At 35.4% G+C, this 72089-nt stretch overlaps 2 protein-coding genes across 4 annotated transcripts; one reads left to right on the forward strand and one right to left on the reverse strand.

Annotated features, from left to right (window-relative positions):
* Positions 1-3585: 3585 nt before the first annotated feature.
* On the reverse strand, positions 3586-30817 carry LOC108340322 (protein SEEDLING PLASTID DEVELOPMENT 1). The gene is made up of 9 exons (XM_017577613.2): positions 30226-30817; positions 29256-29470; positions 23379-23529; positions 22094-22285; positions 21329-21491; positions 21017-21252; positions 9997-10176; positions 9792-9914; positions 3586-4203 (listed from the first exon to the last, which is right to left on the reverse strand). The coding sequence occupies exons 1-9, from the start codon at positions 30616-30618 to the stop codon at positions 3901-3903; spliced, it is 1956 nt and encodes a 651-aa protein (XP_017433102.1). The 5' UTR covers positions 30619-30817; the 3' UTR covers positions 3586-3900.
* A 976-nt stretch (positions 30818-31793) lies between these two features.
* LOC108338847 (F-box/LRR-repeat protein 15) lies at positions 31794-34546 on the forward strand. Of its 3 annotated transcripts, none has more exons than XR_001833072.2 (6): positions 31794-32240; positions 32322-32498; positions 33050-33210; positions 33332-33530; positions 33793-34021; positions 34119-34546. XR_001833072.2 is itself a non-coding variant. In XM_052878520.1 (6 exons), the coding sequence occupies exons 3-6, from the start codon at positions 33119-33121 to the stop codon at positions 34296-34298; spliced, it is 570 nt and encodes a 189-aa protein (XP_052734480.1). In that variant the 5' UTR covers positions 31794-32240; positions 32322-32498; positions 33050-33118; the 3' UTR covers positions 34299-34546. The 3 variants fall into 3 exon arrangements, 2 of the variants coding, with proteins under 2 accessions (XP_052734480.1, XP_052734481.1); XM_052878520.1 differs by having other exon boundaries at positions 33923-34021; XM_052878521.1 differs by having other exon boundaries at positions 31804-32498; positions 33923-34021.
* Positions 34547-72089: the final 37543 nt, after the last annotated feature.

The following is a 72089-nucleotide window of genomic DNA, read 5'->3' on the forward strand; positions in this document are numbered from 1 at the left end:
AATCGATTATCAATAATCAATTATGACTTGCCATAATTGATTATAATGAGCAATTATGAAAATTTTTAAGGAAGTTTCTTTTACCGTTGTGCATTCATTAAATGCATAATTAATTACCATAATTGGATAATTGATTATCACACGTTAATTACTTGACAACAGATTTTTGGAGGTATCCTTGAATGAGATCTCTATAAATTAGATTGAGACTCTCATTCTAAAATGAAATACAAAATACGAAATAAGTGTATTTTGAAAAATCTTATCTGTAGTGTGTGGTGATAAGTGTTATAGGGTTTGTTGAACCCTTGTGATGTGGCTTTGAGAACTTGGTGTGTTGGCATAGAGCGAGAGCGTGATTGAGTGTTGTTGTTGTTGAGTTAAAAGTCTATCATCCTTCCTGAAGCATTCAGAGAAGGTGTTCATCCTTTGTGAAGATTCAGAGGAGGTGTTCATCCCTTGTGGGTTATAGGGGAAGTGACGTTCATCTCTTGGGGTAACAAGAGGAGAGGTGGTTTCTAAACTTTTACAAATTGTTTCTTTGTGATTGTAATTTGTAATTGTTTTGTGAGTAGTGAACTGTTTATCTTAGATTTGAGATAAGCGACTGGATGTAGGATTGGTAAGATCCGAACCAGGATAAAATCATTAGTGCAAATTTCTCTCAAGCTTACTCTCTTTATTTGTTATTTTTATTTGCTTGGTAAGTTTAATTGAGTAGAAATTAAAAGGCACACGTTCGTATTAAAAACTCTCTTGGTTTGTTATTCCACACTAACCATTCCGTTGCAACCGCTCTGACAAACAACACACAAACTAGAAACCAAATATAACACTCCCTAGTTATACTTTCCAATACATGATAAATCATTTTGATAAAGAATCTTCAACAAGTACGAATTTGAGGACAAATCCTCTTCAAGAATAAGGGTATGATAGAGGACTATCTTCTGAAACATATATGAGAAGAACTTGAAGAAGAACATTTACAATTCAAAGGATTTATGATAAGGTCAAAGATCAAAACACGTCTTCATAAATCTTGAATCTTATCATCTTTCATGAAGAGAGGAATTTAAAGAACGAGAAGATCATGAACACAATTAAAGAATAAGTATGAAAATTAAATAAATTATATTTTTTATTTTAATTGCCAATAATTTGTTTCTATGTTTCAAGTTATTTTTGGACCCAACGTCTTTAGGCTTTCTTTTAGGGTTTCTTAAGTACCTTAAACATTTGTACCTTTAATATCTTTGTGACGAATGTTCCTTGACTTATCAATCTACTAGATTGTGATGTTCTCATCTTTGTCTTATTCCGCATTCTTCTCTGATTTATTTTTATTGTGCTTCTTGAGGATTCAAATTCAGAAAAGAACGTATTCTTTTCTAGACAATATAGTATCATCTGGTATCTAGAGCAATGTTCTGGTTTGAATATCCTCTTTTATCTTATTTTTCTATCATATTAAAAAAAACCCAAAATTCAATTCCCTTGAGTTTTACATTTTCATATTTCTTTATGTTTTTCTTTTAATTTGTGTATTTCTACATATGATTCTTGACTTAAACATTTGTACCTTTAATATCTTTGTGACGAATGTTCCTTGACTTATCAATCTACTAGATTGTGATGTTCTCATCTTTGTCTTATTCCGCATTCTTCTCTGATTTATTTTTATTGTGCTTCTTGAGGATTCAAATTCAGAAAAGAACGTATTCTTTTCTAGACAATATAGTATCATCTGGTATCTAGAGCAATGTTCTGGTTTGAATATCCTCTTTTATCTTATTTTTCTATCATATTAAAAAAAACCCAAAATTCAATTCCCTTGAGTTTTACATTTTCATATTTCTTTATGTTTTTCTTTTAATTTGTGTATTTCTACATATGATTCGTGGAAATTAATTATTTGTTTTTCTCTTTTGTGTTTTTATGTTAATTGTAGTCCCAATTAACTCTTTACCTTGATCTTGCATGAGTTTTGGTGTTTGAAGGACAATCTTTGTTTATGTGTTGAACTTCTAAATTAAAAAATATATATATACATAATGGATCCAAGTAAAAAAAAAAACATATATATTAAAAAAAACGAGAAAGTACGGATCCAAGAGTAAAAAAAAATTGTAGAGATTAACCCAAATTATTATGTTACATTATTATTTATGAATGTTAATCTATTAAATTATATTTCGTCCTTTTTTAGAGTCTCTACGTTGTCTCATTTAATTCTTTTTTAGTAGTGCTATAATTTTCTAATTTTATTATTTTTTGTCTTTTAAAATTGAAGTTTTGTCTAGAGTTTTATATATTCTTTAATCTCTTGAGTCAAGACTTAAATCTCGTAACGTTTTTCACATTGTTGGTTCAATCTTTGCTTAAGTTATTAGAGGTTTTTGCCAAGCACTAAAAAGAATGAGTGAAAAAAAAATGGGCAAGAGAGTACTAAAAAAACCTATTTGTGTGATATATAAGTGAAATTGGAGTGAGACACTTAGAGGTGTGATGAAGTCCTAAATATATTATTACTATTATTACTAACATTTTCTTGCAGGACATTTATATGAAATGACAAACATTGGCTATATCCAAACTTGATATATATCTAACATTGAAAATTGGGAAATTTGTCACCACAACCTCTACCAAAATTTCCAATACGAGAAGAAATATATGTACGAGAGCCTCAACGATTACTATTACCATGACTATACGAGGATTTAGTATAGTTCAATGATAGTGAGACTAAACTTTGTGTCTCCTTGACACAACCACCAAGTCATGTTTCATGACAATGTAGAAGAGCTTCAATTTTAGCAATTAATGACGTGTGTTTCTTGCTTTCAAAAATCAATACAACTCTAGCATAATTGGAGGGAAGTCCTTCAAAAATAGCATCAACAGGTTCTTCATGAAGCACAAAAGCACCAAAATCGACAAGTTCATCAATGTAACTTTTATTCTTAAGAAGAGAATCTCTTCCATTGTTTTTGAATAAAGTAATATAGCACGCATCGCAAAACGCAATTGTCGTGCATGATATTTAGTTTGAAGACTAAAGTAACCATGAATTTTCTCCCAAACCTCATGAATGATTAGAGCCAAGAACATGAGAGAATGGAAACCAAGGAGAACAGTTCGCAATTGCAAACCACAAAAAGCGAAAGGACGAAAAATAATACACAAAAACAAAGACGACAAAGATTCTAGCAGAATCACAAAGAAAGTAACTGCTAGAGATGAAGAAGATGGATCATCGAGAAAATTGTTCCAGATACCATCTTAGAGAAACTGAATTGAATTGAAGAATGAATTGAATTTTATTATCATGTCTCACGCAATAATAGGAATACACAATTGTATTTATTGGCCCCACTTACAACAAAAGCTATTTAGAAATAGCCAACAGCTGTAAAGGACTGCCAGTTAACAACTGTACAAACTAACTTATTTTTACTAATAAAGGTTAAGACACTTTATATACACCTTGTTCTTTTAAGGATATATCTATAATAGAGTCATCAAACTTCAAAATACACAATTTCTTAAATGAAGTAATTGACCTTATGATGCTATCTTAATGAACTTGAAGTGAGATCAGTAAATAAGTTGATAAAAATAATACACAATTTTGTACAAATGAAAGTGCATAACTGTGATACTAGATGTGGTATGCTGTACATCTTATTGTTTTACACTTCATAAGGCACAAAAAAAATGTTTCTACATGTTTACAAATTACTTGGTTTATATCTAATCTTCATATTTCATTTCATGAATATACAATTGAGTTTTTGTATCTATCCACCTTCCATTTCAATATATCAATTTTCTTCGGTCAGGGTTGAGTGCATAAAAGGATGTACAAACGGCAATTGAAACACAACCCAAGGGAACCTACTCGGGTAGCAGGGGCAATCTATCCAGGGTGCTGAATGAGCCATTCACTTGGCCATTGGAGGCAAGTTCATTTAATTCACTATCAAACTCAAAAGTTTCACTACTTTTTACATCATCAGTTTCATAATGGGATGGAAGTATGCGTAGATGTACACCTGACTCTCCACTGATTCTCCTTATTTCTAGTTGGTATTTACGAATAAGTTCCAGCTGCTGAGATATTATGTGGGATGATCTTGGTAGTAGATCCACAGGTTCTCCCTTCAGAATAACTGTATGCTCTATAGCCATTCGTGCCTCCTGAAATATTCAGAAAGAGATTGTGCCAACCATTATTGAGTAACTTTAACTGACATATATATATATATATATATATATATTGAATTTCAGTTGCAAAATATGGCACACTGTTTCATACCAGCTCAAGAATACAGCAAACATTTTGACTATGGAATTTATCCATTTCTACTTCATTCACTTCATAATATCAGTAATCAATCATCAAATATTGAATTGACAGTAGATAGATTCAGGGTCTCTTTGGATAATGTTAGCACTCAAGTAAATAAAATATTAGAATTTTAACTAAAACCTAGCTCAATCCCATAAAATTGACTCATAAAGTAAGGGCTACCTAATCTAACTAACTTTTATCTTAGTCATGTATGTCTTGGTACTGTGCAACCATTTCACCACCCTAGAGGCTGCAATACAGGCAGCGCACAAAGAAACCACAACTAAGACGAGTTATAAGTGACTCTAAGACAACTTTCCAACACTTTCCTGTCCAAGGGCTTGGCCTGGAACATGGCAATGCAGATAAGCAGATAATAGATCTGAGATAAGCATTGATACCACAGAAATTGATGTTAAGAATTAACTCAACTCTGCCAAATCAGCTTAAAAAGTGAAATTTAACTAAACTTTATTTGTCATATCTAAACTTTCAAACAGAAAATAAAAAGGAAAATGAAATAAATTTATAATAAGCTGAAATTAATTATGCGTAAGTTGAAAATAAGCTTGTGCACAAGTAAAAAAGTAAGCTTTTGCTGAAGTCAAACAAGCTTTTAAGAAGTTAATCTAGAAATTTTCTATAGATTAGCTTATGCATATATTAATTTTAAATTATAAAGAAATTGATTTTATTTTTTCTTTTATTTTCTTCTAGTGTTTCTGGAGAAGTTTATTAGAACAACCCTCAGTAAGATTTTTCTCCTCACCTTGTCAATCAACAAAACTAAGCAAAGCACCACCACCATGCAGCAAGGTTAGTTCTACATTTACCATCACTCTAGTTCTCTCCTATGTAAAGAAGGTTGGCTCAAATCCCATAGTGGATAAAAAATATTATTTGCAATTGATACAGGTGTTTTTCTCAATCAAATGATTATGGGTCTCGTATAGATAACGAGGACTTTATGGAGAAAAATGTGAATTCTTTAGTATCCAACCACCCCATATCTCTACACAACTCTAACCAAATCCATACAACTATATAACTACGTATTTGTTATAACCTGTAACTAGAATTTGAAAGACCTTTAGATAGTATTTTTTTTAATTGAATAAGATATTGCACTAATTAATGCTTTCTGTTTTATTAAATTTAATAATAAAATAATATTTTTGTTTTACTAATTGCTAAAAGAAATGGCACATCAAATTATTCATTTAACTAAAATAATGATATTGGTACCATTGGATGTGGGCTTATAGATAAAAATGTACCAGTACTATACAGGTCTTTTCTAAAACTGGGGTATGGTAAAGGAAACTCTGCTATCCTACTAAATCTTAGTCATTGTCATCCACTCATTCCTACTCCTTCACCACAATTACATTAATTACGCTGCATCTGTTGTTTCAACCTCCGTCAATTTTATTAATTCTGTTTCCAAATTAAAGTCACCTAAATTGCAACTCAGGCCATGAAGGGCATTCTCATCATCATTTTAGGAATACATTTGACTGCTAATTTTAAACAATTAATACTTAATTTGGATATCCACTGCATTTCTTGTAAGAAACACCACAAATTTAGAAATGAAGCTACAAATAAACAAGCAAAGATACCACAGAAAAGCAATAATGAAAATATATTATGCTGAGACCAGAATCGAAACAGCTAAATGACTCTTTCTGAATTCATTTCCATATGTCTATCTTGTTACATTTATGAATCACATATCAATAATTAAAGAAAAATAAACCTTTATAAAATTGAACAGTTCCCAATTCTCTTTAGAACAAAAAAGGGAATGTACCTGAAGAATTGATCATTGGAAACAATTAATGAACCATGTTAAATTGGTCTCTGATCTTCTCTGTGAAGCACCTTAGATTCCCTCTCGGGGATAAAGAGAAAGAAACGAGAATGATGTACGTGCTCACAGACGAGGACCATAACCCCTTTATGTAACCTTTGTCGGTTACTTTTCTTATGTTCCAATATTTCAATTTGACCCCTCAACAAATTAAAATGTCGAATATGATCTCTACATAATAATATTTTCATGACATATATGCCCTTAGCCACATTTAGTTAATCAGATCACTTTATAATTGGCTAATAAATTACAATGACCCTAACAAATTTAATGATTTGTCATATATATATATATTGTGAGAAATAAGGAAGATTGGGAGGAAATATCCCTTGTGTATATTGCATACACATAGGGTAGTTTATTTATATTGTAAGATATGGGCCAATGCCCTTAATACATAATAGGCTGAGCCCAAATAACAGAAACACACATCTTAACATCTAACACTCCCCCTCAAGCTGGAGCATATAAATCATATGTTCCAAGCTTGTTACAAAGATAATCAATTCTAGGTCCTCGTAAGGACTTAGTGAATATGTTTGTCAACTGGTTGCTTGAGTTAACGAACTCAGTCTTGATATCTCCGGATATGATTTTTTTCTCAAATGAAATGACAATCAACTTCAATGTGCTTGGTTCTCTCATGGAAGACAGGGTTAGAGCTAATATGGAGAGCAACTTGATTATCACATATAAGTGTCATGTGAGTGACATCTCCAAATTTCAATTCACTAAGCAATTGTTTAAGCCACACAAGCTCACAAGTAGCTGATAACATAGCTCTATATTCTGCTTCTGCACTGGACCTTGCCACAACACTTTGCTTCTTACTTTTCCAAATATCAGGTTGCCACCAATAGAGACACAATATCCAGAAGTAGACCTCCTATCAGAAGGGGAACCAGCCCAATCAGCATCTGAATAGCAAACAATTTTTGTATCGTTGTTAGGACCATATAGCAAACCTTTTCCAGGTGATCCTTTAATATACTTCAATATGCGAACAACTGCATCCCAATGGTCTTCACATGGAGAGTTTAGAAATTGACTCACCACACTAACTGCGAAGAAAATGTCAGGACGCGTAACAGTAAGATAGTTTAATTTACCAACTAATCTTCTGTACCGTTCAGGATCTGAGAAAGGCTCCCCCTGATTTGGTAGGAGTTTGATGTTAAGGTCCATAGGAGTTTGATGTTAAGGTCCATAGGTGTCCCAATGGCCTCTTTACCAACTTGATGTCAAATGTTTTCCTATGGACCTTAACATCAAACTCCTACCAAATCAGGGGGAGCCTTTCTCAGATCCTGAACGGTACAGAAGATTAGTTGGTAAATTAAACTATCTTACTGTTACGCGTCCTGACATTTTCTTCGCAGTTAGTGTGGTGAGTCAATTTCTAAACTCTCCATGTGAAGACCATTGGGATGCAGTTGTTCGCATATTGAAGTATATTAAAGGATCACCTGGAAGAACTGGCACTTCAAAAGACTTTCCCCAAGAGAAGCAGCTGATGGGGGCATGCAGTGGCTAGAAATATTCCCCCTCACGGCAAATGGTGGAAATGACGGTTCGTGCACTTCTCGAGGCACAATTAATCTTGACCAAAGAAAATGCGGCAGCTTATTGAGGCGACAACATCTGACTGTGATGGTGGCAACTGACTGCAACGGCGACTGATTGAGCCGACGCCGACTGTGGCAGCAGCGACATCAAAGCACCGAGCAACAAAACAAATTTGAGAAGGGACTGGTGAAATTGTTGACTGAGATCGGGAACATCACAAATGCAGAAATAGACTCCCCTTTATGCCACAGGCCAACGGGGACATCACAGTTGCTTAATAAACAAAGTTGAACACACATCAGTGAAGGAGGCTAAGGTCATCAACGTGGAAGCTAGAGTGGACTAGCTATCACCATCAAACAGCTAGAACAAAGTAACAAAATAATCAAGAAACAATGCTGAAATTCTTTTTTCTTTTCTTTTCCTTTTATTTTTTAATAATTGTGGCACAAAAGAAAAGAGAAGAGGAAAGAACGTGGTGATGGCAGAAACCAAAAACACCACTAAGAACCATGGTTGGATTACCATAAGGATCACAGATGGCATCAAAAGGCAAAGACAGGTTAGAGGTTCAAAGGTTCTCTGCTGAACTACTCCTAAGAAGTGGGCTAAACTCAAGCCCAAGAAGAAATTAACCAATAACGATCAAAGAAAGAAATGACGCAATGGCGTCGAGAAACAAATCTGAACATGAAACAGCATCACAGAACAACTTCAATCTTGTCGGCATCAAGCCAGATCTGAATCAGAGAACAATGACCATCGTGATAGAGAAAGCCGTCTAGGCCAACACAAAGCTGTCGCGAGCCTCGTCGTTGAGATGGCGTCAATCGTGACCACGAACGTGACAGAAACGTGCCACCTAATGCAACCAATTTCGCAACCCCTGCAAATGCGCACACTACCATTGCAGTATGCGAGTCACCATGATAAATGCGCCACTGCAATGAAAATGTGAAGGAAGAAGAAGAAGGCGAACCAGACAAGAACCCATAATATGAGAAAGCATAGAAACTCTCTCGAAAACCATGGTTGAACGTTGAAGGAGATTATGCAAAGGTAGATTCCTAGTTCGAACAATAGAAAGGGACGAAAACAGATTGGGGATTTTTCCCTAATTTAAAGTTTATGAAAGATTTAGGGTTCTTAATTTTGAATTTAGGTTCTTTAACATTAAGGTCTCAGAATTGAGGGTTTTACTCATACTAATTAATTTGGGTTTTGTGATATTAAAGAACATTAATTAGGGTTTCTATTATCTTAATCCAAACCACATCATTCATTAAAATAATGAATCAAAAAAGGATTTCAAATGCAACGATAATCAATTAAATTTAAAACCCCAAATTTCATACACAAAATTTCTCATAAAATTGGAGTTCAAGCCAATTAATCATAAACTAAGATGCTCTGATACAAATGGTTAGATTTATGAATCACAGATCAATAACTAATTAGCAATAAACCCTTAAAAAATAGAGCAATTCCCAATTCCCTTTAGAATAGAAAACGGAAGCGCATCGGAAGGATTGACCATTGGAAATAATTAAAAAACCACGTTAAATTGGTTTCTAATCTTCCCTATGTAGAGCACCTTATAGGGTTGAAGAGAAAGAAACAAGAATGATGTACGTGCTCACAGATGGGGACCATGACCCCTTTATGTAACCTCTGTAGGTTACTTTTCTTATGTTTCATATTTCAATTTGGCCCCTCAACAAATTAAAATATTGAATATGATCTCTACACAATAATTCTTTCATGACATATATGCCCTTAGCCGCATTTACTTAATTAGATCGCTTTATAATTGGTTAATAAAATACAATGGCCGTAACACATTTAATGACTTGTTATATATGTATATGAATGACCCAAAATTGCTAACATATATATGTCTTTCACAACTTGTGATTTTAACCATGAATTGATAGCTTCAAATAAAAAGAAAAGGGAAAAGGAAAGATGTTAAAACTACAACATTTAAATTACCTCCAAAGCATCAATCATCTCTAATGATTTTATCTTGTCTGGTACTTCAAAATCCTTTATACCATCTTCATAATCACTTAATAATGCCCGTATAGCTTTTGTTACATGCTCCAGAGAACTTGTCTAGAAGGAAAAAATAATACTCTTTTAGAAAAAGTGTATGACAACAGAGTATAGTTGTAAAAGAAGTGTTAGAAATCATTACCTTTGTTACATAAATGGGAATATCATGAGATTTAGCAGCAGCCTGGATCCCTGGATTCTTTTTAAGCTTTGATTGTAAGGCAAGTAAAGCATTTGCTTCACTAATATTATCAGTCAATTGAATGGCCGCATCATTGATTTTCAATTGCTTAATCCCTTGATTAACAGTTGCGTCTAAAATCTAGAATTACTGACCAGTCTGTAAGTTAAACAGATGATAAAATATAAAAACAAAAAGAGCTTATATTATTCATTACTCTGCTAGACCAACAACGCCATAAACTCCATACTCCCTACGTTTGTAGGAGTTACTCTTGACTTACAATAAAGAGGGTTTATCTAATTGTCAACTTCCAATCAGAAGTGAAAGGCACCAGAATACACTAAATGGGAGAAAGAAATTTAAAGATGTAAAGAAATTCAAGCTCAAATTTTATTCAGATAAAAAAAACTGCAAGCCTGTTAGAGTAGTTAGTTTTAGAGTCAATTAACTAACTATAAATAATGTTTGTTGGGGCTGATAGGATGGTTATGAATTCAGTTGTACAATTCTCTTTGTATCTCATTATCTATCAACAAAGATTGTTACTTTGGATTCAGGAGAAAACATTTTTGACCAGCTACAATAGGATGTTGTAATTAATTACAATTGTGTTGTTGGGAGATTTTAGAGATCTTTGTGTAATCATTATTCTAAGGTTAGAGTTTTGTATATGTAGAGGCTGATTTATTGTTTTTAGTGAATCAATTCATTAAAATCTTTTCTCAATTTTAATCTTTTTCAAGTTGATATCAAAGTCTTCGATCTTGAGGGCTCTACTTTCGCATTTCTTCATAGCTGTCTTAGTTGTGGTTCTTACTTTTATGGTTTTTTGAAGTGCACCCATTTTCTTTTATTATTAGGATTGTCTGAAATGCACCCAACTTGTCTTTCACAACCACCATCTTTGTTACCACCTTTTCTACTGCCATTACGGTTGCTGAACTTCCAACCAGATTGGCGATCACACCAAGGGATTCATTGTACTCCGATTTGTTGGTTGTTAGAGTCATGCTACCATTTGCATAGCCATGAAGTTGCACATGCATCTTCTTTCTCTGAGTGGGATTCACCGAACGCGTTTTTGCCTCCACATGCTTCATTGGAGTCATTTGGAGGTGGCCATTCCATATCTACCCATGTTTTTCCCTTTCAATTTGGGTTGCGTTTCTCTCCTTTCACAAAAGCATTGTTCACGGTACTGTTTTCTTTTTCTATGAACTGTTCTTTTAAAACTATGGTATCCCTTGTTTTTTAGCAATAACAACTCCAATAAGCAATGTTGATCTTCCACATTTCCCTCATGATAATAATCATCTTAATGGTTGGAATTGTCTCTAGAGAACTTAATTTATTAGATGGAAAATGAAAGGCACATGTAGACTCAACCATATTAAAGGAGATGTCATATCTCGGTATAATCCTAATTTCCAAATTTGGGACAATGATGACTCAAATTATTACATAATTATGTGTATGCTAATAACAAAGTAGAAATTATATGTTGTACTCTAGTGCCAGTGAAATTTGAGAAGACTACAAATATTTATTCCATCAACATACACCATGAGATTCTTTAATTGAATAATTCCAGTAACGTCATTCCAGTAATAAAAATATCATCAACATACATACACCATGAGATAAACAAATTTGTCAGGAGAAGATTGACATTAAAACACTGAATGATCCGCCTTACATCGTTTTAGTCCAAAATTTTGCACAACCCGACTAAGTTTACCAAACCAAGCTCGAGGTGATTGCTTCAAGCCATAGAGGGAATGTCGTAATTTACAAACTAACCCAGACTCCCCCTAAGCAACAACCCCAGGAGGTTTCTCCATGTATATCTCCTCTCCTACTCTAGATCACCATGAAGATAGGCATTTTTAATGTCCAACTAGTAAAGTTGCCACTGACGAACCATAGCAAGCAAAATACGAACCATACCGGTTTTAGCCACAGGAGAAAAAGTATGATAATAGTCAAGACAATAAACTTGAGTATATCCCTTAGCTACTAGACGAGCTTTGAGACGATCAATTTCATCAATAGGACCAACTTTAATTGCATAAACTCATCTATAACCAATCGGCTTCTTACCAGAAGGGAGAGGGATAAGGTCCCAAGTACCATTGTGTTCAAGTGCTTGCATTTCATCAACCATGGCTTGTCGCCATCTAGGATGATCAAGTGCTTATGAATATTATTAAGAACCTTAAGGAAGGATAAGGAGGAAACAAAAGAGAAATAGGGAGGAGAAAAACGATGATAACTCAAAAAATTATAACCAGGATATGGACTACAAGTAGAGCGAATACCTTTCCAAAGGCCAATGGGAAAATTATCATCGGAGTCAAGAGAAGGCGAGGAGGATCTGAGTCTCAAGGATCTTCAGTGTTCTGAGTTTGAGATTGTCTCCGACACTGATATGTGAGAAGAGGTGGAGGAACAATGTTATTCACATTTTGAGTTTGAGGTATAAAAGTAGGAATAACTAAGGAATCACATAATGGTAGAGGAAACATTTGTTGAACAAATGAACGGTCCTCCATGGAGGACAAGAAAAAAGGTGTATCCTCAAAGAATGTGACATCAGCAAACATATAATATCTCTTGGTGAAGGGAGAATAACATTTATACTCTTTTTTGAAGACGAAAGTATCCCAAGAAAACACACTTAATAGCTTTTGTAGAGTGTTTATCAAGACCTGGAGAAACATTATGGACAAAACACGTACACCCAAATACACGTGGGGAGACATGGTATAGAGTGTTGTTTGGAAAAATGATAGAGTGAGGAATTTTATTCTCAAGAGAGGAAGAAGGCATCCTATTGATTAGAAAACAAGTAGTGAGAACTGCATCGCCCCAGTGATGCACATGATAATTAGTATTCAACATCAGGGAGCGTGTAGTTTCAATGAAATGTCTATTCTTTCTCTCTGCAATACCATTTTTGTCGTAGAGTGTGAGGACATGTTGACTGATGTAAAATTCCTTGGGAAGATAAGAATGAAGAAAACCCTGTAGAAAAATATTCCTTAGCATTATCACTGCGGAGGATTTTAATTGTCTTCCCAAATTAGTTCTTAATTTCATTAAAAAGGGACATAAATATGGACAAAAGTTCAGATCTCTCTTTTATTAAATAAACCCAAGTACATCGAGAGAATTCATCAATGAAGATTACCAATTAGTTAAAACCAAACAAAGTAACATGACTTGGTTTCCAAATATCACAGTGAATAGTTGAGAAAGGAAACTTACATCGCGTCTCAGACCTTTTAGGATAAGAAGATCTAACATGTTTTCCTAACTGATAAGACTCACAATCTAAGACTTGAAGGTTCTTGAGACTCGGAATTATCATCTTCAACTTGGACAAACTTGGATGACCCAAACGATCATGCCAAAGTTTTGGGATGAAGTTATGAAACAGAAAACTAAAGAGCTATGTTTTAAAAAATAAAGTCCTCGAGACTCATGTCCTTCTCCTAAAGGTTATAAAACAATTTAAGGAACAAGTCAATTGACTCAAGGAGATTAAATTGTAAGGACAATGAGGAATATACATGTTGAAATATATTGTATTGTATAATTGGACTTTTAGTTTTGGGCTTTTAGGTGCTGGTTCATTGTTCCTTATATAGGACATTTTTGTGTAATAGAAACTAGACACAATGTAATAATATTTTCATCATTAGATTTTCTCTCCTAAACTTTAACATGGTATCCAGAGCAGGTTAGGGTTTGCCGTTAGCACCGTCGCTTCCGCCGCCGTCACCGCCGTCCGCCATCACCGCCGTCCGCCATCACCGCCGTCCGCCATCGCAGCCTTTTCTCTGGCGAAGTTAAGCGTTCAGTGCGCCTCGACGAGCGCAACCCATCCCTGGTGGTCGCCGCCTCATCCTTCTCTCGACGCGCCGTCACGCGTCGTTTCTTTCTGACCTCTCTTGGGCGCGTGGGCTTCACGCGCTGCTTCTCCCGTGTTGGATCTTCACCGCGCCACTGCCGGTCGTTTCGCCTCCGTCTCCTGAGTGTATTGTGGTCTCTGATTTGCTGTTCCGTTGAGGGTTGCTCCGTTTAGGGTTTCTTCCCACAATCTTTTTTCCCCTTTTTTCTTGTTTGGCTTTATAATGGCTGGTCTTGGAACACCGTCTCTCTCTACTACTCCAACCATTACTTCTGCAAAACTCAATTGGAAAAACTATCTATCTTGGTCTTCTTCCGTGGAGTTATGGTTTCTTGGTCAAGGATACGATGATCATCTTGAACAAGATGTTTCCACCGTTCCTGAAGAAGAGAAATCTCAATGGGCAGAAGCTTGATTTTCAACTATGTGCTGTCCTATGGCAATCTGTTGAACAAGAAGTCTTAGAAATTTTGAGACCTTACAAAACGTGCTCCTTCTTTTGGAGAAAAGCTCAGGATATCTTTGCTAACGATGTGCAACGCCTCTTTGATGCAACTCAAAGAGTGACTTCCCTCAAACAAAACAATCATGATATGGTTACTTACATAGGAACGGCCCGTGCTGCTGTAGAAGAATTGAAGAATTTCTTTGTGGCTAATTCTTTAGAAGGCCTAAACAAGAAGCTTGATAAGTTTTACATGGTCTTAATTTTAAGAGGTCTACATTTAGATTTTGGTCATGTTCGTGATCAAATGTTAGCTGGTGATCAAGTTCCATCAATGGACAGCTTAGTTACTCGACTTCTTCGGGTACCTTAATTAGTTAAAGACGAAAGTTCAATTGGTGGTATTGAAACATCAGCTATGGTAGCACCACAAGGAAGAGGAGGAGGCAGAGGCAACTGAGGAGGACGTGGTGGTCGTGGTATGCCTCCTCAGTGCACATATTGTAAGAGGATAGGCCATACTCGAGAGAAATGTTATGCTTTACATGGATATCCAGACAAAGTCGCTCATGTTTCGAAATCTGATGATCTCGAACGCAAAATTTCAAATGAAGAATACCAAGAATTTTTGAAGTATAAGTCTGGAAAATCTTCTAATCCTGACCAATCGTCTTCCATGTCCAATGTGTCAACTGCCTGTATATCTCAATCTGTGGAAGGTCACAATCCATGGATCCTTGACTCAGGTGCCTCAGACCATATCTCTAGTACTATTTCTTCATTTTCTTCCATGTCCTCTCAGAAAATCCCTCATTTCATTACTATTGCCAATGGATCCAAAGTTGCATCTCAGGGAATTGGCAGAGTTTCCTTATCCCCTTCACTAAATTTAAATTTTGTGTTGTATATTCCTCATTGCCCTTACAATTTAATCTCCTTGAGCCAATTGACTCGTTCCTTAAATTGTTCTGTAACCTTTACTGCTAATTCCTTTGTTATACAGGAACATGGTATGGGTCGCCTGATTGGAGAAGGACATGAGTCTCGAGGACTTTATTTTTTGAAACATACCTCTTCAGTTTCCTGTTTTACCACTTCATCCCCAAAACTTTTGCATGATCGGTTGGGCCATCCAAGTTTATCCAAGTTGAAGATGATGGTTCCAAGTCTCAAGAACATTCAAGTCTTAGATTGTGAGTCGTGTCAATTAGGAAAACATGTTAGATCTTCTCATCCTAAAAAGTCTGAGACACTATGTAATTCTCCATTCTCAACTATTCACTCTGATATTTGGGGACCAAGTCGTGTTACTTCTTTTGGTTTTAACTATTTTGTAACCTTCATTGATGAATTCTCTCGATGTACTTGGGTTTATTTAATGAAAGAGAGATCTGAACTTTTGTCCATATTTGTGTACTTTATTAATGAAATTAAGAACCAATTTGGGAAGACAATTAAAATCCTTCGCAGTGATAATGCTAAGGAATATTTTTCTTCAGCGTTTTCTTCATTCTTATCTTCCCAAGGAATTTTACATCAGTCAACATGTCCTTACACTCCACAACAAAATGGTATTGTAGAGAGGAAGAATAGACATCTCATTGAAACTGCACGCTCCTTGATGTTGAATACTAATATTCTTGTACATCACTGGGGCGATGCAGTCCTCACTGCCTGTTTTCTAATCAATAGGATGCCTTCTTCCTCTCTTGGAGAATAAAATTCCTCATTCTGTCATTTTTCCAAATGACACTCTATATCATATCTCCCCATGTGTATTTGGGTGTACATGTTTTGTCCATAATGTTTCTCCAGGTCTTGATAAGCTATCCGCAAAAGCTATTAAGTGTGTCTTCTTGGGATATTCTCGTCTTCAGAAAGGGTATAAATGTTATTCTCCCTCCACCAAGAGATATTATATGTCTGTTGATGTTACATTCTTCGAGGATACACCGTTTTTCTCGTCCTCTGTGGAGGATCGTTCATCTGTTCAACAAATGTTTCCTCTACCATCGTGTGATCCCTTGGTTATTCCTGCTTCTATACCTCAAACTCAAAATGTGAATGACATTTTTCCTCCACCTCTTCTCACATATCAGCGTCAGAGACAATCTCAAGCTCAGAACAATGAAGATCCTCTAGACTCATCTCCTCCTCCATCAGCTCACCAGACCATGGATCCTTCATCCTCCTCGTCTTCTACTGACTCAGATGATAATTTGCCCATTGCCCTTCGGAAAGGTATTCGTTCTACTCGTAATCCATATCCTATTTATAATTTTTTCAATTATCATCGTTTGTCTTCTACCTATTTCTCTTTTGTTTCCTCCTTATCATCCCTTAAGACTCCTAATAATATTTATGAGGCACTTGATCATCCTGGATGGCGTCAAGCCATGGTTGATGAAATGCAGGCCCTTGACCACAATGGTACTTGGGACCTTGTTCCTCTTCCTCCTGGTAAGAAGCCTGTTGGCTGCCGATGGGTTTATGCTATTAAGGTTGGTCCTACTGGTGAAATTGATCGTCTAAAAGCTCGTCTAGTAGCTAAGGGATATACTCAAGTTTATGGCATTGATTATTGTGATACCTTTTCTCCTGTGGCTAATACCAGTACAGTTCGTATTTTACTTGCTATGGCTGCCATTCGTCATTGGCCACTTTACCAGTTGGACATTAAAAATGTCTTTCTTCATGGTGATCTGGAAGAGGAGATATACATGGAGCAACCTCCTGGGTTTGTTGCTCAGGGGGAGTCTAGGTTAGTTTGTAAATTACGTCGTTCCCTCTATGGCTTGAAACAATCACCTCGTGCTTGGTTTGGTAAATTTAGTCGGGTTGTGCAAAATTTTGGATTGAAACGATGTGAGGCGGATCACTCAGTGTTTTATGGTCATTTTTCTCCTGACAAATGTGTTTATCTCATGGTGTATGTTGATGATATTGTTATTACAGAGAATGACAACACTAAAATTACTCAATTAAAGAATCATTTGTTCAACCACTTTCAGACTAAAGATCTGGGTCGTCTAAAATACTTCCTTGGTATTGAAGTGGCACAGTCAAAAAAAGGTGTCATCATTTCTCAAAGGAAATATGCTCTTGATATTTTAGAGGAAACATGCTTGACAAATTGCAAGCCTATTGATAGTCCTATGGACTCAAATCAAAAGCTAATGAGAGATCAAGGTGAACCTTTCTCAGATCCTCCAGAGAGATATAGAAGGCTGGTTGGAAAACTCATATATCTTACAATAACAAGACCTGATCTCTCTTATCCAGTGGGAGTTGAGTCAATTTATGCAGAATCCACATGTTGACTGACCATTGTAATGCAGTGATTCGAATTCTCAGATACATAAAAGGAAATCCAGGACAGGGATTGTTGTATGAGGGCAAGGGAAGCACTCAAATTGAAGGATATTGTGATGCAGATTGAGCTGGTTCTCCAATTGATTGAAGATCTACTACAAGATATTGTGTTCTACTTGGAGGGAACCTTATATCTTGGAAAAGTAAGAAACAAAGTGTTGTTGCTAGATCTAGTGCTGAAGCTGAATACCGATCTATGGCTTTGACTACATGCGAACTTGTGTGGATCAAGCAACTTCTCCAAGAGTTGAAATTTTGTGGAAATGAGTCGTTGAAACTGTACTGTGACAACCAAGCAACCCTTCATATTGCCTCCAATCCAGTGTTTCATGGGAGAACAAAACATATAGAAATTGATTGTCATTTTATTAGAGAGAAGTTGTTGACTAAGGAACTTGTTACTGAGTTTGTCAATTCTAATGAACAACTCGGAGACATTATGACCAAATCTCTAAGGGGGCCTAGGATTCAATTTATATGTTCCAAGCTTGGTGCATATGATCTATATGCTCCAGCTTGAGGGGGAGTGTTGAAATATATTGTATCGTATAATTGGACTTTTAGTTTTGGGCTTTTAGGTGTTGGTCCATTGTTCCTTATATAGGACATTTTTGTGTAATAGAAACTAGACACAATGTAATAATATTTTCATCATTAGATTTTCTCTCCTAAACTTTAACAATACAAAATAAAATTTAAATTTAGTGAAGATAAAGAAGCTCTGCCAATTCCCTGAGAGGATTTTCGGAGAATTTCCATTGGCAACAGTAATGAAATGAGGGATTTTCGGAGAGGACACGGAATAAAATGAAGGAATGTTACCAGAGATATGGGCACTTGAGTCAAGGATCCATGGACTGTGACCTTTTACAGATTGAGATATGTAGGCAGTTGAGACATTGACATGGAAGAGGATTGGCCAGGATTAGAAGATTTTCCAAACTTGTACCTCAAAAAATTCTTGGTACTCTTCATTTGAAATTCTAGATTCTAGATCATTTGATTTAGAAACATGAGCAACTTTGTTTGGATATCCATGTAAGGCATAACATTTCTCTCGAGTATGGCCTATTTTCTTACAATATGTGCATTGACGACGCATACTAGGACCACCACGTCTTCCTCGGTTGCTTCTGTCTCCACCTCTTCCTTTTGATGCTACCATAGCTGATGTTTCAATACCATCAATTGAATTTTCGTCTTTAACTGATGAAGGTACCTGAAGAAGTTGGGTAACTAGGTTGTCCATTGATGGGACTTGATCACCAGCTAACATTTGATCACAAACATGATCAAAATTTGAGTGTAGACTTCTTAAAATTAAGACCATGTAAAACTTATCAAGCTTCTTGTTAATGCTTTTAAAGAATTAGCCACAAAGAAATTCTTCAATTCCTTTACAGGAGCACGAGCCTTTCCTATGTGAGTGACCATATCATGATTGGCTTGTTTGAAGGACGTCACTCTTTGAGTTGCATCAAAGAGACGTTCCACTTCATTAGAATAGATAACTTGTGCTCTTTTCTAAAAGAAGGAACACATTTTGTAAGGTCTCAAAATTTCTAAGATCTCTTGTTCGACAGATTGCCATAGGACAGCACATAATTGAAAATCAAGCTTCTACCATTGAGATTTCTCTTCATCGGGTATAGCGGAAATATCTTGTTCAAGATGATCATGGTATCCTTGACCAAGAAACAATAACTCCACGGAAGAAGACCAAGATAGATAGTTTCTCCAATTGAGTTTTGCATATGTAATGGTAGGGGTAGCAAATAGAGAAGGTGTTCTAAAACCAGAAGCCATTCTAAGGTCAAACAAGAGAGGGAAATCTGATTTTGATGGTAGAAACCCTAGATCGGAGCTACTGTCAACGAAACAGCAAAACAACAACCACAACACACTCAGGAGACTGAGGCGACACGATCGACAATGGCATGATAATGTTCCAGCACTAGGAAGGCGGCGCGTGAAGCCCACGCGCCCGAGGATGGCCGAAAAGAAGTAGTGTGTGACGATGCGTCGGGAGGAGAATGAAGCGACGACCACCAGGGATGGATTGCGCTCATTGAGGCACACCTAACCCTTGACTTCGCCGAAGAAAAAGAGCGGCGGCAGCGGTGGTGGTGGCGACGGACAACAGGCGATCAGCGAGGATACCAACTTAAAGAGTTGGGAGAGAAACTGAAATTTTATTATTACTGTTCACTTAACCCTAAAACACCATATTTTCCTATTTATAAGGGATAATAGTTCAACATACAAAGGAAAAACATAAGGCTTCTAAAAAGCCCACTAGAAAATACATTATATTTCAACAGAAACTTATGGGCAAGCTCATTTACTTAGAATACACTAGACCTGACATATCTTATATTGTGAGTATAGCTAGTGCATGCATTATTCAATTGAGACATTTACAGGCTGTGAATATAATCCTTCAATGTTTGAAGACAAATCCAAGATTATGCAGGGTCTACTATAGATAGGATACCCACCTCAAGATATTCCATGTTCTAGGGTGGAAATCTGTTGACTTGGAAATGTAGAAAACAAAATATTGTTGTAAGATCTTATGCAGAGGGTAAATTCCAAGCTATGCACATGGAGTGTGCGAATTGAAATGGCTCTGAGAATTATTATGAATAAAGTGACAAATGAAGAGTCTCTGACTCTTTATTCTGATAATAAATCAACTACTAAGATTGTTCACAATCAAGTTCAGAATGTTGAGACTAGGCACATAGAGATAGACCAACACTTTATTAAAGAAAAACTAGATGGTGGCCTTATCATTGCTTTATGTCTCATTTGGGCTTTAATTAAAATAGTTGTTCACAAAAAGTCTTCCTATTGAATGATCATCCATTCGATAGCTTGAGGAGGAGTGTTAATTCAAGAGAAAATATCTTTTGTAAGCTACAATAGGATATTGACATATTGTAATTAATTACAAGGGTACTATTGGAAGATTCTAAAAATCTCTTTGGAATCATTACTTTAGGGTTAGAGTTCTCTATATATAGAGGCTAATGTACTTTTTCGTTGAATCAATTCAATAAAATCTTTTCTCTCATACAGTTTAATCCTTTTCATGTATTACTGTATCAAAACATACAATAACATCAAGAGAATTAAGAAGCACACAACAAGTAAGCAAATAAAACAAGAGTAAACTTTCGGTTAATATCAACGTTTACTCCATGTATTTGTGGTAGGGTTTTGGCTATTGGATAAGAATGTCTTACCCCATAACAAAACAGGCCAAGTGGCGATTTATGCTCCCAGGAATCTTCTACCAAGTCAACATGCAACTTGAAAAGTGATTCATTTTGGCTGGTTTGATCATCAGCTCCCTTCGTAACTTCTTCAAACATAATTTCACCATTTTTTTGAAGAGAACTGTCACTAATAGGTCCATGGTCTAAAATCTCTTCCTGCTCTTGAGACTTCATTTTCCGTATTTCTACATTTGGAAAACGACCTACACCAACAAATCAAAGAGCAAAAAGTCATGTGCCAATCCACTACAACAGTTTAGTGTTAGAGTGGCAGCTTACCAGAAAGAATAGCATCTACAGTTGCTTCAAGGCTACGATGAATACGCAATTCTGTCTTTGAAATAATCTCCACTCCACAACTAAATGTAGATGGGCCTTTCCTCTCCAATACAGTCTTCTGAACACCCCTGCGACTGGCCTCTTCATCCCCGAGTGTCACGCTCTAAAAAATGATAATATAGCTTAAGTAACCAAAAAGAATAAATATGCCCATAATATAGATGCTCCTGGTGATTGTAAATTCAATTATTAAAACATGAAGCAGAGAAAAAACATTTACATATTTTTTTTACAATGCTACATCACACTTTCTGAACTAGTGCAGTAAGTTTGTAACTGCTAAGAGACATAATATAAAAGTACACCATGTGTCTTTCACCTAACGACCTAAAGCTCTGGGACAATTGGATGACAATTGGCATCTTCGTTTTTCCGAGCCATCAGAAGCAATATATTCCAGACTCAATTATGTTACAATGTAATTCCTATCACACTCACATTGATACTGATGTAGACAGCCAACAACTCTGGGTTTAAGTCACACTGTCAACACCATGTCACTTTCATTCTTGTGCCACTAATCCATTTCAGATTACAAAACACATTACAGATCACACATTGGCAGAAGTTAAAATACCAAGTGTGTTTAAGCTTTAAAAAAATTATTGTCTTGACAACTCATTTCAAAATAGGAGCTAAATCTAATTCAATTAAGAAATACAAGAAATCAACTAGTCATCCTGCTTAAGATGTAGGTATACTCACCTGTATCCCTCCAACAAGCATCTCTAAGGAAGGATTCATTATAAGATTCTCAATTGTGATTCCATGAGCAGTGGCAACAAGCTGAATCCCACGTTGTGCAATTGTGCTTGCAGCCATTGCTTCAAGTTTTGTACCAATCTCATCAATTACAATAACTTGTGGCATATGATTTTCAACTGCTTCTATCAATACCTGAATAATTACGTACAATAACCAAAGAAATGTGGTCAATTTATAACTATGAAACATCCCTTTCAGAACCAAAGAGAACCTCCTTTTAGGATCTAATGGATACAAGAAGGAAAGTAAAATGCAAGGAATGGAATGAACAGCACCCAACCAAGAACTATTTCTTCAAACAATCATTCTCTACTTGTTTGCTTCCCACAAACAGCATACACTTTGTGATAGGCCCTGGTTAGTTTACAAAAGGAGAGAAAGAATTAAAGAACCTAACTGTCTTAACAGTTAGGGAGGGAGCGGGAAAGAATTGTATAAATAACCTCTGTTTAGCAGAGAATGGGTTTTTTTTTTGGCAGTTATTGTACAGACAGGTTCTTTGAACCTTGTGAGGGAGGTTATGCTCCCAGACCATTCATTGTACAGGCTATCTCTTGAGAAATAACAGAATTCTTCCATTCATCTTTACATTCTGTGTGTGTGTGAGAGTGTTTTGGCTAGGTTTCATGCTTAGAAACCTAACACTTTGCTCTATATTTCACAGCGTGAAAAGCATATTGAATTTTTGTAACTGGTGAAAAATTATTCAAGTACAAAGCAAATTGGAATAATTACTTTCAAAGAATGAATTTTAAGCCTAAAAGAAATATCTTTCGTTGGTGCAAAGATATGCAAATTTCTAATGACAGCACGTAATTGAGTTCCATAGTTCCTTATAAAATTATTGACTAAATATATAACAATATGGTGAAAATAAAATTGTTTCAAGCACCACCTGAACCGAAAGCATCCTTGTTTCAAAAAGGAGAGGGTGGGCTATTCACATTTCATTAGATGATTATAGGCAAATTGAAAGTTAAGCTGAGGTGAATTTAAGAATTCCCCAAGGAAAAAAGAGAAATATCTCCTATGTTAATCAGTAGCAACAAAATTTCAGAGTCGTTCAACCTGACTGATTCACTGTATTATAAAGAATGTACACAGAAAAAGGTAAGAATAAGTTCCAACCGCTTTCAGAAGCATTATCAGTCACCACCAATAATATAGTTACACTTTCAACATACAGAAACAAGAGATTCTGCTCCAGCAATTACACCTAAAATACCTTATGTTGCGCATCAGAGTTGGGAACTTGCATTCGTCGAGCATTGCCTATTCCAGCATGAGGTATATCACCATCACCCCCGATTTCATTGGAGGTGTCCACAATCATCACCCGTTTCTTGTAATCATTTGCCAGCATCCTAGCAATTTCCCTAAAATGTAGAATAAAGTCATGTTTAGTTCCCATGGGTAAACGAGTATAATAGTGATAAGGGGAAAATGCGTTTAGTCCGTGTAGTTTTGATCATACTTGGTTTCAGTCTAGATACTTTTAAATTAATAAATTAGTCTTCAAACTTTAGAAACAGATGTGAATTTAATCCCTTCTCTAACTTTGCGGAATAAAAAAACTATTACTAAATGTTAAAGTTAAGCACATATAAAAACTAATTTCAAATATTTTCAAAAGTTGGAGATTGGGTTTACTAATTTTAAAGTGAAGGTACTAAAATAAAGTTTGACAAAAGGTATAAGGACTTAAAACAATGACAATTCATGCTAATGTTCATCGCAAACCTTCCGAGATCAAAATAGGTGATTGGGTATATCTAAAAACATTTGGCCACATAGACAGTGTTCTATGTCTAATAAGCTATATCCCAAACTTTCAGCACATTACTATGGAACATTTTTGGTTCTTAAGCAAGCTGGAGAGGTGAATTTTAAATTACAATTATCACAACAAGCTCGAATTCATCTTGTGTTCTATGCATCTCAACTTAAGGCCGTTAGGGCCATTAGTGGATGTGGTTCTTCCTCTAGAATTGCAAGGCACTCCAAAAGTGTTCATCCTGACCTCCATTCAAGGAAAACATACGAAAGGATGTTGCATCAATACAACAAGTGTTAGTGCAATTGAAGGGCAAAAACTTCTGAGGAATTTACAGGGGAATATTTATCTACTATTCAAAATCAATTTCTCGATTTTAACCTTTAGAACAAGGTTAATTCTGAGGAGCAGTATTGATTGACAGATACAACATGTTGACAATATGGCAGGATTGTTGACTTGTCATAGGAGGAGGTTTAAAAACAATAACTAAGAATACATTTGTAAGGTAGTTTCTACAGGTTAGTGTTTGTGAATACCCACTTTTATAAGAAGTTTATGGTGAAAGGGTGTAGTTTTTCAGACAATTTGTTTTGTAAATGGATTAAACCAATGGGAAAGAGAGTGCTCCTTTGTAGATTTTATTGTATGATTTGTGAAATTAAAGAAGCTCAGATTTACTTTTCTTTGTTTTCTCTAAAATTAGTGCGATTCCTAACCCCAATGAAGGCTGCATTTTAGGGTTGACATATCAATTAAGGCTCTGTTTTAGGATTTACACAACAATGAAGTGAAGGTTGTATAAAAAATTACACGATCAAAGGCTCCCAAGGAGCAGGAGCTTCCCAAGGATCAGGAGCTTTGTGATACCATCTCAAATTTAAAAGAAATGAATTTCTCTCTTATACAGTCTGATTACATAGATTTGATATATATACAGATATTAATTGGATAAAATTGGAAATAAGTACTAGCCATTCTAGGAAACAAATTCCTAAGAAATTAAACCAATATATAGAATTAAAAACAATAGGAAACAAATCTAAAACATCCTAAAATATCTCAATGGTATACATCATAGAACCAAGAAATTTGTCAAGAAATAGGATTCAAGTTGGACATGCCAAACTTGTCAAGAAATTTTTCAGATACGTCTCTTGACTTGCATATAGATGCTTCTGATCATGTCATCAAATGATCTCAATCCTTCATTCAGCTCAGTCTTAACCTTATGAATCTCAAACTTACTATTGCTAACTATAACAATACCATCATCAGCAATACTATGAAACAATCATCTATTAGAAACTAAAAGTAAACACATCATATTTACCCACTCAGAGTCAATGATTTCAATGAATTCATCAAACCTCTTGTTCCATTGCCTAGAGGATTGCTTCATGCTATACAAATATTTGTTTAGCTTACAAACAAAGTCCACCTTGTCTTCAACCACAAATCCATTTGTTGCTTCATGTATATGATCTCTTTTAAGTTTCCATGCAGAAAAACCCTCTTAAACATCCATATGTTCCTGCTCAAAGTTAATCATCTGACGGATTAGTGTTTCAGCATTAAAGAGAATACATCATGATAATCAATTTATTCATTCCAGATGAAGCCTCTAGTCACTAATCTTATCTTTATCTCTTCTTATCAGTTCTTGGAATTTCATCCTTGCATTTGCAAATGCATTTACAACCGACCAATCTAGAAACCCCAAGTCTACGAACTAGGGTCCAAATATTGTTTAAACCAACCGAAGTCATCTCTTTCATGGTGTCTAACCATTGAGTCTTCTCCTCATTTGTTAGAGTAGATGATAGCAACTACTTAGGGGAATTCAATAAGCTTTGCATATCCATACCATTAAGGATCTCTAATTGTTCTCCTCATTCTACCATTGGAAATACAACAACTATGATCAACTCTTACATCTTTATCAACTAACTTTTCTTCAACATGATTGTTGAATTCGTCATCCTTTAGCAAGTCAGACACTACTAGTTGTCACCTCAATGTTTGCCTTTTCACTAACACAGCTACTCTCAACAATCAATCTTTGCTCAATGAATACAAAATACCCACGCTTTAGCACCTGGCACAACAGCCCCAAATGTAGCAACAAGTATCAGTTTGACTTGGGGAGGTGAAAATTTAGTAGCAGACAGTAAAGTTGCTTTGTTACATATTCCTTTAGGAACTGCGAATTTTTTGGTCCATCATATTTGTTGAATATAGTGAAAACTATATATGGGATTAATCTCTCATGTTAAATATACAAAAGGGTCTTCTATTTATAATAGAAGAAATATGGGTTAAGACCAAAATACAAATTAGAAATAATAACAAACTAACTAAAGATAAAAGATAAAGATTAGATAAACATAATATATCTAACACTCCCCCTCAAGCATGTGCATACAAATCGTATGTGTCAACCTTGTTACTAATATAATCAATAGACTTAGTAAAAGTATCTGCTTCTGCATTCAAGTGACACCAAATTGTTAATGATTTGCGAAGACGACATAAAAGACGAAATACCAACCCAAAAGACACCTCCTGAGCAACAAATCTGGGAGGTTGCTTCATGTAAATCTCTTCTTGCAAATCGTCGTAGAGGAATGCATTGTTGACATCCAATGGATAAAGAAGTCATTGTTGAAGAGTCACCACGACTATAAATAAACTAACAAGAGCTATCTTTGCCATGGGAGAAAAAGCATATATGAACAGGTCACACGCAATGGTGACAGAACAAAGGTCAAAAGAGACAACAGCAAAAGAAGCCATTAATGAACAGGAGAAAGAAACCTTAAAATTCTAAGATTCTCCAATCAAGACACCTGAAAAAGGAAAAAGAGCAACATCAATGCTCTGAATAGTTGCTTGAGAGAAGACGAGAGGTGCAACCACGCATGATGAACCTGAAAGAGGAAAAAGAGTGGCATTGACGCTCTAAATCGTTGCCTAAGAGGAGACAAGACGTGCCACCATGCACGACGGACAAAAGGAGCAGATCCACAACTTCAAAAGGCACTGAAAGCGCGTAAGAGCTCCAATGAAGGCATTGTTGACGACACGGTGGTCACCTAACCGAGACAATAAAAATTCTATGATCGTCGCTCGAAACTGAAACTTCGGTAATGGTAGCGGTAGACGACGACAGTATACAACAAAAGTAGACGACAACGCCACCGACAGCGGTAGATGGCGCCACTGGCGACAGCGACGAGTGTAGTGGCAGAGGCAACATGTTTTTTTTTTTAAAAGAACCTTAGGCTCTAGATATCATGTTAAGAAGTGGACTTTAAGCTTAACTCAACCCCATAAAACCGACTTATAAGGTGAGGTTTGCATCCACTTATATATTATAAATTGGCCTTGTCTCTAGTCGATGTGAGACATCACCCCCCTCACGTTGAGGTATATACATCTCGAGTGTGAAGCTAGACATTAATGGGTGGTCTGATAGTGGCCCGATAGTGGGTGGAACAATATCCCTAGGATAGGCTCTAACATAACTGAGGTTTACACTCACTTATATATCATAAATTAACCTTATCTCTAGTCGATGTGAGACTTCCAACACACCCTCTCACATTGAGGTATATACATCTCTAGCGTGAAGCTAGACATTAATGGGAGGTTCGATAGCGGATGGAACAATATTGCTATGATAGCGTTGTTGTCTACCGCTATCACTACTGGAGTTCTAGTTTCGACTGGCGATCACACAGTTTGATCGTCCCGGCCAGGCAACCAACGTGCCATCAGACACCTTCATCAGAGCTCTTATGCGCTCTTAGGGCCTTTTGAAGTTGTGGATTTGCTTCCTTTTCCATCATGCATGGTAGCATGTCTCATCTCCACTCAAACAACTATTCAGAGCATAAAGGTTGCTCTTTTTCCTTTTTCATGTGCTTTGATTGGAGAATCTTGGATTTTTAAGGTTTCTCTCTCGTGTTCATCCATGGCTTCTTCCGTTGTTGTCTCTTCTTCCCTTCTATCACCATTACGTTTGACCCATCTATATATGCTTTTTCTCTCGTGGCAAAGATGACTTTTATTAGTTTATTTATAGGTGTGGTGGCTCTTGAACAATGACCTCTTTATCTACTGGATGACGATAATGCATTCCCTGACAACGATTTGTAAGAAGAGATTTATGTGGAGCAACCTCTCAGATTTGTTGCTCAGGGGGAAGTCTTTCAGGTTGGTATTTCATCTTCTATGTCATGTTCGCAAATCATTAACAATTTGGTCAATTTAGTGTCATTCGAGTGCAGAAACAAATATTTTCGCTAAGTCTATTGATTATATTAGTAGCAAGCTTGGTACATACGATTTGTGTGCAGAAGTTTGAGGGGAAGTATTATTAGATATATTATGTTTATCTTACTTTTTATCTTTAGTTAGTTTGTTATTATTTCTTATTTGTATTTTGGGCTTAGCTCATATTTATTCTATTGTAAATAAAATACTTTATGTGTATATTCAACACAAGAGAGATTAACCTCATACATTGTTTTTACTATATTCAACATGAACTAAAGATAAGATAAACATAATATATCTAACAATACTCATGCATTTACAATTCATGTAACAATATTGATACTCGTAAAGGATGTGAAATTTCATCAAGTTCAATGAAAAATAAAGAAACGGCTACCACTCAAACACCACAAAGACAAGAACAAAAATAAAGGATCAAGACGAAAACAAATCAAACACAAAAGAGTTCAATGTGGTTTGATTATAGCATTAACAAAGTTTACCACTCAAACATTACTAAATCAAGAACAACGAAAGTCCACTCACACTCAACAACTCATCTCCAAGCTTTTACATAAGGTGCCTATTTATACAACACAATAACAACTAACTTCTCATAAATCAGATTGTGTATCATCCAACAAAATTTGCAGCACATGAAACATGTGCATCATGCTCAGCCCAAGATGCAAAAATACATTGGACACTCTACATAACAGTAGACGTAGCTAGGGCACAAAATGCTCTTCCATTAGACAAGTCTTCAATAGGAGCTTCATTAGATGACATGCCTTTTCCTAGTAGGTGAGAAGCTACTGCTAGACATTCTCAATTGGATGAGATGCTCGGTAACCTTACACACTAAGGCAATAAGATTTTATTGGACCAATTTTTAACAAAATGAGTTATAAGAAAATGATACAACCCTATCTAACAACATTCATATGACAATCAAGAATAAGAAGAAGCATAATAAATGCACAATTCTACACTTTAGTGAGGAAACTATTTCATGCATTTTTATCATATTAAGAAAATGTCACTAACCTAATAATTGTAGTTTTGCCTACTCCTGGAGGTCCAATCAACAACAAAGAAGCCCCATCCTTAATCAAATCTTGCAACAACATAGCACTCCCTGAAATTGCCCTGCCAGCTCGACAAGTTAGACCAATAATTGTGCCCTTGCGATTTCTGATAGCACTAATTCGATGCAATGTTCTGCTGATTCCTGCTCGATTATCAATAGCAAAGTCACCAACCTGCGAGATATCCCTCTCATGAATTGACAGTTATAAATAATTATATCTTTCAATGATCAATTTAAGGGTTATAGTTCTGGCCCAACCCAAAAATCCCATCTCTTTCACATTCCACATTTGTGCTTCTAAGCAATAATGGATTATTACATTTTTATACATTGAGCATTGTCACCACAGCTTGAACTTACGGATTTTCGATCAAATTCATACATCCTAACTACTCCAAAGGGAACATAAGAGGATTATAACCTCAGTCTACGATAAACTAAATGTTGAGCTATAGTTGCACAAGCGCAAGCACTTGCCCATGAACATTTTGTTCATCTTCTTTTCTTCAAGAACATGACAATGCCACTATCTCGTTCTGAGTCAACTTGTGAAGAAAAATATATTTTCTAAGTAGTCAAGTATTACTCACATAGACATTTTATTGCACAATTATTATAGACTTTTAACTAAGTACTTAAAAGAGAAGATATTAAAAAGAGTTGAAAGAGATCACATAAATCAAATTTCTCAGATACACAAGCTAATTCTCATATACACGAGTTCAAATAAAAATTAAGAGTAGTTATATAAGTGTACTGTTACAAATACACAAGCTAATTTTAGCTTAGTGAAAAACTAGCTTCAAATTTTGTCATATGTTTTTTTTCCTGAAAATATTTATGGTTAAGTTCATCCAAACAGATACATTTATAAGAGAAAGAGTATAGGGATAAGGTTAATTAATGGCTTATTTATTGTTGCAATACCTGAGCAGTGGCGTGTTCGATATCCTGAACCGTGATAGGATACTCCGATATCACGAAATCCCCGGAGGGAAACCTCGCGAGCGGTTTCCGGCCCAAATCCATCACAACCTCAATAAGCTGCGGCAGCTCCGCGTGGTCACTCACGCGACGCCGCATCTCCTCCGGAAGCAGAGAGAGCAGCCGCCCCAGCTCCACGTCCGGCTCATCCTCCGGGAAAACCGAACCGGACAAGACTGGGAAACTGGCGCGCAGACCGGGGCCGATTCGGGGCCGAGGGACAGAGGGAACGACGGGCGGGTAGAATGGCTTGGGCGAAATCGGGCTGGGAAGGGGCGGTTGCTGGGAAAGGTGTTGGCAGCATCGAAGCTGAAACGGAAGAGTGAACCCTAGCATCGGTTTTGGCGGGAACCGTGGATTGGTGTTGTGTTGTGGTGGCGATTTCTGAGAGAAAGTGTTATGTAATTTTCGTTTTTCGTGAGGATGAGGCAATATTTTTTCCCGGGTTTGTGGAGCAGAGGTGGAGGATTTCAATTGCCAGCGGAACGCAACGTATTTAATTTTGCTTTTTCTTCTTAGTTAGTTTTTTCAGTTTGAAAGCAATGGACAGTGGGCAATAGACAGTGGGCAATGGACATTTTCTTTTTCAAATAAAAATAACATTTTAATCACTATTTATGCAGAATATACTATCATTTTATCCTATTTCATTACATAATTTGGATTTTATCCTCTTCCAAGATAAGTTTTGTTTAAATATTTTAACCATATATTACGTTCTTAAATAAAAAATAATTAATTTATTATCTTATTCGATTACACACTCTTATCGTTTTATGGTTTAACAATTAGATTTAAGTTTAATTATTTGTGAGCTATTTTTTTTGGGTGGAAATCTAAAATAGGTTCTTTAATTTTTTTTTCGTCTCAATTGCATCTTGATTGTTACAAAATTGCTCCACTTAAATCTCTGCCATTAAATTGGGTCAACGTTGTTAGAATTTCGTTGACGTGACATGCTGATGTTGGTTTTTTAAATAACGTAGACACTTATTTTTAGGTGTTCTCTAATTTACAGGTGGTTTGCGCAAGGATGGTTGGTTTCCATGGAGGTTGGGTTTGCGGATTAAGGTTTTTGCGGTGGCCCATGGTGTTTTAGTGGTCGGTGAAGAAGATGAGTGGAAGAGATGGATGTCAGCGTCGCGATTTGGTGAAGAAGACGAAGTTTGTGAGGATGCATTGTTCTGGGTCACAATTTCTGTGGAGGCTCGCAACACTAGTAAAAAATCTGTTTTCTAACACGCCATATAGGTTTCGGTTTTATCAAAATCGAAGCATATAAAAATGCGGTGACATAATTGTAATAATAGCGAATGTTTATGCCTCGGTTCCAGGACACCCGAAGCATAAAGGGTCTTTTACCTCGGTTATAAAAGAAACCGAAACATAATTACCACCTATTTTCTGCAAGTCGAACCTTTCGTTTGACACACCTTTTCTAGAAATGTCTATTGCCTCGATTGAGAGAGACGAGACTTAAAGGCCTGTCAAATCTACTTTCTGAACAGTTTAAAAAATCACTATTACCTCGAGTCCTTGGGAGCTGGTGTCAAAAGATTCACAAGCTTCGGTTACAGTGTTAACCGAGGCATAAACGTTTGAATTAATTGTCATTTACTTTTTTTTTATTTTTCTCTGAGTACCTAAGGCATCGGTGTGCTGATAACCGAGGTAGTATCACTTGGTTAACTTCAGAAATTTTAACCTACGCTCTTCATTCTCTTAGCCTCGCGTTCTTCTTCTTTCTTGCGTTCTCCTTCTTCTTCCTTATGCAAGAGTCGTTCTTCATCTTCCTTGAGGCCATTGCTGCTTCGTCTTCCTCACAGGCTATTGTTGCCACCTCTCGCCTCTACCTCGTCGCTGCTGTCAACATCTTCGTCGACGTGCAATCGCCTCCGCCTCACTCGTAGCACCTCTACCTCTGTCTTCGCGCCTCTGTTGTGACTGTGGCAGCCACGGTAAGTTGTCTGTGCTGTTGGGAGTGAAGCAACTTCTCGATAACAGCTCCTAGGGTTCTAATCCACGATTACCTTTTCAAGCTGGTTCTGATCGGCGATTCTGGCGTGGGGGAAGTCCAGCCTTCTCTCGCGCTTCAAGCGGAACGAGTTCAATTTGGAGTCCAAGTCTACAATAGGAGTTGAGTTCGCCACCAAGAGTTTGAATATCGATTCCAAGGTCATCAAGGCTCAGATTTGGGACACCGCTGGCCAGGAAAGGTCTCTTTTCTTTTCCATTCAATTACTCTTTCTACAAACTTTGATCTGTCATTTTTCGTTGGGAATGCTTTCTTTGCTGCTGCTCTTATTTCTTATTACTGTTTTCGATTATTCGGATTTTGATGGCAGATACCGCTTTGATTCACTGTTTTGGTTGCTTGATTTAGTCGATTAATTTCGATGACATTGCAGTGAAGGATTGGAGTTTTGTTGCTCTGGTGCTGCGTTTGTGGATTTGTGCGATTTGATTTTGTTTATGAAATTTGAATTAGGGATATTTTTTTGTCAGTATGACCATAATGCATGCTTGAATATTTGACATACTGCTAAATCAATAATCACGACTACTGAAGATTGATATGAACTACAAAATATGAAGTTTTCTGCTTGTTTGTTTTCCTGACTGCGTTCTTCAAGCTATAAAGCTTGTAAGATATCTAGGTTTTGCTCCCCCGTAGAAAACATTTTTGTTTTGCATGAGATGAACTTCTGTTAATCTGATTTACATAAGCTGTAGGCTAAGTATTTTCTTTTCATGCCTCGCTTGTCAGGTTGGTCTTTCATCTCTCAATTTAGGAATATGTCCAAAATTAAGTACACTCAGCATTGAAGCACCTTATATGGTTTCACTTGAGTTGAAAGGATGTGGTGTACTATCTGAAGCATTCATTAATTGTCCACTCTTAACATCTCTCGATGCTTCCTTTTACAGGTCATCTATACATTATTTTCCTATTTATCCTTTCTAAAACATTTGTTAATGGTTTTCTCTGAACATCTCTAGACTCTTTCTTCTGCAATGCTAATTGACTTTTTACTGTTTGGAATTCCAGCCAACTAACTAATGACTGCTTGTCTGCTACAACTGTCTCATGCCCACTGATTGAGTCATTGATACTGATGTCATGCCCATCAATTGGTTCAGACGGTCTTCAATCTTTATTTTGTCTTCCAAATTTGATTGTTCTTGACTTATCATACACTTTCTTGGTGAACTTGCAACCTGTTTTTGATTCTTGTTTACAACTAAAGGTTAGAGTTACCATAGCATGGTTTCTTATTCTTGTACATTCTTTTAATCACGAGTATTGCTAATTAGATGGGTTTAGAACAATCATACCTTTTTTTTATAATCAGTAATGTGTATTGTTATCATGGTATCTTATTCCCATAATTCCAATCTGTCATTTCCCTTTCGTTTCATTATTGATAATTTGGCATTTTATATTAGTGTTATTGTTTTTATTATCTTCATTTGCTGATAGTGCTACTTTTTTTCTCCTGTTTCATGAAGGTGTTAAAGTTGCAAGCATGCAAATATCTCACTGAAACATCACTTGAACCACTTTACAAAGGAGGCGTCTTAAAATACTGTATGAATTTTCTAATCCCAAGTTCACTTTTTCTTTCATTATGTTATACAGATGAAGGCGTCTTTAAAGGGTGATTTTTATAAGCCGACATTTGGTGGCTTTGTGGACTTGGATTTGACAAAGGATAAGAAAATTTCTCTTAGGAGTTTGGTATGTGCAAATATGTAACAATTACTCTATTTGGTTTTTTGCATGTAACATTTATTAGAACTGATTATTGTTTTTTATTGTGTTAACTAAATGACAGATTAATCACTTAGTAGTGGAAAGTTTTGGAGAAGGAGGAAAGACAATCATATTGTCTCGAGTTTATCCACAACTTGCAGTGTTAAAGCAAGCTCATCTTTTTGTGTTCAACAATGGCACTGAACCAATCACCATGGAAAAGCTAAAAGGATGGGACATGAAATCTGCTCAAATAAAATGATTAGCTAGAAATCAATTAGTATGCAGAAGATAATTTATACCTTATCATATACATTGTAAACAAAAACAAAAAGGTGAAACAGAATCTTCTTCACATTTTTTTTATCAGAGAAGTACTAAAAGGATCATGTTTAGAAAAATGTGATCAGAAGATACTGTGTTAGGCTTTTATGTTATTTTACTTTAATAGATTAAGAGTTTCAAATTGTGCTACCCCATGCTTATTAAATTTGTGCTGTAATTCTCATATGCTTTTGGCCCATTGTATTAATTTGTACTGTGATCGGTGGAAAATTGGAACTCTGACACGATCTTTGCTTTATTATTTTCTTTTTAGTATGGATTGTAATAATTTGTACTGTGAGCGGTGGAAAATTGGAACTCTGACATGATCTTTGCTTTATTATTTTAATTCTAGATTCAGGGCATGGATAAAGTTACCTTTCTGCATGAGATACTGCCTCGGTTCAAAAGGAACCGAGGCGGAAAGTCCTTCCAAAAAAAAGTAAAAAAACAAAAAATCTACTGCATCGGTTTCTTTTGAATCGAGGTAAAATCTTACAACTTTTTGTCTCTATTTCCAACCGAGGCATAAAAGTGTAGGCTTCTTGCCTCGCCTTTATATGCCTCGGTTCAGGAACTGCTGTCGATGGACGAAAATAACCGCTGTCGTTGTCTCTGACTGCACTAGTGCAAATTAGGGTTTTTAGTGCACAGAGATTTGGTAAAGAAGACGAAGTTTATTTAGGTTTCAATTTTGATAATAAATGAACCCTTTTTGACTTAGACACTTGTTGGTTCTCTTGCTTTTAGATTATTTTTGTGAATAAGAGAGTTGAGGTTATACTTAAGGGTTTTATCACTAAATTCTCTTGATTTTGTAGGAAATTAGGATGAATTGGTAGAGGAGTCAAAACATCAAGAAGTTCGAACCTAAAACGGACAGAAAGAGCACTAGAAGAGAAGGTTGCAGAAGGTTGTAGAATGCTTGGGCACCCTTTTCTGGGGCCCTTAGCGCAGGAAGTCTCGCACCCACGCCTAAGCGCCCTTTCAGGGATGCTGAGCGCCAGTCTTCGAGTATGTTTCACGCCTAGGCGCCCTTCCTGGGGTGCTGAGCGCCACTTCTCTCGCAAGTTTGCCTGGGCGCCCTAAGTAGGGGTGCTAAGCGCTGGCGACGTTGGCCCATGATCCAATTCAGCTTTATATAAGGACTTGCACGTCTTAGAGGGGGTATCTTTTGACAGAAGGGATGCTAATTCAAACTTTTTCAGCTCTCTGAAGGCAGAATTGGATGCGGAAGCTCTCCTTTTCGGTTTTTAGGGTTTATCTTTCATTCTCATTCCATTGTACATCTAGTTTCTCCAAGAAAAGGGGGAACTAAATTCATTTGTTGTTGGGGAAGATTTAACCTCTAAACTCTCATGTATTTGAATTGATTCCGATTTATATATGCTTCTTTCATTAATTGTTAGGGTTATTCTCCTTTGATCTATGCTTGTTATGTTTAACTCATTCATGGCATGATTTTTGGTTTTCTTTGTTATTGACATAGGGATAGAACACTTGGTTGTCTTAAGCTTCCATTCGTAATGCAAAATTAATTATTAGGGATGCAAGACATTGTGGTATAGTAATTAAGGATAGGCTTCTTTCGCCGAGACATCGGGTTCTAAGTAATTTAGAAAGTGACATTGATAATTAATAAAGAAGAAGAATTCTTATATGCATGAGAGTGATTAGGTGAAATCTAAACCCCAACAATATCTTCATCTCGTAATACCAATATCATCATTCACTTTTGCGTTTCTCTTCAATTGATCAAAAATTGCATTCATATTTACTTTCTTGTTTTTACATTTAAAAACCCTAAATTGTTATTCAAAGTCTTAATTTGTTAAGTAATTGCATGACTATTTAGTGTATGAGTCTCTTGGGAAACAATACTTGGTCTTACCATTTATTATTACTTGATACGATTTGGTACACTTGTCGAAGTCTTAACAATAATTGGTGTGCATTTGTTATCCACGAGCAGATTTAACTTTGAGCTCACAGAATTTAACAATGTAACACAAATGACATGTAATTAACAGCATCAAAACTCAAGACAACTTCAAACCAATGAATGGAAAGCAAAAATGTTCTTGAAGTCTGTCATTAAGCTCATTGAAATGAACGTCACAACTTATGATGATTGACAGAGCTTACTCAAAGCAGGAAACTCAATTGAATCATAATTAAACTCATATTTGAATGACAATACAAACAATGCACAAAACTATTAACAAGACAGGATATGATTTAGAAATAAAAAGACTCAAACAAATTGAAAGCACCGAATAAAATGAGAATAAAACTCAATATAATGACCCAAGCACAGTCAATGAAAGTGATCGAAAAGGAGGTAGATCGAAGCGGCTAGGGTTTGAGTAAAGAGAATCTGAGTAGCGAAAGGTGTTTGAGTGATGCAAATGATGAGAAAACGAGAGTAAAAAAGTGATTCTATGAGGAAAAGATGCTTATTGTGAAGAACTCTCGAGAGATAGTGAAATGCATTTCTACAATGAAGAAAATGTGAGAAATGAAGTGTTTCTTTGATGCGTGAGAGAAACAATGCAAAAATGAAAGTTGACTCGTGAGTAAGTGCTGAGGATGTGGCCATGGAGAGCGCTGACATGTGCAAAGAAGTGGCTGTTGATGAGTGGTTTGCGTGGAGGAAAGAGAAGCACCATGGAAATTAATGGAGAAAAGAAAATGGATGAGTGTGCTTGGAAGGTGGCTAGAAGAGGATCCGTAGGATTCTCTAGCTTGACTTTCAAGAGAGAATTAATTCTGGCTGTCAAAAAATTTAATTCTCATTATGCTCAAAAGTGTTTGATACAAAGGGTGGAAATGGGTATTTATAGGGACCCATGCTCCTATGAAAGCTCAAAACATATACAATGAAACATAAAATAGACAAGAAGAGGACACTAAAGGGTTATTGGGCAGTATTCCATCAAATGTATGTTCTAAACCTAAGGAGTAAGAAAGGATGATCGGTTACTATTGGTACTAGCGAGTCGCGCAACGAAGTATAAAATGCGATCAAAGAGCGTTAAGCGTGTATCGGTCAATAAACAAGCTAAAATAGTCCATTTAAAAAAATCTTGATCTTCTTAAAGAACTTTTATCAAACAGTTGGTATCCTAAAAGTGCAGAAAGTATAGAGTTCAAGAAAATCAACACTGAAATTTTATCCTTGTTCGAATCAAAAGATTCTACGTCCAGTCATTAATCACTATAAATAGTGATTAACCTTTTCACTAAAATATTGTTCACAAATTACAATGAAATGACATAACAAATAAGAACAGTAAGAACCTTCCTTCGACAAACGAATCGGAAGTGTGAGCTTCTCCTATTCACAAGACTTGACAAGAGTAAACACTATCACTTGAGAACTTCCTCAGACAAATTGTATTCTCAAATGGCATAGATAGGTTATAAAGGAATTTGACAAAAGTATATATAGCCTGCTGGTATAAACTGAAAAGACATATTACAACTGCTAGTGATAATCGATTATCGATTATTGTAAGTGATAATCGATTATCTGCGAGACTTGGAACAGTTTGGATATTTAACCCTTCAATCGGTCAGCTCCAGTTCTTAACCTCCCTTCACTGTTCGGCTCGAGCCCTCACCGCCTTCTGTCATTCGCCTTGAGCCTTTACTACCTTCTGTTGTTCGGCTCGATTCCTTACCGCTTTTCACCGTTCGGTTTGAGCCCTTACTACTTTCCATCGTTTGGCTCGACTTCTTACAACTTTCCACTGTTCGGCCTGATTCCTCATAGCTTTCCACCATTCCACTTGACCTTTTCTTCTCTCTCTCCTTCCAACTCTTAACATTTTATTCTATAGTGTCAGAACTCAAAAACCTAACTGCTACCGCTCGGTCTCATTTATGTCTCACTTGGTCTCGGTCATGCCTTCCATTACTCGGTCCTAACTGCTCGGTCTTGGTCATACCTCGTTTGGTCTCAGTCAGGCCTTCCACTACTCGGTCCTAACTACTCGGTCTTAGTCATACCTCTCTTGGTCTCGGTCATGCCTTCCACCACTCAGTCCTTAACTGCTCGGTCCTGGTATCTTCTGTTATACAGGAATGCTTTTAAACTTAATACAACAAGGGTCTTCATATTCTTCACTTTGTAACATCATCAAAATCATTATCTTCAAGACATCAATTCTTCCTTATTGGTAACAGTTACGTTTGGAGAAAACCAAAAAGGAAAAATCATAGGAATTGGAAAGATAGGTACTAAGTTTACCCCCTCCATTGATAATGTTTTGTTAGTAGATGGCCTTAAACATAATCTTCTTAGCATAAGCCAATTATGTGGCAGTAGTTACAATTTTGTATTTGAAAAAGGCCAATGTAAAGTATTAGATGCTAGTAGTTCCGTAGTAGTTATAGCTAATAGGCTGGGTAACTTATATAAAATAAACCTAGATGACCTGCAGTCTCATAGTGTTTTAAGTCTAACAAGACATAATAACTATGGACATCCAAGCATGAGATTAATCTCAAAGTTGCAATGTCATGATCTCATGAGAGGGCTTCTAGAAGTATCATTCAATAATATAATCTTATGTAGTGCTTGCATGAAGGCCAAATAGGTCAAAAAGTCTTTTCAAAGTAAAAATATTGTTTCAACTAAACGATGACCTCTTGAGTTCATATAGATTTATTTGGCCCTACAAGAATAATGTCCATGAGCGGTAAACGCTATGGGTTAGTAGTAGCAGACGATATTTCTAGGTGGACTTGGGTCCTATTTCTAACTCAAAAGGACGAGGCATTTAATGCTTTCTGCAAACTCTGTACAAGGATAGAAACTGAAAAAATAATTAAAAATCATATCTATCTGAAGTGACCATGAAGGAGAATTTCAAAATCAATTTTTCCAAAAAATTTGTAAAAACTCTGGCATTAAGCATAACTTTTCAACTCAAAGGACTCCACAACAAAATGGCGTTGTTGAGAGGAAAAATAGGTCTTTACAAGATCTGGCCAGAACAATGTTAAATGATTTTAACTTTCCTAAGCACTTTTCGGCAGAAGTAGTTAACACTACATGTTATATTTAGAACAGAGTTTACATTAGGCCAATCCTCAACAAAATGCCTTGTTAATTATGGAAGGATAAAAGGCCCAACATCTCCTATTTTCACCCCTTTGGTAATGCTTTATATTAAATACTAAGGATAATCTAAGGAAGTTTAACTCCAGAAGTGATGAAGGAATCATGCTTGGTTACTAAAAAACTTCAAGAGTGTTTAGGGTTTACAACTCTAGAACCTTGAAAGTTGAGGAAGTCATCGAAGTCATCCAAGGACGCAAATGCATCAGACACAATCAATAATCAAGAAGAGAGTCATTAGGAATAGTCACTCAACAATACTTCTGAAGAAAGAAGGGAACCAAACAGCCTACACCGTCTAATAATCAAGGATCATCACTTAGAAAAGATCATAGGAAATTTGTACGAGAATGTGAGAACAAGAGCATATCATAAGCATCTTACCACAACTCTCATATCTCAAATAGAGCCATTAAACGTCAATCAAGCTATAGAAGATAACTCTTGGGTTGAAGCCTTGAAAGAAGAACTGGATCAATTTAAGAAGAATGAAGTATTGGAACTCATTGAGTTACCTCAAGGAAAACATGTAGTCGAAGCTAAATGGGTCTATCGCAACAAATTGGATGAAGATGGAAAATTCGTCAGAAACAAGGCAAGACTAATTGTGAAAGGCTACTTAGCAAGAAGGGATTGACTACACCGAAACCTATCCTCCGGTGGCTAGGTTGGAAGCCATTCACATTCTTCTATCATTCTTCTATAAAGGAAGCAAAAGCTTCAAATTAAAAGGATATTGCGATGCCGATTATGCTGGAGATAAAGTAGAATGCAAAAACACAAGTGAAGGATGTCACTTCATTGGAAGAAACCTAGTATCGTGGTTAAGAAAGAAGTAGAATAAGATTGCATTATCAACTGTAGAAGATGAATATATATTTGTCGCCCACTCTGCTTACAACTACTGTGGATCAAGAATCAGTTGGAAGACTACAACGTCTTTGAAGGTAAGATCCTTATTTATTGTGAAAATAATGTTGCAATTAGTTTGCTTAAAAATCCTACATTGTATTCACACACGAAGCATATTGAGGTCAAACATCACTTCATATGTGATCATGTTAGTAAGGGTATTGTGGATTTACAATATGTAAACATAGAGGATCAATTTGCTGACACTAAAGCATTAGTTGAGGATAGACTTTACCGTCTAATCACCCTTATCAGTATGAGAATTGTTGAATGAATTTGACTGAACATGTTATAGTGTGTTCATATAGCGTCTAGAGAGTCAAATGTCTAGGACACATAATCTGAATGACGTCATACATAACATCGTCTAAGACAAATCATATACAAGACACTTTCATACTTGCATTAGGTTGTATCTAAATGTTGAGCCCCTCCCTAGAAGTTGTCGAGTATTTCCATACTTCAATCCTCTCTTTCCGATCTACTTAATATCTTCTGAGTGTCAATCAAACCATCTCTTCTAATAACAATTCTCTCTCTCTGTTTCTCTTCCTCGAGAAGACAAATTCTCTAACAATACCACTTTTTCAATACTTATCTGTGACACGAACATTTTGTTCCAAAATATCTTGGACTTCAAAAGATCCAATATCTCTTTCCAAAATCTAGCCATCTTTGCACAATAAATGGACAAGACAAATCAATTGGCTATGACTAACTTTTCCCTCTATTTAAGTCAACTCTACTCTTCACATCCTCAACTAATTCACTCCTCTGAAAACCTAACTTCTCAATCTTCCAAACCAATGATACTCTCTTTCAAGCCCAAGAAATAGGAAAGAAAGGGTGAAACTCTGGCTGAATTCCGGATTGAACTCTAGCTTTCCGGATTGAAGATTACAAAGGAAAGACACTTCCAAATTACAATCGCGCCCAGCCGAAACACACGCACGCTCATCCCTTGTAAGGAGCTTTCCCTATGTGTCTTGTTTTGCATGTGCCAATTGCGTGGGACGTGTGACCTAGCCAGTTGGACCATCCAACTAGACTTTTTCTGAATTTGAGAGGGAAAATAGTCAGACTTTGAGGCCTTAATAAAGGTTGAAATACCGCTATTTTTATACTTAATATTGATATTAAAAACACCCTTTATGATTTAGAAACTAGCTTGAACTCATATTTTTGCTTTAGTTTTGTGAATAAGAGAGTTGAGGTTATACTTGATGATTTTATCACTAAATTCCCTTGATTTTGTAGGCTATTGGAATGATTTGAAAGAAGAGTTAAAGTACCAAATAATTGGAATGTAGAAAAGTCAACCAGAATGCAGAAAAGTCAACCAGAGAACAGAAAAGTCAACTAGAATGAAAAAGTCAACCACAGTGCAGAAAAGTCAACCAGAGTGCAGAAAAAAGGTGCTAAGCGCCAATTTCTTCTGTCTCACGCCTGAGCGCCACCGCTGAGCGTCAGTTTAGTGTCATGGGCGCCCTTTTGGGGCACTAAGCGGCGGTTTCGTGGGCTTGGACTCGTTTTCTGTTATTTTTATGTTTTATTTAAGGACTTGGACGTTCTAGGGTTCATATCTTTTGATGGCTTGAGCACACAAACACATTTTTCACCCCTTGGGGGTAGATTTGGGGATGTGACAACTCTCCTCTTCTCTTTCTAGGGTTTTTCTATCTCTTTCATTCTTTTATTCCATTGTTCATATAGTTTCTCCATGATAATGGGGAACTAAACCTTATTTGTTGTTGGGAAACGATGTAATCCTTTGAAACTCTCATGTATTGAATTGATCTATATTATAAATGCTTTATTCCATTAATTATTAGGGTTTTTCCTCTACGCTCTATGCATGCTTTGTTTAATTCATTCAATTGCATGATTATTGATTTTGTCGATATGGACACATATGGGAAAATCTAGAACTGAGGAAATTCTTCCAAAAATAATATTACCTAGACATAGGGATAGGAGGGTTGGTTGCCTTTAAGCTTTTGTGCGAATGTAATGCATAATTAATTGTTGGGGATACAAGACATTGTGATCTAGTAATTAAGAGTAGGCTTTCTTCACAGAGACATCGGGTTTAAGGTAAATTAGAAAGTGACATTAACATTAATGAAGAAGATGAATTCTTATATGCATGAGAGTGATTAGGTGAAATCTAAACCCCAACAACATATTCATCTCATATTTTCAATATCATTCATTCACCCTTGTGTTTAGCCTCAATTGATCCAATTTGCATTCATATTTATTTTTATTGCATTTGCATTCAAAAACCTCAAAAATTGTTCTTAAGTCTTAGTTGGTTAAGCGGTTACATAACTGTTTAGTGCCGTGAGACTCTTGGAAAACGATACTTGGTCTTAATTGGTCTTACCATTAAGGGCGCTGAGCGCCAAACTTCAAGTGCAATTAGAAACAAGTTCACCAAGACTCTGTGCATGAAGTGATTAAAGATATCAAAGAGAATGTAGTTATTAAGATTGAGACTCCTTATTCAAGGACGGTAAAGATGGTGAACAGGAAGATGTTGTAGATAAGTTGGTGTGATGAAAGCAAAAGGAACACCAACATAATAAATGCAGATCGTGCTTAATGGTGTCAAGCTCGTGACGTTAAACAAGCGCTTATTGAGAGGCAACCCAATTTCTGATTTTTCTTTTTAAATTGATTATTTGTGTGGTTTGGATTTGATTTTGCTTTGCAGGAATGACAACATCTACTGATAGGTGCTGGACAACATCTACTGAGGGATGCTACGAGGACTCAGATGACAACATCTACTGATGGATGTTGCTATGAGGGTGATGAATGATAGCGTCTAATGATGGAGGCTATTTGATTAAGCATCTACTGATGGATGCTACTGAAGGCGTCTAATGATGTATGTAGATGAAGATGAGAAAGATTAGCATCTACTGATGGATGCTGATGAGAAGGATTTGCATCTACTGATGGATGCTAGGTAACAGAGTATGTACTGAAGGATACTATGCTTATACACACCTATTGATGGTTGTTGGTGAGAAAGATATGCGTCTACTGAAGGATGCTGGAGGATTCACGGGTCAAGCTCGTGACGTTGAACAAGCGCTACTTGGGCGGCAACCCAATTTTCTAAACTTGTCTTTTTATTTTTGTGAACTTTATTTTGCTTCTGTTTTTATAATAGGTGTTGATGTACTCAGTTTGCGACTTATTTCTGATGCGATGGTTTGATATTGATTTGCGTGTGATGAGTATTGCTTGATGATGCTTTGATATTGATTGATGTTGAGATGTTGCACAAAATGTTGATATACAGGTGGTTGTTCACAAACTGTGTGAACAGATGCATGATGTTATGATTGTGATTATGATGCTAAGCAAGATGTGTATTTGGTGTATGTGGAACATTGAATTAGCTTATATGTGAGGTTTTGAACTCTAGAGTAGTTATTGTGAATTATTGTTATTCTTTTGAAAGCATGAATGATTTTGCCCAGGTTTCTATGATTGAACTACTTTTTTACTTGTGTCATATGATCAAGGTCATTTTTTATGACCCTTTTCTTAGCCAATGTATGATTTTAGCCCAAATGAAAGAGAGCACGAAGTGTTCTACCCTTTTTGAACCTTAAGCCTTAAACAGATTATAAAAATCCTTTGTGAAAATCTTTACCTTGAGTTAAGTTGAGAACATGGTGTGGTATTGATAAAGGTTCAAGTTTGGGGTTGATTGGGAGAATTGAAAAAGAAAGTAATGAAATGCATTGAGCAAGTATGAAAAAGAGAAAAGAAAATAGAATGTAAAGAAAGAAAAGCTCAATGCAAAAAAGGGAAAGTTGGGAATGAGTGAGATTGGTTTGTCTAAAGAGAGATTGTATTTGAATGATAAATTTATGAATGACTTTCTTAACTCAAGGATTTTGTGATCTTGAAAAACCAATTTTTCTTCTTAGCCCAGCCACGTTACAAGCCATGGAAAGTCCTTGTGATGATACTTGTCTGTGAGTATGTTTGGTTGTGGTAAATGAAAGGCAATTTTGTTCTATGTGACATTGGAATAAGTAGAGTGAAGGAGTGACCTCTATATACACCTGTGTGATTGAGTGAAACACTTTGTCTGGTGAGGAAGAGTTCCATGAATACATGATTACATCTATGCTTAGTTAATTGATCATTCATGAGAATAACATCTGTTGGATATTATGTGATTATGTGAACACCATGAGGAGTGATTTTAAACAAGGCATGTGTACATCTTGACTGAATTCTATTTGATGAGTTGATTTGAGTAATTACTTGTCTTAGAAGAAAGAGTTTTTGAATGGGTTAAACCATTGTATTGATTGGAGGAAGACTGAGTTATATCTTATTTGCTTGAGGGCAAGCAGAGTTCTAAGTTTAGGGTTGTGATAACGGTTGAAATACCGTTATTTTTATACTTAATTTTGATATTAAAAACACCCTTTATGATTTAGAAACTAGCTTGAACACATGTTTTTGCTTTAGTTTTGTGAATAAGAGAGTTGAGGTTATACTTGATGATTTTATCACTAAATTCCCTTGATTTTGTAGGCTATTGGAATGATTTGAAAGAAGAGTTAAAGTACCAAATAGTTGAAATGCCAAAAAGTCAACCATAAAGCAGAAAAGTCAACCAGAGTGTAGAAAAGTCAAACAGAATGAAAAGTCAATCAGAGTGCAGAAAAGTCAACCAGAGTGCAGAAAAAGGACGCTGAGCGCAGAAAAAGGGCGATGAGCGCCAATTTCTTCTATCTCACACCTGAGCGCCATCGATGAGTGTCAGTTTAATGCCGCAGCTACCGTTGGGCGCCCTTTTGGGTGCTGAGCGCCAGTTTCGTGGGCTTAGACCCATTTTCTGTTATTTTTATGTTCTATTTGAGCACAAAAACACATTTTCACCCCTTGAGGGTAGATTTGGGGATGTGACAACTCTCCTCTTCTCTTTCTAGGGTTTTTCTCTCTCTTTCATTCCATTGTTCATATAGTTTCTCCATGATAATGGGGCACTAAACCTTATTTGTTGTTGAGAAACGATGTAATCCTTTGAAACTCTCATGTATTGAATTGATCGATATTATAAATGCTTTATTTCATTAATTGTTAGGGTTTTTCCTCTACGCTTTATGCATGTTTTGTTTAATTCATTCAATTGCATGATTATTGATTTTGTCGATATGGACACATATGGGAAAATGTAGAACTAGAGAAATTCTCCCAAAAGCAATATTACCTAGACATAGGGATAGGAGGGTTGGTTGCCTTTAAGCTTCTGTGCGAATGTAATGCATAATTAATTGCTAGGGATACAAGGCATTGTGATCTAGTAATTAAGAGTAGGCTTTCTTCACCGAGACATCGGGTTTAAGGTAAATTAGAAAGTGGCATTAACATTAATGAAGAAGATGAATTCTTATATGCATGAGAGTGATTAGGTGAAATCTAAACCCCAACAACATATTCATCTCATATTTTCAATCTCATGCATTCACCCTTGTGTTTAGACTCAATTGATCAAATTTGCATTCATGTTTATTTTTATTGCATTTGCATTCAAAAGCCTAAAAAATTGTTCTTAAGTCTTAATTGGTTAAGCGATTACATAATTGTTCAGTGTCGTGAGTCTCTTGGGAAACGATACTTGGTCTTACTATTTATTATTACTTGATACGATTCGGTACACTAGCTGGAGTGTTAACAGGCCTCCTCCAAGATATAAATAAAAGTGTTTGGTCTATGTAATTTCCCACTTTTGAGTGTAATGAAATGTTGCAGAAATTTGTTTCAGCTTGTTATACTCTTGGGTCAGACCTTGTTGTTACCAATGAGGAGCATTGGTAAAATTGAAGATAAATGATTTTGATGATGCTGAAAGACGATAGATTGTGATAACTGTTTTAAAAGCACTTTGTAGATTATAAATGTATTAGGAAAAGCCTTAAACATGTAATACTTAGAAAAATTCGTATTTCTAGAACTGTTACGCATTTAATCGATTATTAGAAGCTATAATCGATTATCCTGAGTCCTTCTGGAAAACCTCGTTGCTCTGGAATAATCGATTATTACTCCAAATAATCGATTATCACTAGTTCTGATGAGAACTACCAAAGTCTCTAGAATAATCGATTATTCCTCAGGATAATCGATTATCACTTTTGAAAAACCCTGTAACAGACTCAAATAATCGATTATCACTAACAATAATCGATTATCTGTGACAGTTATAATTCATCTCTGCGAACTTAGACCAGTTGGCTATATATGTTATTTCCAAAACTCTTAGAAAATATACTGAGCTTTTGAGAATACAGTGTAATCTGAGGAAGTTCCATAAGCTAGTTCATTGTACTGCCTAGTCTCGTGAAAAGGAGAAGCTCACGCTTTGCGGGTCAAAGGTCGGAGCGATTCTCTTCGAGTTGGCAATGCTACTGTTCTTCCAGTTCGTTGGTCGAAGGAAGAACTGTTCTGCATTGTTCCAGTTCGTCAGTCGAAGGAAAGTGTAGATTGCTTTCTTCCAGTTCGTTGGTCGAAGGAAGTTTTTTTTTCCTGTTTTTTTTATTCTCTCTTAATTGTAATTTGTTGAAACTGATTTTAGTGAAATCGTTAATCACTTTTTATAGTGATTAACAACTGGACGTAGATTCTTTTGAATCGAACCAGGATAAAAATCCAGTGTGTCAACTTTTCTATTCCTTACACTCTTTACTGTTTTATGCACATCAATTGTTTGATAAATTTTCTCTAAGAAAATTGTTTTTCTAAAACGGACCATCAAAACTTGATTTGTGACCGTAACACGCTTTCAGAATATTTTATTCCGCTGCGCGACTCTATAACGGTACCGATTGTTCCGACACTTGTGTCATCATTCTCTCACTCTCCTCTAGCTTCCTTCCCTGGTATGAAGTTTGTATGAGCTCAAAGGCTCCAAACACCAACCATTCCTTTCATTCAAATTTTCATCAAACATTTTCATTGCACCAAACTTACACTACACTTCCAACAATCCCTTGCTTCTTTGGTCCATGGAGAGTTCTTCACGCATGATGCCTAGAGTTGCTTCCATCAAGAATAGTCCATCTAAGCAACTCAGGTTTTGAAGTTTATCAAAACACATTAAACGAAATATTGTTGTGTATGAAAAACTCTTTCAAAGAAATAATGTCTAAAGAAGAAATATTTTGTAACGTTTGTTTTAAATGGAATCATCCTTATGAACAATGTTTTCTAGACTAGACTGTCTAATAAACAAACTATGTCTAAGAAAAAAAAGCATCTCTCTTTGAAATTATCTAATAGACTATATGAGCTAGCGTCTTATGAAACAGAAAGTCTATATCTTGTATAACACTGAGGCTAAAAGAAATATTTATCAATACAAGTGGTATCTCAAGCAAAGCGTCTAATGAATACATCATCTAACGAATGACCGCTAAACACTATAGCCTTTGAAGAAGCATAAAATATTAAACACCATATGATGACTATACATGTTGAATGTTTTACTAAACAATGCATTTATTAATGACATGACAAATGATAAGATGTCTTAAACATACAATACATTCTAAAACTTATCAAAGCTCAAAACATTTAATGCATGTACTATAAAGTGTTTCGATGCTTGTATACTTTGCTCTTGATATCTGTGTAGATCACTAAAGCAGAAAGATATGATCAAAATCACTACACCCAAGAAAAAGACGTTGTGAGAGAAGAACATTTTGGGAATGTTTGCCTTGAAGCCTTCTACTCGGTGACATTTTATAAGCTCAGTTTGCTTAAGGCTATGATAAAGTGCTAACCCCTACAAAGAAGACTAAAGTCTAACTTCCCACCTAAAGGTTACCTGCTCTCCTAAAGTCAATTTCCTTGTTTAACGGTCTTCTTTCAAGAAAAGCTATATACAGACGGAAGATTAAACATAAGACAAGAATGATAGCACAAGAAAGATAATATAAGAAGAATTGAATAATGAACTCAAGCTTGCTACACTCATATATCATCTAAAGATATATTTCTTTTAAGAGAAAAATCTTTAGCAAATCACGTAACTCTTTGTATTGCTTATATCCTTTCTTTGAGAGTTATTATTTATACCTTTGCTCTTAACACTGTTTATGTTGTAAATTCTTAAGAGAATTAAAACATTTTTCTAGACATGTTGTCTAGGTTTGAAACCAAAAATGGTTAGAATAGTTAAGATCAAAAGTGGTTAAAATACTTGTAAACTAGAAGTGGTTAAACTCAAACTAGTCGTGTTGACTAGGTAAATAAAAAATGGTAAGAATACTTATTGTAAACCTGGAAAGGTAAAACTTGTGTAATATTTGCGAAAGATTAATGAAATATCTTAAGGGTTCTTAAGGAAGAATTGGATGTAGCTTAGATTGAGTAAACTAGTATAAAACTTGTGCTTTATTGCTTTCCTTTTTCAAAAGCTTTTATAAACCCTTTTGAAACATCACCGTCTAAACATATCCTTGTCTTTTAATCTTTCGAAAGCCTATCAGACGCCATTTGTGAAAAATTCATAAAAATACAATTCACTCCCCCCCTCCTATAGTGTTTAGTGTGTTTTTCATAAAGGTTTGCACTTAATGACAATTTTGAAATTTGGCAAACCATTAAGCTTCGGTTGATTGGAACCAAAGTATAAAGGTTTTATAGGTTTCAGTTCAACCAACAGCTTAAAAAAATTACAAAAAGTCATTTTTATATAGTTTCTTCTATCTTTCATCACTTTTTTTTCTTCATTTCTCAATTTGGCTGGTTAACTTTCTCTCATTTTTAACCTGTTTTTATTTCTCATAAAAATGAGGATTTTACTTGCCCACAATTGCAAATGGGTGTAAGCTCCACACCTTCTTTCCTACCAACATTAGAGAAACTACATTGGTTTTGAAAACTCCAACCATTACAACTACAAAAAGATGACAACTCACATTAAGACATGGATGTGGAACACTAGGAAGATTACATGTCAAGAAGCTAAAGAGGATAAGATGTAAGACCCGAGGAAATTGTGGTAGTTAGGAAAGGAAGTGGTTATGATACTTGAGAATTATTGTGGTAATTGGTGTGTAATTGATGAGTCACCATTTTTCATTATACACTTAGTTTTCTGCACCATATTTTGTTAGTGAATTCTGCTTAATTCTCAATTATTGTCGCATTTTCACTATTTGGGCTTAATAAGACTGTTAATTCTTATTTTAATTAATTTGAATTATTTGGGCCTAATTATTCCAATCATTATTTGCAGGACAATCATTGTTTGAAAGGTAAAGATAAGGTTTGAACGTAGAACCGAACGGTTGTAGTAGGTGTGCACCGAACGGTCTATAAATGGCCGAGCACTACAGAACCGAACGATATGAGCAGTGTTGCAGCGAATGGTCTAACAAATGCATGACCGAACGGTCAGTGAATGGTCGAGCACTACAGAATCGAACAATCAGTGAATAGCCGAGCACTATAAAACCGAACGGTCTAAGCAGTTTTGCACCGAATGGTTAGAGCGAACTTACAGAGCTGCTGAACTGAGTGACCTGAGCCAAACGGTCTGAGAATGACTACACCGAATGGTCATGTAAAGACTGCACCGCACACAATTGAGCTAACCTGCGGAGTAGTGTTGCACCGAACGACAAGCTCCTTAATGACCAAACAGTCTGATGCAATTATCAGATGCACAGTGTTGGAAGCATATTCCAGGACTTCAAGAGGGTGACCACGTCAATAGTATTGTTTAAATTCGTTTTAGAATGTCATTGGGTCAAACTTTAGGACTTTGGGTCCAATTTTAGGTCATTTTGTAGGACAAGCCCTTTAGAAGGGCATTTTGGTCTTTTGGGTTATATAAAAACCTTAAAAGCAGATTTCACAAACACCTCCCAGTTGCCACTTATTTTCTATTCTTGGGAGCTTCTTCTTCCTCCTTCCCGTTTGGGGAGGTTTATGTTTTGTTTCCTTTTCATTTGCATGTATTGATTCTTGTTTATAGTGCAATTTAAGAATTGAAATCTTTGCTGCATCCACTTTTCATTTAATTTTCGTTCCTTCCTCTCTGCATTTACGTTTTTTTACTCTTCATCTTCATTCTCCATTGAGCTGATTTAATGTTCTGCATTAGCATGTTGATTTCCGGTACTCTTTGCGCTTCGGGTTTTCATTCTTCGTTCTTGCTTTGCTATTTTCGTTCCAGCTCTCCCTTTACGTTACTGTTTAATATTTTCAATGATTTTCATTTTCTGGTTGTTACCTCTGCTACTGTGTTCGTTTTATGTTCAGTTGCATTTTATTCTGTTTGTGTTTAATTCTGCAGCGTTTTCTGAGCTTCTGAATTTTAATACCGTTTTGTTTGTTTTTAATACCATTCGGTCTCTAACTATAGTTAGAGACCGTGAGACTTGTATTGTGCATTTGTTTAGTATTCATCTCATTTCCATTCGGTCACCTATAAAACCGTTCAGTTTGTCCTTGTACAGTTCGGCTGCTTTTACTAGTTTCCATTCTCGGTTCAAATAGCTTGCTTCCTTCAAATATCGTTCGGTCTCCTTGTCACGACCATTCGGTCTTATGAACATAACCGTTCGGTCTCTAGCACACTCGTTAAAACTGTTCGGCCTTGTGAATAGGACCGTTCGGCCTTGTGAAGAACATCGTTCGGCTTTACTGTTTTCCACATTTATTTCAATGTTTTCAATTCTTCTTATATCTTTGTTTAATTTCCAGTTTAATTTAGTTTATTTGCATTCACAAACTCTTCACCAAACCCCCCTACGTGTTTGACCTAAGTCTCGAACCATATTTGGTCCTTGAGAGATGACCTAGGAGTCACTGCCTAGTCTATACTACATTCTTATTGCACATTAAATTTGACTCGGGTGCGACTCCGATCAGTAATGCTTAGGTGTTTCTTTTTATGATTTTAATTACTATGTGGAACACATGATTGATATGTTGTTATTTTAATGGAAACAATGTGTTTTGATGAAGATTGGACGTGGACCAAGCCTAAGAAATTGTGGAACGTGATAATAATCAGAGAATGAGATTAGTGGTTAAGTTTAGGGTCGGGTTTGAATTTTGGTTGAGATTGGAGCATGAGTGAGTGTTGGGATGTACCTGAGTATGTGATTAATGAACATGAGAGTGGAAGATAAGTCTACTTGTTGTACCTAGTAAATCCTGATGTTATCTGTTGATAGGTGCTTCTTTTTGCTTTGTGTGCATTGGAAGGGTTGTTCGGGTATTGAGTCTTCCTTGTGTGGGGGTGAAGGTGTCTTCCTTGTCCTTGCTTGTGTGGTAGGATTACATGTTCCTTAGTTGGATTACGAGACTACTCGAACATATCTGTATGGGGAATCTACAGATGGGGTTGTAGGAGCTCCTATAGTCAGTGAGGTAGGGTACAAGAGTATGACTGATTCTTTCCACTATGATGTTATGGTACGATTGATAACGGTTGAATTTACCGTTATTTGTTATGCAATTTTGATATTAAATCAACCATCTTTGACTTTGAAACTTGCTTAAGCTCTTGTTTTAGTTGAATTTGGTGAATAAGTGAATAGAGGTTATATTCAATGATTTTTATCACTGATTCCCTCAATTTTGTAGGTTATTGGTATGTTTTGGAAGAGGAGTAAAGTATCAAGAATTTGGAACTCAGGAGGGATAGCAAAAGCATCGGGAAAGAAGGCTGAAGAAGGCATAGGGCGCTTGATTGCCCTTTTCTGGGGCCCTACGCGTTGGTTGTCACACAACCACGCCTGATTGCCCTCTTTAGGGGCCCTCGGCGTTGGAGGTCTTGAAAGGGGGCCTGCTTGCCCTTGTTTGGAGCACTGAGCGCCACTCTTCTCGCAAGGACCCTTAGGCACCCCTTCAAGGGGCGTTGAGCGCTAGTCAGCTACACCGTAGGACACTTGGTTGCCCTCAACCAGGGCGCTGTGGGCCAGTCAGTTCGTAGCTGCTCTTGGTTGCCCCACTTAGGGCGTGGAGCGCCAGCGACGTTGGCCCATGATCCAATTTTGATCTATTTAAAGGCTTCTACACATTAGGGTTGGTATCTTTGGACGGCTGAAGCACAGAAACACAATTTTCGACGCTTTGGAGGCAGATTGGCATGCGGGAGCTTTCCTTCTCACTTTCTAGGGTTTCCATTCATTCATTCTTCCATTGTACACCAAGGTTTTCCATGAAAATGGAGAACTAAACTCATTTGTTTTTGGGGATGATGTAACCTCTAAACTTTCATGTATTTGAACATGTTTTAAATATTTTATGCTTATTTCATTGAATGTTAGTGATTTTCTCCTATTCTTAATGCTTGTCTTGTTTTGACCATTCATGACTTGATGTTTGATTTGTTTGAGTATTGGGAAATATCTTATGAATCATGATCTGGAGGATTTCACCCAAAGGGAATATTGCCTAGGGATAGGGATAGGATGTTTGGTTGTCTTAAGCTTCTTTTCTTAATGCAGAATTGGTTGTTAGGGTTTTCAAGGAATTGTTGTCTAATAATCAAGGCTAGGTTTTTTACGCCGAGGGATCGGGTTCTAAGTAATTTCGTAAGTGACATTAACCTTTCAATGAAGAAGATGAGTTCTAATATGCATGAAAGTGAAGTAGGTGAAATCTAACCCCAACAACATCAACATCTCATATCATCAATATCATTCATTCATTCTTGCTTTTAGTTCCAAAAGATAAAGATTTTACATCAAGTTTAGGTTTACTTTTATTGCATTTTACCCTTAATCATTGGAATCATTCTTTAGTCTTAATTGGTTAAGGTATTACACGATTGTTTAGTAACACGAGTCTCTTGGGAAACAATATTTGGTCTTACCATTTTATATTACTTGATACAATTTGGTACACTTGCCAATGAGTTAATAACGATGATGCTTATGGTGTTGTTCATGACTCGGATAGTCATGATGGTGGTGTATCTATGATGATGATCATGGTATTGGAGATACTCTAGGTGATGCTATGATGATAGTAATGTTACTATAATGGTTATAGTAGGTAGTTAGCTTAGGCGCTAATGAGTGGATAGACCAAGGGTCTATGTGTGAGATGTTAGTGATGACATCAAAGTTCAAGGGTCAAGAATCGAGGATTAAAGATCAAGGATTGAGGATTGAAGATCAAGGATAAAGAATTGAGTAATTCATTATGATTAAGTTGTTATGTTAGAGGATTAAGAATCATGTTGTTATTACTGTTGGGTACAGGGTGGTTTATGGTTAATATATTCAATGTGTTTATATCTTATTATTACTATGATAGTTTTATCGGTAGCTTACCCCACATGTGTTTGTATTTGTGTGTTATGAATAATATTATCGACAATGATTGTCTAATGTGTTATATATGAGCAAATGATGTTGCAGATGGTGCTCAGACATGATATTTATTCAAAGTTATTGTATTTGAATTTTAAGACAATGTAATTGAAGTTGTTTTATTTCCTTCGCTATTTCTATTGAATAAATTTTTTTGGTACTATTATATTTTGAATAAATTATGTTGCTTAAATGTTAAGGGTTTTTTTTGAAAAATATGTTTCTGCATTATGATAAAGTTTTGAATTTTAATGGTTTTTGATCAACCTGTAACACCCGGAAATTTTGGACGTTCCAGAAGACAAGAAACAAGATAAAGAGAATAGGGGAATAAACACAAACATACAAGATACGTGAGAGAAAAAACACCACAAACTTCATAAAGGCATAAAATGGCATGTGTTCATACAAAATATGTCATGTGTCCATTTTTTAACCAACCACTAAGACAAATCTTCGACTTTCATCCAAGAGATGTGTCTTTTGATAGAGGATCGCCAAGAGATACAATGAGACATGAGCTCAACTCACACATAAGATATTCACACCACCATCAACTTAAAACCTTAAGACAATAAATTTATGGATATTCATTCTTGTATAGTAATAAACGTTCTCACTTTTACTCAATTTAAGAGTTAGATTCACACTTAGATGTCCTACCATTTCAATTTGCAAATCATACCATTTATCACTCTCTAAACAACATTAATTCACATTAATGAAAGATATCATATTGAGTCTTTATAAGAAATATAAACATCAAAACAAAAATATTAAATAATTATTATAAATACAGGAAAAAAATATAATTAAGTATTATATTAAATTATATCTTAAAGTATTTTTCAACTAAATTTTAAGAAACTAAATTAGCATATATTGAAACCTATGCTCTATTTTCATTTATTAATGTAATTGTTAAAAGAAATTTAACTACAATATTAAAATAAGATCATAAATAACGAAGACGGTGCAAGGTTAAAATAAAACGTGAAAAAGAGAACAAGAAAACAGTAACTTCTATGTAAAAAAAGGCTTAATACCAATTTTGGTCCCAATTTTTGTCAGTTTTATTTGAAATGGTCCTAATTTATTTTTCTGTTCAATGTTGTCCTAAAGAATGTAATTTATGTTCAATTTAGTCATTTTTGCAGACGACGTTTAAATCGTTAATAGTGCACTGTCCAGTTGTGCAATAAGTGAATGCCATGTCATTTAACTGCTGACCTGCCTTGCCACGTGGTAGCCCCTTCCCCACCCAAAAAATTAGGGTTTCTGAATGCAAGGAGGAAAGGCTTCCTTACGCCTGCGCCGCTAGAGGAAAACTGAAGCTTGCGATGGTCCAATTAACCATAGTGGGTCTGTCGAAGTTTCGTAGAAACGAGAGCGAACTCCTTTCTCGTGGCGCGGTGAGGGTTGCAGCGGATGTGCCTCCGCAAAGGTTCAATCTCCGATGTAGTCACGATGTGAGAAGCCCACCGTTCTCAGACATTTTCGTGGCAATAGGACTCGCGATTGAGGGTTTCGATTTGGGGTTTTTTGTTGTTATCTGGTTTTTGTAAATTAGGGTTCTTCTCTGTTTTACGAGTGGTTAAGGATTTTGTTCTTCCTTGCAGGTCTAGGTTTTGGGTTTTGCGAAGTAGGGATGAGGGTTCAGATTGGGAATGTTAGGGTTTCTAAACTTGGAATGAGGGTTCTTCTCTTTTTTTCTATGAATTTGTTTTTTCGTTTTGGGTTCATTTGATTCCCGATAATGGGTTCTGTGGTAGTTGTTGTTGGATGCACGGGTGGTGCCAATGAAGGTGCTGGTAGGTGGCCATGGGTGGTGTTTTTGGGTGGTTGTTGGACGGAGAAGATGATGGATGTGCGAAGATGGTGGTTGGCCGTTCCGTGGCGGCGGTGGTTAGGGTTAGGTGGTGGCTAGGGTTTCTGTGTAGGGAAAATTAGGGCTTCTGAAGGTAGGAGATGATGATGACGTGTCAAGAGTGATGTGTCATTTATTGCACAGCTGGACAGTGCGTCGTTAATGATTTAAACGATGTCTGCAAAAAAGACTAAATTGAACATAAAATACATTCTTTAGGACAACATTGAACAAAAAAAAATTAGAACCATTTCGAATAAAGCTGACAAAAATTGAAACCAAAATTGGTATTAAGCCTAAAAAAATAACAACAAATCCAATAAATGTTTTAAAGGAAAAATAAAAGAGATAACACTAACATTTTAGAAAACTTACTTTAGGCTTTGTTCTTTTGGAGTGATTTGGGGGAGATGATTTGAATGGATTTGAGTAGATTTGAGGATAATTTTTTTGTTGTTTTTTTTAGTAGATTTGTGAGTAATTGAGAATGGATTTGGAAGTAAAGTTTGTGAGAATTAGTGTAAGATTTGATTGATGTGACAGATTTAAAAAATTTGTTTAATTGGTAGAAATTAAAGATTACCAAAATGTCCCTAGTAATATAAAATGTTATTTGTTAATGTTATATTTAATTGTAAAAATGTTTATAAAGAGTAAAAAATTAAAAATAATAATTAAAATTAATTTTTTATAAGTAAAAAAATTATAATTTAGTAAAATGAATTTATTAAAAAAATTATAATTTTTAGAAGTTAAATGAATTTAGTAAAAAAATTATAATGCTTAGAAGTAATTTGCAAACAACATCTATTAGAACATCAATTTTTGAAACTGCTTATCAATTATAATAATTAGTTTTAATTATATAGAAAAGTATTTGAATGAACTGATTTCATCATTTGATTATTGTGGTATAAATTACAAAATTGATAACCTAATTGGAAAGAGTAAAGGGGACAAACTCTACCAATTTAGCTCTAACAATTAACCTAAATAAAGGGAAAATAGATATACAACAATTTACAAATAAAGACTAATTATTATAATTTAAAACTAATTATTATAATTGATACTACTGAATCTATAATTGGATTTATTCCTATGACACTACCACACCCAATAGAAAGAATAACATATGTTTAAGAACTTTAAAAATGTAATAACAAAAATGAGTTATCAAAACGAAAATAAACCAAACGCAGAAGAAGTGAAATGCAATTGGAACTACACCTGTGAATTTGTTGTACACGTACATTAGGTTTTGAAAAATTGGTTGTAGGATTGACACGTACAAAAGATTTATGCACACCTGTGAAGTGTGAGGATACTTCATCAAAGAAGGTTAAGATCACCTCCTATTCAACGCATCCTCTTCTACCAATTATCTCACCCAACCCCACCCTTCTTTCACTACCACCCCTCTCCTCCGCCACAATCGGTGGCTCCCCTTCTTCATCAAACTGAAGACAACCCTTTTCTCAGAGCTCTCTGGCGCGGTGGGTGACCTAGGGACGTACATACCCATCATGCTCGCTCTGTCTCTTGTCAACAACTTGAATCTCACTACCACACTGATCTTCACTTCGCTCTACAACATCGCCACCGGCTTGCTCTTCGGCCTCCCCATGCTGGTCCAGCCCATGAAGTCCATTGTCGTCGTTGCCATCTCCGCCTCACCCCTGCTCACCATCGCCCATATCTTTGCTGCCGGTCTCTCCGTCGTCATCGTCCTTCTCGTCCTCGGAGCCACCGGTCTCATGTCTGTCCTCTACCGCTACCTCTTTGTCTGCGGAGTCCAACTATCCCAAGGCCTCTCCTTCACCTTCTCCCCACCACTTTTCCCACGCCTGGAACCGGATATCCCTTTGAGGTAACCGAATACACCATTTTTGAAATATGTAAGTAGGAGTGGAACCGAATATCTCTCTCCTAGAATCGAATACGCCACCCTCTTCCTACCTTCCAACATTGTTCATCGTTTTCTTTGGCTCTGAAACACGCGCATTCATCTTCAATCCTTTGCTTCTTCATCCCATCAACGTGCAGAAGCTCCTTCTTTGTCTCCATCTACAACCCTGCAGTAGTAAAAGCCTCTGTAAGCCCAATGTCCTAGTGAATCGATTATACATGTTAAAGTCATATACAGGAATGGAATTTGACAAATTAGTGGAGGACACACATGATTTTTTAATTACAATCCGCACAAATCTCTTCTCATACGGGTGACCAAAATTCGAAAAATCTCACAAATTCGTCTTCGGTGATCTTCTTATCCTCTCAAGCGAACAAAACACCGAAAACATTTGATCAATTTCGCGTGAAGAGTGTAATCTGTTCAGAGCCTTGAGTATATAAAATATGGCAACTTTGTACTGCTTAAAAGTTTATATACTTTTTAACTGAACTTAGTTGTGCATTGAAAATTCAACTTTGTTGTGTTCAGATTGAAAGTACGTACATTATTAGTACAACTACTATGGTCAGTTGCATAAGCATAAACATATCTGTATGTATCCACCCAATCTATGAATCAGACGGCGCATATGGGCCCATTTCAGCGACGCTACCAACCCAAGGACGACCAAAGATCTGACACGTCAGAGCCTACTTTGTATTATTATTATTATTATTAGAAACATGGAGTATAGCATACGTCAATAAATTATTATTATTTTTTATTGATTCATATTTACGATCACACACAATTATTGCTCATTATAAAGTGTGCTCTCTCTCTGCTCTCTCTCTGCTCTCTCTTACGCGAACCCCCAAATGCCGCTGCCGGAGGGCGGCGGAGGGTGACCTAATCCTTTTGTCACGCGTTTCCTTGAAACACGCGCCTCCTTGTCTTTTTTGTTTTTGAAATAAATCTTAAATTTATCATAAATAATAAAAATAAAGTTTAATATTCTTTTGATCCAATATTTGTAATACCTGTTTAAGGTTTTTTTATTTTTATTTTTAACTTGGTCATAATATTTATTAAAATGTTAATTGATCTTCTTTTTAAACCAGTATTAATATTATTAGAAAGTGATGATTTAGTAAAATGATAGATATATTATGCATGAAAAAAAGGTTAATATGATCTTATATCAGTATTAATATTGTTAGAAAGTGATATGAAAAAAAAATGTTTATATATTTTTGTCTAGTCGTTATTCTCTTACAAATTAATACTAATCTAATGAAATGGATTATATTTTATTTTGTAATAAATATTCAAATCAGTTAAAAAATGAAAAAAAAATTAAAATATTATTATAAGTACAAGGACTAGAAAAAAATATTAAACCTAAAAAAATGCTCTTAAATTAATTTTAAAACATTATGAATGAATATGACTCATTTCGTAATAGTGTGAGACTCCGCTAATCAATTTCCTTAATTTAAATTTAACCAAACTTAGACTATTTGTTTCAAAAGATGTGTTCTTTTTAAAGAGGGATGTGAGCGAATAATCCACTAGTTAAACAACTTCAATTTAAGGTTCATCCCTTTTTATGAAAAAAATAACCATTGAAACGATCACAATTAACACTGAACGCCTTGTTTATGTATTGATTATTGGTTTTAATTTCAAATTTTATCCTAAATTTATTTGCTTTATTTTCACTTTACATTGTTTTACCTGTTCCTTTGCTTCCTAAAAGTATACATGTATTGATGCTTGGTTATTGCATTTCTTTTAAGTTTACTATTTCATACTAAATTATTAATCAATTATTTTAACTCATTAATTCCATATGGATTAAACCAAATTGAATTTTTTTTAGCTTATGTTAAAGTAAATCGGGTTAGATTAACAAACTTTTAGTTTAGCGAATGGTGACGCAAATTTTATACTTATAAATAAAAAATTAGATAATTTCATTTAATAATATAAAAAATTTAATCATTTAAGAATAAATAATATATAACAAAGCTACATATAATCTTAAGATAATTATTTTCACCAAGTCATTAAATATATCTACTTATATGAGAAATTAATATACATCTGAAAGACATATTTCATAAATTAAGTATATAAACTAAAAATTAATTAATAAGACAAAACGGGGTTCGTATTGCTTGAATAAGAAGATCAAAAGCATGAACTATAGTTTTCTTCTTTTATAGAGATACTAAAGTATTTCCACTATATTAACTAAAATAAAAATCATCAAATTTATTTCTTCTACTGACTTCTGAGAAATAATAATTATAATAATAATAATAATAATAATAATAATAATAATAATAATAATAATAATAATAATAATAATAATAATAACTAGTATATGAACACGTAAACTATCAAGAGCAGAAAACATTTCAATTATTTTTACTTTTTCTTTACAAAAGTGGTCATATTTCTAAAGTTTACTTTCTTTTGTTTTATTTTTAAATTGTGAATTGATTGATTGTGTCTTTTAATATTTGAACCTACAATAAGAAAACAAGCAAATAATAGAAGATATTAATTCGATTATCTCTTTTCCCTTGCTTGTTTACATGTGAGTGATTTGCATGTTTATGAAGATATGTTATATGTGAAGTTTAAGATGAATATTTGCATACATGGTGATATCTTTGATTTGATGTTTAGGATATTTTGTGAACGGTTTAAGCTTCTTATACTAAACAGGGCTTGTTGAAGTTTAGGTGGAATAACTTGTACCTTCTAATATAACTTGTCAAGTAAGGAGAATTATTTAAATGTTTGTTGTAATATTAAGATAGAAGATCTCAATACTTGGTTGTGACGTGGTCAAGATTATTGTGTTTTATGTGGGGATATTGCATGGTTGGAGACTATTTAACATTATGTTGCTGGTTGATGGTTTATTGATTTATATTGTCAATAAAAGTCTTTTTGGATTGAGTTGGAAAAATATTGGATGAAATTATGTTGAATTATTATCTTAATTAACATTTGATATTACGATAATTGTTTGGATTAAAGAATTTTAAGATAAAAATTTAATAGACCCTTTAATATAACTTTGATTATGTGTTTAAATAACAAAGTGTAAAGTATAATCTTTATAAGCATCATTTCTCGGTAGACCTTAATTTTTTTAGTCTAATAGATGCAAGTGCTCTCTTAGTACTCTTTGACTACTTGTTTATCTTAGGTTTAAACCCTTTAGTTGTTCCTATTTATGTGGGGTTTTCTCACTTAGATCCTCGTCTTATAAGTTTTGCCAATTTAGTCCTTTATATTGAAAAATTAACTCAATTGGTCCTCTACCGTTAAATTGACTTAACGGTGTTAAGTTTTTTATGACATGTCAGATTGACGTGGACAATTTTTTGAACATGGCATTGAGAGACCATTTTACGTGACATTTGATAAAAGAAACATTTTAAAAATTGGGTTTGGAAAACTCCACCACCGTTGCGCACCTCGAACACCTCCATTGTCATCCCCAACTTCCCATTCCTCCCTTCCTTTGCTCCCTGCATCCTTCACCGTCTCTCTGACTTTGATGCAGGTGGAAGAAGACTATGAAAACTTAAAAAAAAATAACAATTATCAAGTGTAAAGAGAAGAATGCGAAGAGGGTTATGTCAGTCTAAACAAAAAGTTTGGTCTTTGCTACTGATGTTCATCTCTGCAAGTTTCAGCATTTGGGTTTCCCTCAGATTAAATAAAAGTAGGTTTCTTTACAGTAAATTTCTCTGCTTTCATTTCTCACCAATCGATGCACTATAAGATTTTCTTCTTTTTGTTTCTAAAATGTATAGTGGTTTCGGAGTTAATTCTAAACAATGTTTAGAGGTTCTTATAAAAGATTATATATATATATATATATATATATATATATATATATATATATAATAATAATAATTTGATACCTATTTTGTGCTTTTGCGGATTGCTCGATTAGATTTTGTCGTGGGAGATAATCAGATTCTGCATAAACTTATTAACTGTTGATTTTTTAGCGTTTGATGAACTCCTTTTTTTCCTTTTAAAAAGGTTCCAAAGATTACACCAGCATTAAATCCAAAACCCGAATCCCCCAAAATCCCTCCACCAAAACCACCCAAAAAAGCCCCTATTTTGCCACCACCACTGCCATTATTGTCTACCCTAACGTTGTCAAGAATGACCACCTGGTCATCCAAAGGGACGACGCACATGGAGATTCGAACCATCTTGTAATCGTCGGCGAGGGGGCTAAACCTGAATCTGATGTAGTTAAAGGCCAAAATGTTTGCGATGGGAACTTGTCTGATTTGACGGGTGGCTGGGTTGAGGATGGATAGGGCGGTGTTGTGGCGGAGGCAGAGGAGGGCGATGCAGGAGGTGAGGATCTTGGCAGTGGGGGAAAAGATGTGGGAGAGATGGGTTTCGTGGATGAGGTCGTGGTGGGGTCCGATGATGCAGGTGGAGTCCGATGATGTAGGTGGAAAAGGGTTTAAAATGTTTCTTTTATAAAATGTCACGTAAAAGAGTTATTTAATAAAAAGCCACGTATAAGTTATGTGCAAGCCACGTCCTAAAAAATTGTCCACGTCAATCTGACATGTCATAAAAAACTTAATACCGTTAAGTCAATTTAACGGTAGAGGCCCAATTGAGTCAATTTTTCAATATAAAGGACTAAATTGGCAAAACTGATAAGACGAGGATCTAAGTGGATAAACCCCACATAAATAGAGATAACTAAAGGGTTTAAACCTTTATCTTAAGAGGATCTTGCTTTAAAGTGTCAATATCAAGACATTTTAAAGAATGTACTTAAAGTTTATTTATGCATCAAATTTTCTGAAAGGAAAAAATATTGGTGTTGTAGTGTTGAAAAAGAACTTTTCAATTGCATGAAAAGCCAACAAAATCAGTCCCACCACTAATGTAGAATAATGGTAACAAAGGTCTAATCCAAGAACTTGGTACATGTTAAGTGTTAAGCTTTGAAAGTGTATATCTATCCTAGAACAAAACTAACTAAAACAGAACGAGGTGAGGAATAAAATGAAAGAAGAATTTTAAAAGAAAGTGGCTAATGAGGAATGTATACTTCTATCTACTTGACGCTAATAGATGCATGAGAATGAGAATGAGCTAAGTAATGAAAACAAAATTGTCTAAAATAGATGCAAGGATGGAAAAGAATGCCTAGGATAGACATGCATTTTTATACTTTGTAGAGTTTCAATGTATCTAGACTAGAGATAGAAGAGAATAAAACTAATGAAAGAAAACTGGACTTTATGAGTACTTATGTGATTTGAATCTGATGCAGCAGTCCTATATGCAAAGTGGAATGAAGATGCATGACAATCATGGTTCCTAAAATGATGAGATGCAAGTGAAGCACGTAAGCTAACCTAGAATTTATATCTACCACTAGTTAACGCAAAGAAAACAGGAAAAAGAACCTGATTGGGTACCATCTAACATGCAAATGATTATTCAATTAAAGAAAAATAATAACAGAATCTATGATGAATGCAGAGATGCTCAAGAGTGCAATGTAGAAAAGATGTAGAAAACAAAGAAAACAGTCATGACTTAATTGGTGACATTAAACTAACAATTGGAACCGATTTTCAAAGAAAACAGTGAAGAAACCAGCCCAGACCGAAACCAGCCAGAACTGAACCTGCTATGAATTTGATCAAGTGAATCACAATTACTCTCAAAAAGACGTTTTGAAAAAAGGACAAGCCCACTTTTGGGTCTTGTATGTTCTGTTACAGAAACTTATAAGTGGTAATTCTCATTTAAATAACCAAACACAACAATGATCAATTCTGGGTTATGCTCAAAACTAAACATTGAATCATGAATGCAATTCAAAGAAAAGGATGTACTCTATGAAAATGGTTCGTGCAAGGTATATACTAACCAAATAAACCAAGGATATATGCCTAAAATTACTGGGTATTAACAAGAATGCATAGAACCTAAAACTATCAAGATTATTCACTTTTTAGCCTAAACAAATTTCAAAACACAAGTAAACAACAACTGCATATTTTTAAGAAGCAAAGCAAAATTCAGAGATGAGAATTGATCTATTTGGGTGATTGAATCTCAACCTGTCTTAAGAAGACATCCTGGTCAAAGTCAGGCCCACTTTGGGGTCTTGTAGAGTCTATTTCAGACACTAACATGTGCAGGTTTTCATTCAATTACCCAACAGACTGATTTCCCAAACCTGGATTATTCATCTACGAAGAAAAATCTATTTGAACATGGTTACTACAAGATGAACCAAGAAGCTACGAATGCACATCAAAACAGGTAGCAAAACTAAAACAATTATCATCTACCTATTCTATCTTCAAACTAACAATGCAAAAACATCTAAAGAATCTAAAGAACAGAACAAATATGAATACAGAGGTCAGAAATAAACTCCAAAAACACAGAAACAATAAGAATATATTGCTGGAAATGAAAAAGATCTTGCAAGAAAAAAAAACATAAAGAACATAAATATAAACCAGAATTTCATTACAAAATAAAGTAAGATTGTACTGAGTTCAAAGAATAAAGGAAGTACAAGAGATTACTCAAAATATTTCTCACGGCCACTTTGTGCTCATGAGACTCCTTCGTGCAACCCTAAATGGAAATCGAAATCACTCTCTACTCTCTACCTATTCTGATTTGAAGATTGAAAAGAAATAAAATTGAATTCAAAAATTGATATGCTCTACTACTATACACGATCTATGTTGGAAGTCCCACATCGACTAGAGATAAGGCCAAATGATAATATATAAGTGAGGTGCAAACCTCACCCTACAAGCCGGTTTTGTGGGGTTGAGTTAGGCTTAAAACCCACTACTAACATGGTATCAGAGCCATGGTTAGAGCCTATCCTAGCGAGTTCTAAGTGGGCATTCTATTCTTCTCTTCCACCCGCAATCGGGCCGCTATCGGACCACCCAATTTCTACTATCACGCACGAGATGTCTATACCTCGGCGTGAAGGGGGTGTGTTGGAAGTCCCACATCGACTAGAGATAAGGCCAAAGGTGCAAACCTCACCCTACAAGCCGGTTTTCCTTCACGCCCAACTCTTCTTCCTCGAACCAACCCTCTTCAAGGAGTTCTGTTTGCACTCCAACTAGCTCCAGACCTTTGAAAGATTCGAGCCCTGGTGCAGCAGCTATGGTTCGACAGCTCCAAAGGGTCTCTTTAACCCTAGCTTCACGATTTGGGGAAAAACTTTGAATCCCTTCTGTTGCACTTCCCATCAACTCTGTGTTTTGCACTCCAAATAATGTGTTTTGGTTTAGGGCACATCAGGCCTTTCGCAGCTAGGCGTTTCCTCAAGAAGAGAAACGCCTACTTGACCTAAAGCGTCTAGGCGTTGCCTCAATCAAAATGAAAACCAAAGATTTTATACAAGAAGTCAAGCCAAGTACTAATACATATTCTTTTGAAAATAAGAACATACAAAACAGTATTTTCTTGAATTTTATATTACTATAACATTTTGTTTAAGGAAATGTCTCATTAATAAGAAAAACCTACATGAACCCTTGTTTAAACATTCTTATGGATCTCTATTCATGAAATGTGGAAAAGAAAAACAATTTACAAAAATACCGTATAACGACGTGAAAATCAATAAGATGAGTTTTCAAATTCTCTAATGGAAACATTTATTCTAGAGAATCATAAAAACACTAGAGCTTGTTGTCTTACATCAAAAAACAGTATTATAAGCTAAAGTGTCTTATGAATATCACCTAATGAAAAGCACGCTAAAATTTACATCTAAAACAATGTTATAAGATAAAGTGTCAATATGTTATACATTATCTAACTTTTCTTAAACAATATACTTGAAAAATGCATCAATTACTTATGAGACGTGTGACAAGATATTTTGAACAAGCAATACAAATTATTTTCTACACATATTCATAACATTTAATGACATTTAATTCATGTAATGTAAAGTGTTATTTTACTATATAGAACACAAATACACAAAGGATTTATCAAAACATCTACACAGGTTGGATAAAGATGTTGAGAGAAGTGAAGAATATTATGGGAATAACTCTCTTGAAAACTTCTACCCTCACAAGCCGTAAAAGCTACTCTTCAATATAAAACTCTGATAAAACATTGTACCTCTACAGAAAAGACCAAAGTTTGACCTCCCACATAAAGGCTACTTGTTCTATTGAAATCAATTCAACATCCAACAGTCATATCTCAAACGAGCCTATATATAGAAAATCAACTGAAGATAAGAGAGTTGTTGTTGTTGAAAAATATAGAAAAAGAGAAAAGATGAAAAATGAAGAGGGAGAAGTAAAAAGAAGAGTATGTTCAAGAATGATCATTAGAACACTAACTCTACTTTCCCTCAATGCACTCATTGTCTGATAATCTTCAACTTAAGAAATATGATAAAGATTTGAAAGAGTGAATGAAAGCTTGGTCTTGTATAAGAGAATGAGAAGAGTAATGAGCAAGAGTGAAGGAAAGAGCCATCATCACATATCTATCTTGTTACTCCATCTCGAAGCATACAATGTCTAAAGTTTTTGAAACGATAAAGAAGAAAAGAGAAGAGAAGAAAGCCTTATTGAAAATCTACTCCGAAGTTTTCTCTGTCCTCATAGCGTTTAATGCAAAAGCTTAAAGAAGAAAAGGGAGAAGAAAACTAGAGAGTCAATGGAAACCAAGTGTATTGCTTTAAGCTTATATTGTCTGATGTCTTCAAGAAAGAGAGAGAGAGAGAGAGAGAGAGAGAGAGAGAGAGAGAGAGAGAGAGAGAGAGAGAGAGAGAGAGAGAGAGAGAGAGAGAGAGAGAGCAATAACAAGGATTTAGGAATATTTTGTATTTATTAAACATCCTTTTTGAGATATTTATTTTCCATCTTGTAATCAAGAATTTGTAAACCAGTAGTGGTTAAAATACTCAGATGCTAGGAGTGGCGAATAATACTTGCAACTAGAAGTGGGTAAACTCGGTTTAGATGTGTTATTTAGGGGTTAGATCCTACATAGGCTAAACTCGAACTAGTCCTGTTGATTAGGAGAACCAAGAGTCGTGTAAGGATACCTACAACCAGGAATTGGTAAACTAGGACTAGATAGTTGTCCAGGGTTAGATCTTGGAGAGACTAAGCTCGGACTGGTCGTGTTGATTATGGGACCGGGAGTGGTGTAATAATACTTGCAACGAGGAGTGGGTTAAACTCGTATAATCTTTGATAAGATTAATGAAACCCTTTAAGAGTTCCTAAAGGATAACTAGATGTAGATTAGATTGAGTGAACTTGTATAAAATTGTAATTTATTATTTTTCCCTTAAAGCTTTTACAAAATTCTTTTGAAATGTCATCGTCTGAACTTATTCTCATTTACTTATCTTATAAAACTAGTTTCTAAACAAAGGAAACTTTTGTACACTCTTATTACAAGTTATTAGATGTTGTTTTGAAAAAGAATTTTGAAAACACTATTTAACCTCCCCCCTCTCCTCTTCCTCTATTGTTTTTCTGTGTATTTCAATTAGTATCAGAGCCTACCTCAAAAGTTAGTTCCTGACAAGAACTTGAGGAAACAATCATGATCGCAATGAAGAACATAGGACATATTTTTAAATTATTTTTCTTTAAAAACTGAAAACTTTTACTTACCTAAAGTAATGAATGATCACAAGTCATGTGGGATATTGTAAAGAATGAAAACCTCTTTTCAAAAAAGCTTGTGAGTATTTATGGTCAACCTTCTTGTTTTAACAAATCATGTTTGTGTTGTTCACTCTACAAGGCTTAAACATGACTTATTGATGAATAGTCAATACGACAACAAATACATTTGAAAAAGTCTCAAAAAATTAAAGTAACATAGACAAGCTTGACCAACATAAGGTCAAAGCTAAATATTCTCTTTTTACAAGCACTAATGTCTAAAGCTTCATAAAAGTGTTTGGTCAGGAAGACGAGATACTTGAGAGAAAAAAGGAAACCTAGCCATTTGTATCTCCTGAGGAAGACCAATGATTAAGGCAACTAGTGACATCAATCAACATGTCATCGTCTGAACTTATTCTTATTTACTTATCCCCTTTGAAGAAAAAAAGAAAAAGGAATGAGAATAAGAAAAGGAACGAAATTGCAATAATTATTGACAAATATATAACAATTATATTGATATATTGTAGTAAGTACAAGCAATTTGTGAATGAAATTTAACTATTACAACAAACATTTTTTTGTCAATAATTTTTTTTTATATAGTAGATGTTTGCCTTATCAACTTTTATAACAACGTCCAAGAAACACTATTAAAACACCAAATAGTTCATGAATTCAATATATATATATATATATATATATATATATATATATATATATATATATATATATATATATATATATATATATATATATATATATATAAAAGCCAATAATAGAAATTTCAAAATTCAATTCAACCTTATAATCTTTGTTAACACTTGAAAATTGTGTAAACTATGGTTCATTCTATATGATTGTCAAAGTTAATAAAAAAGTTTAGAATGTTTCTCTATTTGTAGAGTTTCCAAATCATCCATTTAAAATATCTTTTAACCTATTTAATCTATTAAATCAAGCTTGTACCCGATTATTTATGAAAAATGGGAACAACAATTAAAATCTCTGTTATGATAATTAATTATTATGTATTTTAATCAATTAAATATGTTCTTTATTAATAGCATAAAACAAATTTAATTATTATTGAGAATTTGAAAACACATAAAATACTTTCTGCTTTAATCTATTAGTTCACTAAATAATTGTTATTCTATTCTCAAACATCTCAAAAATAGTTTCATCAATTAAAATTATATCTTAAATGCTAATAAACATTTTTGTGCTTGATTTTAACTTTAGAAAAACATTTTCTCTAGGCTATGTGCGCTGAACTTAAAAGTCTTAGTGAATAGCTTGTGTGAATAACACAAACATAAAAAAACGTTATATCTAAGACTCAAATCATGATCAGTGATCACAAACATCTTTAAACATCATGTGATCACGATGGATTAATACAAAATTTTTCTTTATAATTTTTATATTATATTTTATTATGTATTTGAATGGTCACATGAGGAAATAAAATTAAGAAGTTGAGTCCTTTATGTTTCAGGATGAAAATAATGTGAAATTAAAAGTAACACTTAAGAGTTATTTTCTAGTGGAAATTAAATATAAGAAAACAAAACAAGAAAGAGATTTGGAGTATATAAAAAAATGCTCTTAGAATCTCATAATTCTCTCTCATAAGACATTATGTAAATAGAAAAAAGAAAAAAATAAAAAGAAAAGCATTAGAGATAATATAAGAAAAATATCATTCAATAGATATATAATTAATTCTTTAATATTGATAAGCAATTATCTTGTGATATGGACGTAATGCTTACCTAAAAGATAACAAGATGTATTTTATAATGATAAAATCCATTATTCATGATGTCTATAAAAAGATTATTTTGAGTCTATTATTTATTAGACTCACAAAAAAAATATATTAAGTGATGAAAATTTCTATAATTTAGCTTGATTTGAAATAAAACTAGATCTTGTAAGTTTTAGGAATTATCCTTGTTATGTAAGTAAGTAATGTTTCTTGCCTATGTTAAATGTCAAATATGATGAATAGGAAGATAACGTGATAGATAAAAAAAACTTTAGAATTAAAATTCAATATTTTGTGTCTTCTAAAAGTTTGAAAGTATTTATGTGATGAATTGTATGATGTGAATCTAATTTATAAATCTAATTTATAAGTTTTGGCATGAGATGGATATATATTCTAATTTATAAGTTTTTACATGTGATGAATATATATTTTGAATTGGAATGCGAGAATGACCATATGTGTTGAATATACTTTTATAAGTATTTATGAAACATATGGTTTTATACAATAAATCATTACACTACAAAAAAGTAGGGCATTACCGAAGGCCAGAAGCCCTCGGAAAATGCCATAAGCCGTCGTTAAAGGGTGTTTACCGAAGGCTTATCGACGGCCAAAAATCCTTCGGTAAATCTCTTGTCGCTAATAATTACCGAGGGCTTTTGCCCTTCGGTAATTACCGAGGGCCATAAGCCTTCGGTAATTACCGAGGGCCAAAAGCCCTCGGTAATTTCCAAAGGGCAAAAACACATACGTGGCCACTCTTTTATTCCTTTTGCCTCAATTGATTGCAAATAAATAAATTCTGAAAAGAAGCCAAAAGCACATGGCCTAGGGCCCATGAAGGAGCAAACAATCAACAAAGTTGGAATTAAAATTGGGAGCCACCAGCTTTGTTTTCTTTTACTGAAGTAAGGCAAAACCGTGGAAATGCATGGCAGCAGAGCACACAGCAGCCACGTCCAAGGAAGCTTACGGCCTTCACAAAACCAAAATAACACCCAAGCTCCATCACGGCTGGAAGGAACACTTCACCACTCTTGAATGACTCTCGGTTCAAACTGCAAAATGGAAGATGGACTTGGTATCATGTGGAGTGTTCACGGTTGTCTCAATATTGATTGGAAAATAATGGCATGGCCCATGGACAACTCACGTTGGCACACACACCAAAATCAAAAGGGCTATTACTCACAGCATTATTCTCCACTCAAGGTTTCATTTTGGCATTTAGTTTCAGTTGATGCCTTGGGGAAATTTACGTCCATCTGCTTTTTCCACTCCAAAGCTCACGGCCAAGGGGTCTATTCACCACTTACAACATAATATTTGGAAGAAAGAAATGCATTCATGGACCCAAGTCATTCCAGCAGGAAGAAGTAGTGCACACAAGGTTTGAAGTAAACAAGTGATAGTTCAGGATTTACCCCTTTCATCAGAGAAGTCACGGCAACAAAGATAAAAAAAAATACAGTTTGGTTGGAGGGCAATGAGCAGGGGAGGGATAAGTTTGGTTGTTCGGTTTTACTAAAATGATGAAGTGTTGAACGGTGGCAAAGTGAGTGGTTATTGAGAGCAAATCATTCATTAAAACTCTGAAAAGCATTGCCATGAAGCCTAGCTCATACGGTTATGAATAAAAAAATTGAAAGTGGAAACTAAATTGAAGTATGTGTCACAGTTTTGGAAAAGAAAAGGAAGTGGGTTTTGGCTTTGAATATTGCTTGAATATTGCATGGTTCCTATTAGTTCACGGTTTTTGGGGAGAGAAAGAAGTGTATTTTAATCATTTGTGAAGCTCATGGTGCAGCACGTTTGTTTATTCTATTTCTTTCTTTGGATGTAAAGCTTGTTGATTAGATGGGAGTAGGTAGTGGAAGTGGTGATTCATGGTGCAGCACGTTTGTTTATTCTATTTCCCATTACTTCATAGTTTTTTTAATGGAACTTATTCCAATTGAATTCTTGCTGGAAGACCAAAGCCGTGAGATACCATGTGAAGAAGCAATCAACTTTGGCATTAGAATAGAATATTGAAATTGGTTTTATGCGGAAGAATACTTTGGAGGTAATTGGTTGGATGTATGTAGGTGAGGTAGTGTGTAGGGTTACGTGTGGGAAGCTTGAAAAGCCACGACAGAGGACTTTCAGAAGTTTTCCAAGTGATCCAAACAAAGCCTCTAATAAGTAATGAATCAGAAGGGAAGATGCCTAGCAGAATCAAAGGTGACATTCACTTTCAAGATGTTCACTTTTCCTACCCATCACGCCCAGACAAACCAATCCAAACTAAAAGAGGAACTTCTAAATGCAGTTAACTACAGCGGTGGAAGATAGCAAACCTGATAAAAAGCTCCACAGCACCCTCTGCAATGGCAGACCCAGCCCAACTACACCACCAGTTAAAGCAACGTCCACAACACATCATCACCGCAATGCCCTCCTCACACTATCCACGAAGCACCACCCCTGCTGCCACAACCACAATCCAATATAGAATGACTTGCAAGGAATTGCAAGAATTTGGAAGCACGAAAACAAATACAAATCAATTAAGGAGGAAGCCCCAAACCTAAAATTCAAATGAACTAACCTTACGGCAATCCTAGCGGGAACACCCTCCCTACTCCACGGCAGCCGCAATAAATGCCCCAATCACCGCCCACCAACACCCTTCCCGGAGAATCCCTCAACAACACCTCCAAGCCTACCGAATGAAGATGACACCTCAGTCACCAACCCTCCTACTCCACGCCAGTCGCCTCAGTCACCAACCGTCCTCAAACCGTCAACGACAACCACTATCACGCCGCCTCACTAACACGACCGAATGAAGGATGAGCTCGACGGACAACCGTGAGGACAGAGACAATGCGCCTGAGGAGATGATTCGCAGGGAGAGGGAAATAGGCTTTCGTCGACGAGCTTGAAATGGAAGAGGGAAATCAGAAGTTTTGGTTTTAATTCACCCTCAAACATACCGACGGCCTAGGACCCTCGGTTTTTAAAATCACCAGTTTATTACCGAGGGCCTAAGGACCTTCGGTAATACTATAATT

This window comes from Vigna angularis, chromosome 5 (assembly GCF_016808095.1).
Source record: "Vigna angularis cultivar LongXiaoDou No.4 chromosome 5, ASM1680809v1, whole genome shotgun sequence".
Lineage (NCBI taxonomy): Eukaryota > Viridiplantae > Streptophyta > Magnoliopsida > Fabales > Fabaceae > Vigna > Vigna angularis.

Excerpts from the sequence above, each read along its gene's own strand:
- LOC108340322 (XM_017577613.2), bottom strand. The coding sequence starts at position 30,618 with ATGCTAGGGTTCACTCTTCCGTTTCAGCTTCGATGCTGCCAACACCTT. Across the intron at positions 21,253-21,328 it reads TGTAGATGCTATTCTTTCTG|GTCGTTTTCCAAATGTAGAA; the intron begins GTAAGCTGCCAC and ends TTGTTGGTGTAG. Across the intron at positions 4,204-9,791 it reads AGATGATTGATGCTTTGGAG|GAGGCACGAATGGCTATAGA; the intron begins GTAATTTAAATG and ends TGAATATTTCAG.
- LOC108338847 (XM_052878520.1), top strand. The coding sequence starts at position 33,119 with ATGGTTTCACTTGAGTTGAAAGGATGTGGTGTACTATCTGAAGCATTC. Across the intron at positions 33,211-33,331 it reads CTCGATGCTTCCTTTTACAG|CCAACTAACTAATGACTGCT; the intron begins GTCATCTATACA and ends TTGGAATTCCAG. Across the intron at positions 33,531-33,922 it reads ATTCTTGTTTACAACTAAAG|ATGAAGGCGTCTTTAAAGGG; the intron begins GTTAGAGTTACC and ends TATGTTATACAG.